Source organism: Sinohyriopsis cumingii, chromosome 18, assembly GCF_028554795.1.
Source record: "Sinohyriopsis cumingii isolate HCF-2022 chromosome 18, ASM2855479v2, whole genome shotgun sequence".
NCBI lineage: Eukaryota > Metazoa > Mollusca > Bivalvia > Unionida > Unionidae > Sinohyriopsis > Sinohyriopsis cumingii.
The window spans coordinates 6,283,475-6,355,563 of record NC_142978.1 but is presented as its reverse complement, the minus strand read 5'-3'; the positions used below and the strand labels follow the sequence as shown (position 1 = coordinate 6,355,563).

General features: G+C 38.2%; 2 protein-coding genes across 5 annotated transcripts; one reads left to right on the top strand and one right to left on the bottom strand.

The window, feature by feature from the left end:
- The first annotated feature begins 37,621 nt into the window (after positions 1–37,621).
- On the top strand, positions 37,622–58,814 carry LOC149776019 (uncharacterized). 3 transcript variants are annotated; one of them, XM_089942315.1, is made up of 11 exons: positions 37,622–37,904; positions 47,968–48,134; positions 48,706–48,753; positions 49,566–49,728; positions 50,854–51,121; positions 52,758–53,114; positions 53,944–54,329; positions 54,947–55,080; positions 55,519–55,696; positions 56,835–57,909; positions 58,594–58,814. In XM_089942315.1, exons 6-10 carry the CDS (start codon positions 52,849–52,851, stop codon positions 57,089–57,091), a joined length of 1,221 nt encoding a protein of 406 aa, XP_089798441.1. In that variant the 5' UTR covers positions 37,622–37,904; positions 47,968–48,134; positions 48,706–48,753; positions 49,566–49,728; positions 50,854–51,121; positions 52,758–52,848; the 3' UTR covers positions 57,092–57,909; positions 58,594–58,814. The 3 variants fall into 3 exon arrangements, with proteins under 3 accessions (XP_089798441.1, XP_089798442.1, XP_089798443.1); XM_089942316.1 differs by lacking the exon at positions 37,622–37,904 and having other exon boundaries at positions 47,842–48,134; XM_089942317.1 differs by lacking the exons at positions 37,622–37,904; positions 47,968–48,134; positions 48,706–48,753; positions 49,566–49,728; positions 50,854–51,121 and having other exon boundaries at positions 52,205–53,114.
- A 2,113-nt stretch (positions 58,815–60,927) lies between these two features.
- On the bottom strand, positions 60,928–69,204 carry LOC149776018 (uncharacterized). 2 transcript variants are annotated; one of them, XM_089942227.1, is made up of 5 exons: positions 68,534–69,204; positions 66,416–66,586; positions 65,152–65,344; positions 62,779–63,394; positions 60,928–61,773 (listed from the first exon to the last, which is right to left on the bottom strand). In XM_089942227.1, exons 1-5 carry the CDS (start codon positions 68,871–68,873, stop codon positions 61,561–61,563), a joined length of 1,533 nt encoding a protein of 510 aa, XP_089798353.1. In that variant the 5' UTR covers positions 68,874–69,204; the 3' UTR covers positions 60,928–61,560. The 2 variants fall into 2 exon arrangements, with proteins under 2 accessions (XP_089798353.1, XP_089798354.1); XM_089942228.1 differs by having other exon boundaries at positions 62,779–63,334.
- Between the last annotated feature and the right edge of the window lie 2,885 nt (positions 69,205–72,089).

Sequence of the window (72,089 nt, the reverse complement as noted above, 5' to 3'; positions counted from 1 at the left end):
AATTTCTGCCGGATGTACAATCCAGTTGTTTGGAGTATTATCACGGTGGACTATGGAACACTGAATACAACCGCGACGCTATGATCTCGGTTGATATGGTTGCCTGTTATCCAGCGAGTTTTCTCGGGTATGGATCCGCCGCTGAGTACTTTAGACGATTTGGACACCCCAGTCATGAAATGACTCGTGTTGCTATTAATGGACCACTGCCTGATTTTGATTTAACCGGATTCGCTCGCATAGTATCATTTGAATTCGCGGCAGGACTTCATCGCTGTTGCTATATTTGGATCGGTAGACACATGTCTGAAAAGAAGTGGCTGCCAATAGCGCTGCTACGGTATATGATTGATTGTAGCATGCTAGTTTCGTTGATTGTCAGTGACGCAATTATATCATACCGGGCGCAGACTGAAGTCTGGTTACCAGAACCGGAGCGTCTAGATAGCATAATTGACGAGTCCAGAAAAAACATTGATGCCGACGAGGAATATATCATCGAATGGTCCAGGAGGATATTTAACCAACGAAACCGCGAGGCAAAAGATCTCGGTAGAAGAATAATCGGTAAGTTCACACAAGGTGGAAAAAACTGCGACTACAAACGATATTGCTCACGGCTGATTATAGATGACGCAGAATATGATTTCGTAATCAAGGACGCAGTGGCAAAAAATAGATACGTGAACTGCAAAACAGCTTTCTTGTCCAATGGAACGAGGTTGGGTACAGTTGTTACCTACAGCGATGGAGACAGCCCGGCGTATCCACATTTGAGGGCGTCTATGCTGGGTTATGCCGCTATCAATTTATTCTCGATGATAAATAGATTCCCCGATACCGCGGTTAGAGTAGCCGTTGATTCGTTTTATGTTAACGTAGCGTATAAGGAAAACGTAGCCGAGTTTACTAGTCCGGACGAGAGTTGGGGTACATGGAGAATTAAAAATGAAATACGACGCGATTATTCCCCGTCAGCAGATGTCACCGTTGAGAACAACTACTTACGCGGTGATAAATTGTCAGAATGGTCTAATGCACCATCGTGTTCTGATCCAATTTGTAGACACAAGACGGTTTATTTAAGCGGCTGTGGCGGGTCAGGAAAGACGACTCGGGCAATTGAATTATTTCGAACGCGGGCAAGTATAATCGTGCTTACACCGACCCATAGACTAGCGCGAGAGATAAAACAACGAAATGTTGACGCCGTTACTTATCACAGCTTTTTTCGATACAGCGGCGGTGAGTGGACTCCTGATCGAATGGGTGAAAAATTTATTCCCGACATTATCATCTGGGATGAGATATGTACTGTTTCGTTAGATGTTTTACAAATGTTTCTTGAGTGGTTGCTGCGCGCGAATACAGCGGTAATCATGTGTGGAGATCATGGCCAACCACCACCATTTGTCGGCGAGGGTCCACATGATTGGTTAAGGGGTTTTGTGGACTATTATGAAGAAACCGATACTGATTACCGAGCACTTGATGAACAACTGCGCGAGGTTAAAAAACTAATCAGATTACAGCCGGATAGAGTTCAGTGTGAAATAATCCGCGAGGTAATTCCGGAAACGCCGTTGAATGAATTCTGGGAAACATGGAGACCAAACGATTTGATTGTAGCGAGTAGAAAGATAGTCAGAGACACACTTCAGCGGAAGTTGTTTACGTTGCATAAGGAAAAGTTTCCAACGCGCCCAGTGCCGTTATGTTATAGACCCGCGGACACACGGCGGCAGAACATTGAAGTTGAAATCCCGGGCCCGACAGCGTCAGGGACAAAAAAACAAATTCTCGTGCTGAATGATATCGTGCTCGTTGATATCAGCGTCGTCGAGGACGCGCTACGTGCTGATAAATCCCCGTGGACGCTAGGATACGCAACGACAATACATTCCTCGCAGGGATTGACTATCACGGATACAATTGTTTGGATGGTTGATAATCGCATCGAATGGTCAAATCTAGTCTATCTTGCAGTGTCCAGAGTACGGAGAATGAATCAGCTTCGAAGAATTGTTATTGACGAAGCCAGTGACAACGATGACATTATTGATGCTAGCGTCATTGATAGAAAACTCTCGGGTTACCGCCAACAGGATAAAAAAAAACAGCGACGTTTTGATATTGATGCCGAATTAATAATTGCGTTACGACAACAACAGAATAATCACTGCGCGAGTTGCAATTGTGTAATGCGCTGGCGTTATTCGGATAAAGACGCTCGCCAATTTACCGTGGACAGGATCGATAACAGTCTCGGTCATGTCAAAAACAATGTGAGGTTGACCTGTCTTGAGTGCAATAGACGCAACGGCGCTAGTTAAGACCACGCGGGGGCAATTGAGTATCGTCAGGTATCACTTGTAGTTGCTCGCGTGTAAACCCCCGCTGTGGGGCAGTTGAATCCAGTCTATAGATCGGTGGTCTACCAGTTGATCGTGTTATCGTTGATATGTTATGTGTGGTAACACTCCAAATAGGATCAGTAGCTCTTTTTTTACTACCTTCAAGCTCTCCTGGTTCATACAGATATCTAACAGTGACATCGCCGAGAATCGGCTTGGAAACGCTATCTATTTTTGATCTTCCGGGTATATACTTTTTTTTAATCGCGTCGCTGGGCTTCATGTTGATTGCTCGGGTAATCTCGTTATTTAACGCTGCAATTACGCCTGGCAACCTTTTAACCCATTCACGAGATCGTTTTTCTTGGATGAATTCTTTTGCGTATTGATACCCAAATAACCGTTCAGCAAGAGTCCGATTGAATCGTTCAACAATTGCCTGATCACGATGTAGCGCAGTATGACCTCGTCGTACCGCGACGTTATGATGTTTCAACGCTGATAAAACAGCACCGCGAAATTCATTGCCAGGATCAACTTGTAATAGATTTGGCCAGCGCAGAGGACCCCTTCGGTAAATCCGCTCAAACGCATCGGCTACTTCAGTTGCTGACTTTGTTTTTAACGGCTCCGCTTGTTTGTATCGACTCGCAACATCAACTACGGTTAGCGCATATTTGTAACCGTTGTCATGCGGCAGAAATAGTATATCAGCCTGATGAACTTCATTAGGTACGCTGACATCAAAGCGCGAAAAGTTGATTTGTTTAGGCGGTGGTAGATAAATTTGCCATATAGCCTGTTTGGATAACCAATTAGCCGCAGTGGTCTTTGTTACCTTTGCAGCGCTTGCAAGCTTACCAATTGCGGCCTTCCCCTTCCAGTATCCTCTCGGAGAATAATAGATGGATTCCATGTTGTTATTAATTACCAGCACCCATCATTAATTTACCTTTCATAGCCGATTTTACCAACCATGAGGCCAATTTTTCTTTGACGGATTTATCAGGAATAGCATTTAATGCGTGAATTAATTTTACATCCGCGATATGACGCTGTTGCAGATCGCTACTTTTGTAAGCAACATCATGAGCATGACACGCCTTATCGATAGCGTTTATTGGATACTCACCGGGTTTGGGCTGATTTTGATCATCGAGTCTGATATCTAATCGTGTTCCGGGGCCACAGTAGTTATATCCTGGGAGGTGTTTTTCTCCTGGATACTTTGCCCACGGTGTTCCGGGGAGTTTTGCCAATTTGGCTGCGATGTCACCTCCTCGCTTTTTTTTAAAACATCCCCGGGTTTAATAGAAATAAATCTAAATTTCTTTGTACCGCATTGTACACACTTGCCAGTAAGCGCCGATCTATTATTTCTTGTTGTAACGGTTGTCATATCATTTGTGCCAGTACGCACTCTGCACTTCACACAATATAGATCCATAATTTATGTATAGAGATATGAATATAATTGATTTTTCGGCGACTAAAACAAGAGAACCAGTTAAGCATGTTGCAGCGTTACCAAACTCGATCCGGATGATTATCATCGGACCATCTGGATCCGGCAAGACGCAATTGTTACTCAATTTAATAATGAGATGGATGAAGTGGGATAAGTTGTATTTGGTGGCTCCTAGCGTAGATGATCAACGATGCTACGAGGTGTTAAAAGATTTCAACGAGAATGCATCAGCGATCGCTAAAAAAAATGTCATCGAGTTTATTACAGATATCAATGATGCACCAGGTATTGATGATATTGATGGCGACGTTAACAATCTAGTCGTGTACGATGATGTTATGTTAGACAATCAAAAAAACCCAGCTAGGATATTTTCCAGAGGCAGGCATAAAAACACTGACGTGATATATGTCACTCAACGGTATACTCAGATTCCAAAAGTAATCAGAGACAACTGTAATATTCTTGCTGTGTTCAACGGCGTTGATACACACACGCTACGAAATATTTGGCAGACATGGTGCGGCGGTGACATGGACTTTAATGTTTTTCGAAACTTTTTTAGTCATGCTCAGTCGACCCCACATGGATTTGTAACGATAAATTTACATGATCCTCGGACACGATATCGTATCGGACTTGACCAAATATTCGGTTAGTTGTAAATAATTTTCATTGTAAATAACCACTTAGCAGCAGAGGGGGCGATGACATCGACGCGGTCGTCGATGTGCTTACCGGACGCTGACGACGCTGGGGATCAACGCGCAGAAGGTGTTAATTAAACCAAATGACGTCACCATCGTGTAGGATGGACCGACGTCGTTTTTTTTTTACCAGCGCTAATTACACCGGATCCGTTGAGTGCAGAAAATAATAATTAAGCAAAATAACGATTGGACAAAATGTCCGATTCGCCCCCTCTGCTGCTAGTGGCCTTAAACAAAATTTAAAGAATTTACGACGAAAACGACGTTGATGAAAATCGTAGATTTTCCACTCAAAGAGTTTCGCAATTGAAAACATCAACATGATAAATAATAAAATGTTTGCGCGAACCGCTGATCCCGTGTTTGATATGGACGCCCCAGTGCGCAGGGATGATTCTGTCCGTGATTATCAATTTTATTCCTATCAACCACCACAAGCCGACCTACGATCGCGAATTGAACTTCAAGTCCAAGATACCAGTAAATACTTTTTGCCGTGTGAAGCGTTTATCGAAATTGAGGGAGAACTTGTAACAAATGCTGCCGATAATGCACCATACGCAAATGACGGTCGTGTTCGAGTTGGTTTTGTCAACAACGGTATCATGGCGTTATTTGAGAGTGCCAGATATCTTATTGACGGGCGAGAAATTGCTAGCGAGATACTCAGATGATTATACAAGATCGGCGGGCCCATCTATGATGTTCGCAAAGGATACCACTAATAACGCTGATCATATTCAGTACATTAACGTGCTGATGAAAGAAAATACCGTAGTTGACCAACAGGCTGAAGCAGCCAATCCAGACCGCAGAGCAAAACCAGGCGCTGATTTCACTGTTATAAAAAGTACTAACGATAATTTTAATCTAGGGTTTGCAACACGAGTAGCAACATTACAAGGACAACGCCGACAGTTTTCATGCGCCATTCCACTCCATCACATATTCGGATTTTGTAGAAATGTCAGAAAAGTTATCTATGGGGCTAAGCATACAATCGCTCTAACGCGAAAGGGCGATGATAACAATGCAATATGGCGTGCTGCTGGTGTCGCTGCCGGTAAGGTCGTTTTAACTAAAATAGCATTGTGGATGCCGGTGTTGACTCCATCAGTTACCACGGAAGCACGATTGTTATCATTTATGGAACGGGGGGGGGGGGGGAAATCGTTGTTGAGTTGGCTAGCGGTAACAACTGATGCTAAAGAGGATAATGTCGCTGATACATTTACATGGCACCTGGCATCAAAACAAGGCGTTTCAGCCCCGCGTAATATATTTATAGCGCTACAGAATAGGGATCGATTGGGTAATCAAGAACGCAGCCATATGATATTTGATCGATTAGGAGTCAGGGAGGTTTCGCTGAGAATAAACGGACAACAGGAACCATCCGAGGATATACAGCTTAATTACGACAACAACCATGTCGCACGTGTGTACCATCGATTGCTGTCATATATGAGTCGTGATCAAAACGTCGACACCGGTTTGCAAATATCACAACTTGATTTTAAAAACCTGTATCCGATTTATTACTTTTCGCTGGAACATCTTGATTTAACGAGACAGTCCGTCGTTGATATACACTTCCGAGCTCGTATAGCCCCGGGTGGTGTTGATTATAGAGCGGTTGCTGTCATTCTCAGCGATAAATCAATGCTGTTGGAAGGTGTTGGTGGACGAATGAGAATCGTTGATGCACCAGTGGAAAACATGTAATTGAAAACACAAACGCGTTTACAATAAAAATGTCGTATAGTGTTGTCGGTGTAGAGTTGACCGATGGTCAAGTCAAGAAATTACGATCAAAGTCGGCTAAACAATGTGGAACCACAATAACGTTAAAGCCGTCACAGATGGCAGGTGGTAATCATAAGATATCGTTGACGGCGCGTCAAATAAAACATTTCAATGATGCGATGAAGAATAAAAAGGGTGTTCAAATAGATTTTTCGGCCGCAGCGATTAAAAACATGGAAAAGACCGGCGGGATATTTCCGTTGTTAGCTGCGATTCCAGCGTTGATTGCCGCGGCGGCCCCAGCAGTGGCGAAGGCGGCGGCGTTAGGAGCCGTTGGTACCGCGGCGGGAATGGCATTGAAGAAGGCAACCGGGAAAGGCTATAAAAAAAAGAAACGAGGACGACCCGTAGCCGGAAAGGGTCTAAGACTACCGGGAACCCCGTATTCATGGTACTCGGGGAAGGGTCTAAGACTACCGGGAACCGTTTATTAACGCAAGAGTCAATGACTCCTATGTCTAATTTTGATTTAATAGATGCCGCAAACGCGTTAGCGATAAAAAACTTCAGAGGTGTTTTTATGAGGGATCAATTACCAACGAAACCAAGGAATATTGAAACCGGTATAATTAACCTCGATAAATCCTCCGGAGCGGGAACTCATTGGGTTGCATACGCAATTGATCTGCGTGCGATCGTCTATTTTGATTCATACGGGTTAGCCCCGCCAAACGAGTTCATGCGGTATATCCGGGCGTGTTCAGCCCCGGTTTTTTATTCCACGCTGCCAACACAACAATTAAGTGACCCACCGATATGAGGCCGTGAGGTATTGAACGTACTCGCGGCGATTTCATCATCGCGGAAACCACCTCATGTGGTTGTAAACGAATACACTAGTGGGGTCGTAGAGGCCCGGCGGGTTAATTAAAAACACTGTTTTTTTTACAATAATAATGATTGATATCTGGGGACGACCGGTTTCGGCGCTGAAAGAATCCACGGAAACGCTCGCCACCGATGACATAAAAATACTAAGCGAGGATGAAATCGCTGATACGTTAAATCTAACCAGTGTTGACCCGGGCGAAATAGTTGTATTTCAAGATCGTCAGGGTAAATTAAAATCCAGTAATGTGTCGCTGGATGACGTTTTAACACGACAGCGTAATGCCGCCGAGAACACTATCGCGCTATATACCGGCGACGGACGACTTAAATCAGGTGAATCCATCTTGACGATAAATGGAAAAATAAATACACTGGGCGACAATTATATATCCATGTCGAATTCGTTAAAAAATTTCTATGATAAATTTAACGCGCAAGCAAATCAGTTCGAGGGGATACAAAAGTCTGTCACCGGTATACAACTCACTACTGCTAGTTTTTTTGGGACCCCGACGGTGACCGAACCGAATCTTGTAGGGATAAAAAATAGTATTTTGGAGTTTGCAACGCTGTCGGGCCAATTTGCCTCGTTACGAAAAAATATTAACAGGGTTGATGACGCCGTTGATAAATTCTTTGGTAGAAAAAATGTCAAACCGGATGAAATTACAATAACTATAAATGATATCACTGCGTATGGACAGGAAATAGAAACAATCAAAACTGATGTTGCAACGAACAAAAGGAGTGTAGACGTGCATGAACGGGAAATAGAAATAATCGGCGCTAATGTTGCAACGATCATAAATAATGTAGACGCGTATACACAGGACATAGAAATAATCAAAACTGATATTGCAGCAAACAAAAGGAGTGTAGACGCGCATACACAGGAAATAGGAACAATCCAAACTGATATTGAAGCGAACAAAAAAAATGTAGACGCGTATTGGCGGGGAATAGGAATAATCAAAACTGATGTTGCAGCGAACAAAAAAGGTATAGACGTGCATACATATGAAATAGGAACAATCAAACTTGATGTTGCAGCGAACAAAAAAAGTATGACCGAGAATACACAGGAAATAGAAACAATCAAAACTAATGTTGCAGCGATTAAGGGGAATATAGACACGCATACACAGGAAATAGGAACAATCAGAGCTGATGTTACAGATATCAAAGACAGACTACCGGAAATGACAAAAATAAAAATCCCTCATGAGAACACCATCAACACAGTATACACGATTCGGCATGGATCATTCACTTGGACTCATACACAGAATATAGTAAATATTACCGCAACTGTTAAGGGCATTTATCGATTGACACTGGTTTCAATGATGCAGTTTAATATATTATCGTCGAGTTCATTCGGGTTTAACAATACAATATCAACAATTATAGACAAGGACGCAACTGAACCGTTTACAATTAGAGCCGTTGATGGAAATTTAACCAGGGCAAACATTACATGGTATGTGGAATTTGTAGCGGATCTAAGTAATTAAAAACACTAGCTCTTTTAAAATAAAAATGACCACCAAGGTAATTGAATCAGAGGTATCACCGACGTCACATCAATATCGATTCAATACCGTAAAAGAATTCTCCGCGAATTTGAAAACGCTTTCCGAACAATACCGTGTAAAAATAAAAAAATACCGTCGAAAAATAACCGCCATCGACGCGGTCGTGTACTCGGTGTCAGGTATAGTAGCCGGTACCGGTGTTATTTTATCCACGGTGACCATGATGGCCCCGATCGCTGTTCCAATCGCTATCTCCGCGGCGACAACAATTGCTGGAGTCGCCAACGCAATCATTAGAAAGATATCATCGTGTTCTCAGAAAAAACTCAACGAGTATACAGTAAAACATCAAATAGTATCCGACGCGTAGTCCAAATTATCCGGGTTGATCTCGTTGGCGATAGATAATTCGTTTATATCCGATGTTGAATTCTCCACGATGGTCCAGTTGTATGACTCCGCGATGTCAAAAATCGAGGATTTTCAACTGGAAGCTGGAAACCACGTCGCTGAAACCACTTCAATGGGCTCAAAACATTCTCCTGAAAACAAGCAGGTTGTTAATATTCGGTGTTGAAATTAAACACTAGAAACAGCGAATAATAATAATGTCGCTGAACCCCGAAGGGTTTCAATTACTTCAACGGATCGCGGAGAACACCACTCCGGTACAAACAAGTATGATATCGATAACATCAACGAAGCCAGAATTCAGTGTAAACTTCCCTTCTCCGATTCCAGTGAAGGAAATAGCGCTGGCAAAATTGCGAGTATATCACAGTTGGCCTAATATCCGAGCGGAAGCATTTAACGGACAACAACCTAATAACTCGCTGGTTTTTGCATGGACAAATAAACCCAATGGGACCCCAGACTGGAAGGAGGTTACAATACCAACTGGGTCGTACCAAGTAGACCAAATCAATAAAGAATTTCAACGCAGGATAAAATCGATCACAGGAAAAGAATCAAAAATCGCTATTACGGTTCATGAACCGACGTTATCGTCGACGATTGAAATAAGCACACCGGGGTATATGGTTGATATTTATAACAGTTCAATAAGAACCATACTAGGTTGGCCCAAGAATCCACCTCATGAAAGTCCGCGGGAATTTCACACGAATGCGCAATCGTATCATGAAATTAATCCCAGTTATCGAGATAATTTGTCTATTATGAAAAACACGTTATTACCCAGCGGGTTTATATTTCAAGACAGGAATACCATTGAATGGTATTTTATGTATAATGAAACTCCTGAATCGCTCGTCATGGTCACAGTTAATTTAAATTATATCGATAGTTTTTTTATCGAGATTAATCGTAATTACCGATTGCAACTAGAACAACTACGGAAAACAAAAGCACAAAAACACGTTGAGGTGTTAAATCAACTTATATCAGACATGGAATATATCAATGAACGAATCGTTAAAATAATATCCGATAGCAGCAATGATAATAAACAAAAATTCCTAACCGAGTATAATATCACAGAAGCCGATTTACCCGATTTCAAGTTTCCAGGATACAACGCGCCAGAACTAAGAAAGTCTCTTAATGATTTTTTCGGTCCATCAACTATCCTCAGACACGATAACGGAGAGGGTGGTAGGCATATTGCCCCATACAACGTAAATATCGCATCGGTGATAGCAATCAATCTAGTGTGCGATGTTATCGAAGGGAGTTACCAGGTAGATACCAAGCAATCAAATCAAGCTCAACAGGGGTATATCCTTTATTCATTTTCACCAACAGCCCCTCACGGATTCTTAATCGTTGAGAACCCAATTAATCCGGTCTATATGCGATGCCATAATCGGTTTTTAACGAGAATTAATTTCAAACTTACCGATCAGTCAAATAACCTAATTGATCTACAAGAGGAGGAGTTAGTGATCACTCTGTTTGTAAGATCATTGTAAATAGCCCCTTAGCAGCGGGGGGGGGGGGGGGGCAATGACATCGACGCGGTCGTCGCGCTTTTTTACCGGACGCTGACGACGCTGGGATCGGCGCGCAGAAAGTATTAATTAAACCAAATGACGATTGGACGACCCCCCGACGACGACGTCGTTTTTTTTTACCCGGCGCTGACGACACCGGATCCGCTGAGTGCAGAAAGTATTAATTAAGCCAAATGACGATTGGACAAAATGTCCGATTCGCCCCCCCCCCCCCCCCGCTGCTGTCTACACATAATCCTCTGTCTGGTTCCTGCTGTTGCTGCTCTGCTCTCAGTGGACCTAATAAGAAGTCCTAACTGTCAGAATGGAGGGTTTGAAGGCGAGTGGGAATAGACCCAGCACACACTCATTTCTTTCAGTCGTTACCACTTAGATGCATTTAGGTATGTATGAGTGGGAATGGACCCATGATGCACTCATATGTTTGTTACTGAGTTTTCAGTGATATTAAGGGCGTGCAATGCACGCTGATTTTTTTAATATATATCCGGCCATGGCAAGGGAGGAGAGGTTGGAAAGGCGGATCTAAGTTCACAGGTCGGTGCTCCTAGACTTCATGGTATCGAATCTCAATTGTCGTCTTACACAATTTTGAAAAAACTGCTGTTTTGAGTTAGAACTTTGCTAAGGAGAGGTATCTTAGGTGAAAGTTTTTAGCAAAGTTTGCCACTTTGTGTGGCTGGTCTTAATGGTTTTGGACTTTTGAGACCACATTATATGTTGGACTCGGTTTTCAGGGTCCTGCGTGTCTAAATTATCGCTGTTTTATTTGCAACCTTGTGCTGCTGGGCCTGATGGTCGTTAGTGTTTTAGACCACCTTATAGATGCTAATTTGAGGTCTTTCTTTCCTAAAGTTGTTTATAGGTTTGCTACTTTGTGCTGCGGAACCTGATGGTCTTGGTGTTGGACACCTTATATGCTGTAATTTTGGGGGGCCAAGAATTTCTCATGGCATATACATTAATGTCACCTTCGGCTAGAGTATTTTCAGAGATATTAGTGGTATTACGTGCATGCTAGGTTGTCAAGTATAGTTTAGAGAAAGGGGAAAAGGAGTGGTTAGACTGAATATTTAAAAAAGAATAAAATTTATAAGAAATGTTTGTTCTGGTGTTATTTTAATAAAACAAATGTTTTGGTTTTAAATATAGCGATAGTTTTTATTTATATCCCTTTCTCCGAAGAAAAAGGGTGGAAAAAAAACAAATTCCCCTTTTTATTTATGTTTTTTTCCTCCCTTCCTATTTCTGTTCCTAGTTGCCTTATTTGTCAGGTGCTATTATTTGTGGCTTGATTTGTTTGGTGTTTTTTTTTTTTTAATTTTCAGGCTAAGTTTATCTTTATCAGGCTAAGTCTATCTTTGCCTAATACTCGGGAAGCTAAGACGTGTTAAAGACATCTGATCTTTTTTCTCCAAATTTGAGGGTTTTTTAAAGCCTGTATACGAGTTATGTGATGTTTATTTTCAGGCTAAATCTGTTAGGATAAGTCAGATATCTTTGCCGACTAATCGGGTCGCTGAGACGTGTCAAAGACATTTGATCTTATTTGTTCCCTATATTTAAGTTTGTTAGCCTGTACTAGTTGTGTGACGGTATTGTCTGGCTAAAACTATTGGGATAAGACAGATTTCTTTGCCGAATACTCGGGTCGCTAAGACGTGTCAAAGGCATCTGATCTTATTGGTCCTAGCATTTGGTTTGTTAGCCAGTCTCTAATTGTTAATAATTGAATTATAGAAATTTTAGTTTTATATTTTATTTTGTAACCCAGATTTATATATAAAGTTAATTAAATTTATATATGTGAGATTGAGGTTAGGGCTGTTTGTTATTCATTAAAAATGCTTGGTATGTATCCTAAATTCCAATCTAATTTTGCTCCATATTTAGTTTGGTTCTTTCTTTCTTTAGTTTGTGGCAGGTGTTGAATATATGTGTTAGGTCTTCTGGAACCCGGCAGTGGTAGCAGTTTGTGTTGGGGGGTTGGCGTCATATATGTTGCCCAAAACTGCTGGCCAATTTGGTTTTTCCGGTATAGATCCTAGTTATGGTCTTTTGATCATTGTTGTTGATTTTAGGTGGTTTCTTATTCATGTTGATATCTTTTAGAATAGAATATAATTTCCTGCCTTTGGTGTTTTGGTTCCAGCATTCCTGTCATTTGCTATCAATAAAGTTTTTGGTTATGCTTTGGAGTTCGCTGACATTGTAATTAATGGCTATGTGAGTTGGTTCATTTAGTTTTTGTTTAGCTATTTAGACAGCTAACTCATTTCCTTAAATGACAATGTGGGATGCTATCCACGTGAATTCGATTTTTTGTTTGTTGTTATATAATTTTTTAATTAATAAATATATTTGCCTGAGGAACTTTTCTCTTGATTTAGTATTACTATTTAGTATAGATGTTATGACGCTCAGCGAGTCATTTATAATCACTGCTTTAGGTATGTTGTTATCCTTAGTCCATCTGAGGGCTTCCAGGATGGCCCAGAATTCTGCTGTGGAAACAGAGCAGTAGTTAGGTAGCCTTTTGCACATTTTAATGTTCAGCTCGGGTATTACCATAGCTGCTGTTGATCTTGGGTGGGGGGCTCTGCTATTTTGGACCCGTCAGTGTATATTTTAATTGAGTTAGGGTAGTTTTGTCACAATTTCAGTTGTGATAATTGTTTTAAGTTTGAGTTTCTGATCTTTTTTTATTGCCAAATTCCGTGTTTTGTGTGTTAATTGACGGTTTGATATTGGTCCATGGTGTTGTGTTGTAGTTTGCTGTTAATTCGGCTTGGTAATCTTCAATTGGTAGTTGGTTAATCAATTGGTGTATACGTTTTCCTGTAATGACGGTAGTTGCTCGTTTGTTACTGAATGGTGTGTTGCATTTATTGATGGCTGTACGGTGGGGGGTGTGATAGGGTGGATAGTTACTCTAGCTGCATATCTTGGGTTAATTCCTGCCTTCTTATTAGTAGGGGCAGTTCTCCAGTTAGTATTTGGAGTTCAGCTAGGGATACAGATGGCAGAGCACCGGTGCAAGTGACTAGCGCTTTTCTTTGTGTCTGGTCTAACTTTATAAGGTGTCTATGTGGAGTTGAGTTATATATTTGACACCCATAGTCCAATTTTGATCCTATTAATGCCCTGTATAGTGTTAAGAGTGTTTCTTGATTGGATCCCCATGTGGTCCTTTTGAGGTTCCTAAATAGGTTTATGACTTTATTGCATCTTTTTACTAGGTCGTTTATGTGGTGTCCCCAATTAAGATGTTCATCATAATACATGCCTAGGAATCGTGGTACTTTTACGAATCTGATGATTTTATTTTGAATGTTGAATTCGGGCTACTTGAATTTATAACTACATATGATTGGAAAGAAGACTGCAATAGTTTTTCCATGGGATAGTTTAAATCCCCGTTTAACTGCCCATCTTCCTATATTGTTTAAACTATCTTAGATGTCACTGATGACTTTATGACTTGTAGGGTTGTCTGCTCTCCATATTCCACTGTCATCCGCAAATTGTGACATTTCGACTAGGTTTGAAGTTAGGTTTTGATCCAAGTCATTAATCATGATGTCAATGAGTGTGGGGCTGAGTACGCTCCCTTGTGAGGTACCATTCTCGAGTGAGTACATGTCAGTAAGTGTCCCCGACTCTAGTTATAATTTTATGGTCAGTTAAGAAGTTCTCAATGAAGTTGAATAATCTTCCAGTGATTCCGACGTGGCTAAGTTTGGCTAATAAGCCTTTTGTCCAAACGAGGTCGAATGCTTTTTCTAAGGCTATGAATACTTCAATTAGGTTTATGTCTATCTTTCGTTTGGAGTTAAATGCCAGTTTAATTGCTGATTCCAATCGTATGAGTTGATCCGTAGTGGACCTTTTGTTTCTAAATCCGAATTGGTTTTCGGATATTAATTTGTTACTTTCCAAGTGGTATTTAAGTCGATTAGTTTATTATTGTTTCTATAATTTTGCTAATATTATTAGTCAGGGAGATGGGTCTATAAGAATAGATGTCATAGGGGTCTTAACCTTGTTTGGTACTCAAGGATGACACTTTGTTTGCTCTGAACAGAGCTTTGCCAAACCCGCCTGTGAATCAAATGTTAAACGTTAAAGTAATAGCCTGCCGAAATTTTCAACGTGTATCTGGTGAATTATGGACTGCTTGCTGGATTTTTTTATACCTGAAAACAAGATTTCATTTACTTGTTGCAATTGTTCGTTCATGACTTCGACCGCAAAAGGGTTTGATTTTTTGTGATGTTTTGGATTTGTGTAGTGTGAATCATTTCCACCTAAGCCACTTTCCAATGGATTTCGTGATCCAAATGGATAGCCTGAAGTAACTTGGCCGTGAAACAGCATAAAGTGTTGTCGGGAAACACCTCCATGGAACTGTAATTGGGTAATGTTAAGTGAAATTAGTTATTTTGTATTCATAATTCGAGAATTCTGCTGTTGTAGGGGTCACTCAAAGTTAGAAGAGTGTATAAAAGAGAATTGTTGTGCTTGTTGGGGTGGTGACTACAGAGGATGCCTGACGTTGTTCCCGTTAGAAGAGTATTTGAGGGAAGGATTGTGAAGAAGGTAACCTATGCAAATGTTCAGTTAAATGGTCCACTATTGTTTGTCTCTTTGTTGAAAACTCAAATTGGCAATGGCAGCACCGATGACACAATACACCACAAAGATTAGGCAGAAAAACGACGATTTGTGCTTGGCACACGTTCTCAACACCACATCCACAAGGTTTGCTTTTGTAGATCTTGCAGAGAAGACATGGTGAGAGAGTAGTCACTGCGGTGGTAGCGGTTAAGGCTGTGTTGAAGGGCATGACGGTCACTTTTTCCGAAGCGTCGATCCAAAAATCAAAACTGGAAGAATATCCGTTCCAACGTACTCTAACTTCTTTGGCAGGTTATTTTCCCACTTTTTGGGTTCTTCATTCTAGAATGAATGTCGTACACTACATTGCTTTTTTTGGTCATGCGTTGTAACTCGGGTAAGTAAAATGTTCCTTTTAACAGTTCCCCGTTCATGTCTTCCAATTTATAGACGGCAGGATGACTGCCACTCACTCGCCCAGTGACACGAAACAATTCGGTGATCCAGTTGGGTAAGTAATCTTTGCCGAATGTGAGTTTGGTTTTGCCAATGCGCACACAGTCTCATGCTTACATCACTCCACCTGTCTTTGGGACAGCCACCGTCGGGGTCGTACTAAAGAGGCGCTCAAAAACAATCACTTCGTTGTCTGGAGTCACTTCTTGGAGGAACGTCCGATGCTTCGATGGTAAGATTGTACGTTTGGACTAGGTGCAGTAGGATGTGGATGTACCTGACAGTGTGTTGATGCGTAAAATATTTCCACATGCGTTCTTTCAAGGTGCGTTGAAAACGTCCCACGATGCCGACATTGATTTCGGGAGTCATGGTGGTGAAAAAAATGAATGTCACGTTTCTTTCATTCTTTTTGGAATGCTTGTTTCAGAAATTCAGTGCCTTCGTCGGTTTGACGAGGGTGACGACCACTTTGTTTCAACACCAGTTTGAGGACTCGCACTAACTCACTGCTCTATTTGGAAGTCAATGGCACGACCAAGGCAAATTCGGAAAAGACGTCGATGACACCAAACAAATTTTTGTAGCCAAAATTGGAGGTGACCAAATGAGAGACATCGGCTAAATTGTCTTGCCATTGATGATCGATGCTCTCCACTCGTGTGCGACTTCTGGAAAATTTTCGTCAGAGGTGTACGTGGTTTGTTCTTGTAACTTTCATTGCACTTGAGGTAAACGGAGACTTTTCAGTCGAGTTTTGGCCGCACGATACACTTTCTGAACTCCTCAGTATCCTGCAGGATGGGATGGATCGTAGCAAATGCTAGCTAACACCTTCTCCATTTTCTCTTAATAGGTCACCCACTCTTCACTGATGCTACTCATTTTTTCGTGTGGAATTTTCTTGACTTGTAATGCTTTGCGTGTCCGGTGAGCGATAGGTATCGACGAAGAGGGTGTCTGAAAAGAGGTGATAGGTTCTTGTTTCACTTCTATCTGCACCATCCTTTTCTTTTCTGTGGAAGAAGGGAAGGTCATCATGTTTTTAATCCACTGAATTCTGGATTTAGGTGTTGTTGTTAACTTGCATACTTTCTCTGGTGGAGTTTGAAACTCTTCTCCTTTTTCTGTCTTGGTCACTGGTGGTGATAGTCTTTTCATCAGAGGCTTAAAATCTTTCAAGGTTGATATAGTTGTTTCGTCTACAGCTTTCTGGTGAAAGAGTTTCAGTCATTGAAATAGTGATTCGTGTTGGAACTGGGACATCTCGGTAAAATGAGGACTGGGGGGAAAATGTGAGGTTCGTTGTTCTTGCCAACGATGGTATTCTATCCATCGTTTGTAAGGCACTGAAGCCAGTTTTCGTCTTTCCATCTATTTCCAAAGGTGAAGTCTGAGATCTTCTGACCCTAGAGGTCCCTTTTAACTAATTGGTCCCATTTTGTCTTGTTCCCATGAGTACTCCCAACATTGTTCCCTATACCACTTTCAGCAAGGGTACTAACAACATGGGCAAAATTCCATTTTCTACTTCTTGACCATTGGCGAAGAACGTGTCGATGCTTGGCTAAGCATTCTTTCTGGTCTTCAGACAAAGGTTTGGTGTTTTTCAACATCTTTAGGCAATATTCACATACGGCATCGACGACGTCTTTGGAGGACGTTTGAATGAGTTATTTTCGCATGGGGGAAGTGGCTTTGGACAGAACGGTCAACACGTCCCAATGTATGGCTAAATGAGGCGGAAGTCATTTCATTTTCTTTTATTTGGGATTAGAATAGGTATGATTTCTGGTGGGTGGGGTGACATCTTTGTTTGTTCCGAAGCACAAGAACACTGATTTCCATTATTTCCCACAGGTCTGTTATATACTGGTTTGCGTCATCACTAATTGTTTTTACGTCATATCAACTTGATTACAGGCATCACACGTCGTGGAGGGGTTAGCAACGGACTAAATCGGGACAGTTCTTGTTTGAACAAATCCAGTATACTCTACAACATGCCCGATCTCTCTTGGACTTTGATTTTGGGGGCAGGTACTTTGTGAGCAGCTGCCATTTCAGCTAAAGATGAGGAGGGTGTCACAGCTGTAGCAGAAATTCTCAGAGAAGCTGGTTTCCATTGTTTCATCAAATAAGGAAGAACGGCTGGCTAATTGGGTTTGGCAGGTATCACCAGCAAAGGAGAAGTGGAAGAACCTGAGACGACTGAAGACGCGGTAACCGTCGTTGCTGGTCATGGTTTGCGATTATTAGGTTGCGTCCTGGCCAAAATGCCTCTCTTGCGGGTTGAAGCTGTTTTCTGGGGGGGGGGTCTTTTTTCTTTTTCTGTGTTTTTTTTTTTTGGGGGGGGGACTGTGACCTAGTCTTGACACGACTAATCTTTTCTTTTGGGTCTGTTTGGCTTTCTTGGGAGAGGCTTTATTCTTGGGGAGGACTTTGGGGGCATTAGGATTCCATTTTAGGAGGGAGCGAATGATGACCCCTCCTAGAGAACTGCTACCTCCAAGTTTGAAATTGATTTGCTTTTTGGATTGAGTATCGATGCGGAAATCGGCCAGTTGCGTCAAGGCTACTTTGTTTCTGCCCAAAAAGTGTTTTGGTTTGATGTGGAATGTGAACGATGCCTTGTAGTAATTGACGTGCTGTCACCGTAAACCATCGTAAGACTTCTTTGTGATTGGCTTCTAAGACACGAGCACGTATTTATTAATTTTTTTGCGACTGATGCCGTACAAGGCACGTTTGATTTTGACGGGAAGATGAGACTGAATGGACCTCTTGTTGACGCTGTATGAGACAGACCTAAAGTGATCGAGGTTTTGTAAGATTTTATTTTTGTACAGTCGACGACGGGGACGTGTACAGGACAGGCTCTCCGTCTTGGCACCAGTGGTGAAACATATAGATATACGAAATCGCAAATACTCGTGGTGGGTGGGTTTTAAATCCACGAGTAAATAGGCGTAGGTTTTCCTAACTGTTTGGGTAAGATTTGCACTTGCGATATATCTATAGGGCTTTTAAACAAGACTACGTGATGAGCATTGAGGCTAATGGTGCAATGGGCTTTACTTTGTTGAAACAAATTTTGAGTAAAGTAACCGACACTGACATTACGATGACGCTCTTTGCGCATAAACCACAGTTTAATTTCTTCTTCTTCTTCTCCTAACATGTCGTCGAAGATGACCAGATGGGATTGACTGGGGTTAGACACGATCCCGTCGTCATCGCCAGAAATGCCTTCCACAAACATGATGGAATGGCCTTGACTGTCTCGCATGAGACTGTACGTCGATTACCACTCTTTGTAAAACCACACGATCCCTTGAGGTGGAGGATCGATCAAATGATAGTTATGTTCGATCAAACGTTTTACAAATTCGGTTTTGCCTGAACCGCTAGGTCCGGGATTTAACATGATAAAGGAATGGTGAAGATACAAGACCTCCATCCTGGCACGATTTTGAAAGAAAAGAAAGAGGGAGGAGATAGGGTAGAGGTAGCCATAGTGCAGGGAATGTCAAGAGTTTGTTTTACCTTTTTCAGGACACGTTTGTCTATTTTTTAAATGGAACAACATGAAAGACAAAAAGAAATAAAAGCGAATGTTTATGTACAGCGATAAAATACACATCAAAACGATCAAAGTAGAATATAAACAAGTCTCTGTACTACATTCTTTTAGTAACAAAGGTGTCCTAGGGACAGTGTGTAATGTTCTTAAAGTCTCTACATTGGGTACAGTCACGCAGGTGTCCTCCCGTGATGGTCTTTTGCGAATGTCCATGACAGTCTTGTCCTGAAGGGCGTGATTGTCCGCGATGACGGGTTCTTCTTCTGGCACTGGCACTAACACAGATTGAAAAGTTAATTTGTTTTACTGGACGTCAGAATAGAGGATCTTGACCATAATTGGCCACTTCTTTGGTCGAAGCCTCGAAACCCCAACTTTTCCAGTCACGTATATCTGCCCAGTGAGGGTGAAAGTCAAAATATACACACACGTCGTCGTACACATCTTCCGTACCTGAAAGTTGAAGTATCTTTTTTTTTCCCCGTAGAGGTCGAGAAGTATCCACATGAAAACGCAAGGATTTTAACAGAATGAATCTCTCGTGGACATTTAAAGTGACCTCTCTTCCATGTTTTATTTGGTAGTGAGAACTGCTCGTAAAGAGCCCACAAGGAAGCGGATGGTAAACGAAATCACAGAAAGGAAGTCACTTAGACACACACCACACTTCGACCCAAATTCATGGGACAGAGTTCTCTTAATAAGTGTTGGTAATCCTCCACAGTTTGAATACTCCCATCGATGTCGTTCCACAGCTATCGTTGTATCACGAGTGATAAAGGTCGTGGCATGGTAATCTGTTCTTATACAACCTTTTGTTTAAGGTAATACGTGTACTTTTTGAACAACATCGGTTTTAATTTAGTACCGTACCAAAATTGTTTATCTCTAATTCACACACTAAACGTCGTACAAAGGCTTCCTCTTGAACCAATATTTGTTGGTGCAAAACATGTTAGTAATCCTCTAACTCGTTGGAATTCGTTGTATTATGATCACCTCGTAAGTAGAATAAGTGGCATCCAAAACTTTATGAATCGTACGCGATTCAACAATGTCTGACGAATGAACGTTTTCAAAAAACGAATCAGTCCTCTTATACCATTCAGGTACCAGTATTTTAAACATATATGACGTGACCGATACAATTGTTCTTTGCGTTTCACTTGCATGTTGAACAGCTCTCGGTAAATGAGTTCTCTCAACTCTACAGACAAACCACGAATGTTCGCTTGTAAATTATCCATCCAGAGATTACTGAGGTCGTCCCAATAAAGGTAGGTAGTGACAATATGGTGACCAGCTATTATGTTAAAGGGAAGCCGAATCTTTCTGCTCCCACTCGTGAAGTGACACACCGCAACTGAAGCACTTGACATTATCCTCTTCGCCCAAGTAGATAAATCCGGCTCAGGCTAATTCTTCCCATATATTTAGACCATTCTCTTTCGAAGGTTTGGAATAGTCTTTGAAAGTCGCAGTATTAAGGCAAACACACAGGGATCGAATAGACGTCTTTCACATGCTCATTTCGATTAGGGTACAGTGAAATCCGTAGGAGTTTACTTAGGGTTGGATGACATCCGTAGGGTGGTAGATGCATGGTTTCACGTGGAAGATGACATTGACAATGAAAACCAGTAAAGTGATAAGATGTTCTGTATCGAGTGGAATCGCCTTCGCATCCAGCAGGATGGACACGCACATCATAATTTTCTATGTTAGGTGTAGTGGTGGTAGTAGTCATAGCAAAGTTTCCATGATGTGGTACTGAATCGCTGAGGTCACAGCGTACTGCATTGCTGAAATCGCAAGGTATAGCATCGCACTCCACTTGAGAATCACCGAAGTTGAATGATGTCTGTTCAAAAGTATTCATCTTTCAAGCTTGGTCTTTGTAGTTACAATGAACTCTCGGTCTTGGACGTTGTCACTTTATATATGCTGACCTATATCGACGTGTCCGTACGTCAAAATGAAGTGGTTGTGAAGTCGCACTCCCTTCTGGAAGACGATTTGATACACTTTTTCTAAAGGCCGACGGACGATTTGGTGTATGGGTAAATGTGCAATCTTGTGAAGTTCGTAGGCGGTCACTTTAAAGATTCCATCCTCTCCAGACTGCAAAGCTTCATTCGTTACACCAAAGTTCACAAGTCGACTGGTGCGATAATTGAGAGTCAATCCTTTCACTTTACACTCCGTATGCGTAGCCGTAATTTTTAGGACCGCCACTAGCAAAACTTAGAATCTTGTAGTCAGGGTGCTCGTCCGTCCAGGCTCCTAAACCGTCTCCTTAGATGTCAGGGTGACGTTGACCCAGGCGATCGATGTCGATGCAACTGTCTGTGTCAAAGTACAGGACCCGATCTCCTCGCAGTTCAAAAGCTTCGTACAATTTTAAGCGAGTATGGGTTGTCACGTAAGCCGCAATGATGACTTTTCCAAATTCGTCGGCTTCTACAAAGTACAGTTCTTCCTCATAATTGACTTAGATCAAGTCCTCACGAATGAAGTCCACGTGTTTCATGCATTTGGTTTTCTGGTGAATAATCTGGAAGTAGCGTTAAGGTTCTGTCAAATACTCCGTCTTGGGTAAACACAGTCGTTGTGCCATTTTACCCCACAATCAATTTAACATCACTTTGGCAAACGATCGCCTTTGTTCGCTTTTCTTCACGTGGTCTAAAGTGATGCTTTCCTGCTCACAGTATTTCTCTTTGAATTTCTTTTGGTCTTCGTGCTTGTGGCACCAAGAAGAATAGACTTTGGATTCTTGTTTTAGTTTGTTTCAAAAAGGCATCCACGTAGTCTGCGAAAATGTCTTTCTGGGTCTCGTCGCCCTTGTGGTATTTTTCTGTCTTGGGAAAGTTGTAAATGTTGTACACTTCTAACAGTTAGTATCCCAAGTCCAGAGCTTTAAACAAGTCCACGCTGATCCACGTTCCCGTCAAGGCACGTTTTTCCGAGGTGTGCTGAGAAGATCGGTCTTGATTACACGTTTCGGCACAAGTACGGCAGAAGGGTAACATCAGTTTTCCTCGGCAATGTTGAGGTAGAACAGGATTGGTAGGAGTCCGTGGGTGGCAAGATTTTGCACTTGATCAATCATTCGTATTGTTGAATGTTGCTCAAGTTGATGTGTTTCGTCAGCAATTACAAGTGCCCAGCGAAAAATCGACAATGTTTGCACACGTAAGGATACAGCGAACACACATCCAAATATTTGATTTCTTCTAATTTCTCCTCGTCGGCTAGGTACAGCACACAGGTGGCATTTGTCCGTCATCCGTACAAACTGTCCCGTGGTTTCTGAGGGTCCACCAACTTGTAACTCTCCACGATATGTTTAAATTAGAGATCGGTTTTCAAGCTGTGATCGTACTCGTGTTCCCACATTTCCTCCACTTGGTATCCTTGCTGTTCTAACTTCAAGTGACGCTCACAAGTGGCATGGTACAAGTCTTCCATGGTAAGCTGTAAAAAACTGATTTTTAGTGTAAGGTTGAGGGTAGAAGATGGGACATCCGTGAAATAAGCAACCGTTAAACTCGTATATGATCTTGGGAATTTCTAAGTCCCAGTCATCTACCGAATACCTTCCGATGATCTTTTCGCCTCCTCCTCCATTGCGGGAATGTTGAATTCATTTGTCTTCTTTGTCGCACAAGTAATGTAGCCAGCTTAGGGTTTTGGCCGGGTATTGACGTTTGACAAAGTTCGTCGTTTGTGGGCTCATGACAGTCAGGGTATTATAGGGGCATGAATCCTTGGAGGCACACTAAGGAACGCGCTTTTGCGATAGTGAATGATTCTTTCAAAGGATAGACACCTCCTGTTCCATGAATAATTCTCGAAATTTTAAGCAAGCACCGCAGTAAAATGTCCACGTCGGACCGACAATAATTAGCATTCTTCCTGAAAGTTTGAGGGGTCCGATGCGTGATTCGTGTACCAAGCGTAGAGAGCTTCTTGTTGCTCGGTATGCATGTTGTCGGGGTCATAGTCGTTATCCTCAGGCAAATGGGGTAGAACGGCATGTTGATTGGCTTTGATATTGAAAAAGTGCGGGAATAACCTTTGGTTATTTATGTCATTCCAAACGTTTTAGGCATTCGGCTCAAAAGTATGGCCAAGTAACTCATTGAATCTTCCAATTGTACTTGTCCAACTTGCATGGAAATGATTGTGGCTCCGTTCAAAGTCAATTGAGGACTTCTGGTACTTTGTTCCGTATAGTGTCTCAAAAAAAAACTGTCCATCGTATTCAGAGAAATTGTGAGCCATCACTGTGACATGGGATGACAATCTCCGTAAAGTTCGATGTCCTCTTGACTCTACGTCTCGTCGATGGAGTCTAAATTCATTGGGCGAAATCGGCTAGCGTGTTCGTTCCCCGAAATATTTTTTCACGTCCTCCAGGAATCTTGTCGCAGTGAGGGCAATGACTAAAGATGGGCTCTTGGATGCACTTCCCGCATGCTCGATGAGCCAGGCAGATATTGGGAATGTGAATGCCGATCTCTTGATTGCATTCGAAATCGAAAAAGATGAAATTCCCTTTATTCTGGTCATCGTCTTACTCTTGTTTGGAATGGTATTTTTGAATGTAGCAATCGTCTTCCAAGTCCACGATTTGGCGACAAATGTGACATCGTTTTACCCCGACAATTGTGTAACTTCGCATTATTGGTACGTATGCCTTTCCACGAGTAGGGCACAATCTCAGGAGTTGACAAACACTTTTCTTCTGTGAACCTTGGGTCTTCAGATGTTGTTCGTAACATGCAGGGCTGACAAATGTTCCCTGAGAAGCTGGGCAATGCACTCGTTCTAGTCCTTCATCTAGACAGGGTTGTGAGTCCAAATATTTCTCAGATTTCGATCCACAATGCTTGTGTTGCTCTCGATTGTTATTGCCATAGTCACATTTCTCGCAATACTAACTTTATCCCAGGAATGGGGCTATACTGATGATGATATGAAAATGTTCATCGTGATGATAGACGTGAATTTATATTCCGTCTTTTAAATCTTTGCCTCGAAACAGCAGAGGTCCGCGCACTTCTTGAGGGTGTACTTTCATGGCGTAGCGTTGAGCCGATACGCCTTGCAAGTTTTGCATTTCAGGAATGCCACAGGGTGTGTCTTTGGATAGCCCAGCTTGTTCACAGGAGTTCTGCTTATCTTCCTTGTTTGGATCGGTTCGATTTTTGAATAGTTTACTAAGCTCTGTTCCATTCTACCATGCCATGTCGTTCTTATCGGCAAATGTTCGTCCCACCACGATGGCACGGGCTAAACACATCTGGTCTTGAGGGTTGTTAATTCGGACGAGGCTGCTCTTGACGCTACGAAGTTTGTCCACCAATAGCACCTTTCTGCGTCCTGTCCCTTGGGGAAGAGAAACGTGGGTCATGAACAGTATCGCTTTTCCATCGGAGATGTGAAACATGTCGTTGGATTATTGTACGTGTTGAATCTTGTCGATGACTTTGGAAGGTGCCAGTTTTGCCGGGCTGCTAAACTCAATCAAAACGGGGGACTAAAAACTGTCGAGATGAATGGAAAGTCTCAAGCAATCGTCTTCCTTGGTTTCATTGCCTAGTCAGTGTGGTTAACAAAGAATCCCACACCTCTGTGATGAACCCGTCTACTTTCTCCAACGGTATTTCGGACTTGAAATTTATAAACTTTACCGTGTACGTATAAGCCGTCGTTCTAAATTTTTTAAAATAGCGTTTTTCCGTCTCTCGAATGTGTAGTACTTTTGAGGAGTTAATGGTTGACTTTGGTTGGGTGTAGACTCTCTGGGTCTGGATTCTGGCTCACTTATGTCATCTTCAAAATCACTGGCATGAATTTGAGCCAAGACCTCAGCTACTGTGCGAGGCGATAAATCCCGTTTCTGTCTCTTACTTTCTTTTCTTTTCTCCACGAAATGATGTGATCATTTCATCTTGACTACAAAAATTCAAATGACTATATTTTAAACGTCATAGTCCCCTGTACCCATGTCAGATCAGTGTCTCCCCTATATAAAGGGTTAGTGTCTTAACTTCCAATATTCTTTTCACTCTCAAACTGACCAGAACGATGGAAGTGCCCACACAGATCGATCTTTTGATCAGAGCTTTGCGAGGTGTCATATGAAAGCTTTCTTCACACAAGCCGACGGACTAGTCCCCCTTCTTTCGAGATAAAAGTCAAGATACTTGCTTTATCTATCAAAAGAGAGGGCATTGGACTACATAATGTCCAGGCCGTCAAAAAAGCAAGACAGCAGTAGTGAATGCGGTCACATTAGCGACAATGGGAATTAGCATTAAAAACCACCCTGGGTCACTTTGGCGACAATGGAAATTTAACATTAACCACCCTGGGTCACTTTGGCGACAATGGAAATTTAACATGGGCAAAAAACCCTGGGTCACTTTGGCGACAAGGGAATTTAACGTTGGAGAAAGGAAATATCCATGCTAGGGACATTCTAGGGACAAAGGCATTCGAACAATGGAAATTTAACATGGGAGATATTGCTGGGTCACTCTAGGGACAAGGGGAATTGAACATGGGGAATAGACTTTGGGTCTGTCTAGGGACAAGGGGAATTGAACATGGGGAATAGAGTTTGGGCTTGTCTAGGGACAAGGGGAATTGAACATGGGAATAGAGTTTGGGCTTGTCTAGGGACAAGGGGAATTGAACATGTTAGAAAAAAAAACTACTTTAGGGACAAGGGGAATTGAACATGGGATTTTTTTTTTTTTTAAATTTTTAAAAAAAGGGTAGGCAATGGAAAGTCAGTCTCTTTTCGAGAAATGTGGGTGGCCCTGAAAAGGGCCTTTGGATTTCTTCTTCTTCTTCTTCTTCTAACTCCTTAACTTCTTTATCCATCCTCTTATTTTTTCCATCATTCCTTTCTTCTTCTTCTTTTCTGTTTCTGGTATCCAGTCCGGGTGACCCATGGCTCGGAACTTCTGTTGGATTTTTATCCAGTTAGCGTTCAGTTTCTCTAGTTCTTCCTTTTTCTTTCTATTTTCTTCTTCTTTTCTATCTTTTGCCCACCTGTCCTTTATTTTCTCCACTTCTTCATCTATCACCTTTCTCATCTTTTCTTCCCCTTTTTTCAATCTTTCAACACTCCTTTTGACAAAGGGCCACTCTGACCTTTTTTCTATCTCTTCCAAAAACCTTCTTACTTCTTCTACCTTCTCCAGGGCCTCTTTTAATGTTCCCACTCTGACATAAGGGGGATTTATTAGCCCTCCCAGTCTCTTCACTTCTTCTTCAATTAATCCTTCTATCATCTCCCTGGCTAATTTTAGTTCGTTCACATAGTGCACACTGGTTCTTAACCTCCAATCTCTTTCAATCCTTTCAACTCCATATTCACCATCCACCATCCAAAAATAAACATGCCTTAAATCATTGAACAGTTGGGACACTTCCATCTTCTTTTTTATTCTTTGTAGAATGGTTTGAACATCAAACTTTGTGGGTTCTTATACGAAAAGCGCGGACGTGATGGAAAACACCCCCCTACTTTCTCATTTCATATAATATACTATCCACATAAGTGAAGCAACATTTAACAAACCCATAATCTACTATCCACACAATCGTACGTGAGCGGTTACAAAACCCAAACTATACTCTCCACATACGCTAAGAAACAATACACAAATCCATAATCTACTATCGTACGTGAGCGGTTACAAAACCCAAACTATACTCTCCACATACGCTAAGAAACAATAAACAAATCCATAATCTACTATCCACACAATCGTACGTGAACGGTTACAAAACCCAAACTATACTTTCCACATACGCTAAGAAACAATAAACAAACCCATAATCTACTATTCACTCAAACTTACGTGAGCGCTTACAAACACAAACACACAAACACAAACACAAACACATACACTCACACTATGAAAAAAGAGTCAGTGTTTATATTCACACTACTCTACCTACACACATTGGCAAATCGATTGTTATTTCTTTTCTAGAGTATTGGGTAGCCCTGAAAAGGGCCGTTGGTTTTTAACTCCAGATGCACCTATCTAATGCTGGCACCTTCCTGACCTGGCGCCACACACACATCTTCTTCCCCAGTCTCTTTTCACTCTTTTTTGGGGGAGAGCAGAGGCGGGATATGTGGCTTCAGAATCCCAATTTTCTGTCTCTGGGATTCTGAAATTTCTTCTCTCCTTTTCCTCCTCTTCTTTTTTCTTCTTTCCTCCTCCTCTCTCATCCTTCCCTCTCCGACAATGGCCTCCGCGGCCAGTTCATTCAACAGGCGCCTGGCATATTCCAGGTGCATCTGGAGTTCTAGAAGCTTTACAATTCTGGTATTCATTCTCTTCATCATTCAACAAGGGTACTAGACTGCCCAGCGAGTTTCAATTTATACTGAAAGCGCGGACGTGAAGGAAAACATCCCCCTAAAACATAAAATTGATCTTACCTAGATCATGACCAAAACAACGCGCGGACCTAAAAGAAACACTCACTCACTTTTTTTATACTACCCATTACTATTCTAAAAAAATTTCATTAATCACTTCAATATACTATCCACATACGCAAAGCAATCCAATCAAACCCCCAAATCTACTCTCCCCACACCTCAAACAGCCAAAATCATGATCTTAATCTACTATCCACACCAAAGTACGTGAGCACTTACATATACACAATCCTATACACAAACACATACCCTCTCACTATAAAAAAAGAGTCAGTGTTTATATTCACACTACTCTACCTACACACATTGGCAAGTCGATTGTTATTTCTTTTCTAGAGTATTGGGGTAGCCCTGAAAAGGGCTGTTTTTTTTGTTTGTTTTTTGTTTGCTATGGCAATCTTTTAGTTTCTAAGAATGCAACGTCCTCTGAGGATAGACTTTCTGACGATAGGTCTGCTTCTTCGGAAAGAGAAGAAGAACTCTTTGGTGTCGATACGACAATCGACAAAGTCTCTCTCAGGTTCAGGTTCCTGCTGCTGCTGCTGTTGTTGTTGTTGTTGTTGCTGTTGCTGCTGTTTCTGAAGTCTGTACTTCTCTGTCCATTCTTCTTTCTCCCTGGTCACTTCTTCTCTGAAGAGCTCTTCTATCAGGTCTTCAGTGACTTTTAGCATTCTCACATTCTCTATCTCTTCTGGCTTCGGTATCAGACTGTGTCTGACCCTATGCAAATTCACGTAGGCTTCGTTTAGCTTAGCTAGTTTGGAGTACATTTTCGTAGGAGGATGAGTCGACAATGGATGGTTAGACTGGAAACTGCCTCGGTGCTTAAAGTCAAAGCGCGGACGTGAAGGAAAACATCCCTCCAAGGTTTTTTCGAGCCGCAACGTTCAATGAGTGTCATGAGAGGGATAGTAAGAAGTCAAAGAGCATGAATCAACATTCTTATAGCCAAACAAAAGACAAAGGCATTTTTTCAAAACACAACATTTTTTTTTTATTCAAAATCACTTAACACTAACAAACAACTCTAACATTTTTTTAACAATAATCCAACAATATAACGTCTAACATTTTGTTCAAATCTCAAACATTTTTTTTTCAATTAACACTCTACTTTAAACAGGGTTGACAACGTTGTGAATGAAATTGTGATTTCCACTGATGGAAGTCATTAGGCCATTGATGGACACTACGTTTCCTAGCTTAAGACAAAAGATAAGCATAATGGTCACAAAACCATCGATCTACTTTCACATCGTTTCTTGAAGAAGAACGAGGCTCAAAATGAGTCACTAAATGTTCTAAAGAATAGCCCAGGCTGCGATGATGCAGAAAATACACACAGTACTGTCCACACACCAAGGAATCTGTGCCTTGTAATTTCACATTATTGAATCGGGTAGTCGGAGCATTTCTTCTCATAAAGTCAATGATATCGTCTTCCAAAGGGGGCAATCCGTACGAATCGAAATATTTCACACATCCTTCTTGAGGAAAGTAAACGGCTACCCAGTGGGTTCCTGGGAGATGACTGTCGTCCGTGTTGGTGACATAAGCTAGATGGTCTTGAGGTTTGCGATGAGGGAGTTCATCTTTAGCACAGACGACAGGATTCCAAGAAGCCGTATACGAACTGTGGTTCAAAAGGTAATAAAGTTCCCAGGTATCCATGTTTTTTTTTTCTTCTTCACAGATAATAATAAGTCATCAATTCGATCCTGACTTTTTGCTTGAAAATGTCTGACGAATAACCGTTTCTTCGTTTCGTCTCCTCACTCTGATTCAGGAGAGCTTCGATACGATGGATCTCTTGAGTGGTTAATGGTGGACAAGAATGTTCACGCAAGTCTTTATATCACTGGTGCAACACGACTTCGTCCGAAATGAGACTCCAAGCTTCGTCCAGATACTTGTCCAATTTTTCTTCTTGACTCAACATTAGGCATTTATCGTGTTGAATTTGACTGGGATGATCGTTTTGACATCCATAGCAATTTTTCTTGATCAATTCTCCGTCATTTTTTTCGACCAAGTATTTGGCAAAACAGGAGACTAAATGGTCTTCTTGTTCTGGCCATCTTGACTTCATCATGACAACTTCTTCGTCTTTGTCTTAGGATTCTCCTTCCACGGTCTCCTCACATTCCATGTCCAAAATTTCTCCACTAGGTATGACTTTTAATAGTCTAGAATGACTTCTCTCAAACTGTTGATTTCTATGGTATTATCGAATTCTGCATACAGGATGACGTTCACTGTCTTGTCCAACTATTTTGCAAACTGAAGTTCCACACGAATCGGACCTGATATTATAGGGTGAAAATGTCCCTCGTCGCTGCCTTGGTCTGGAGTGAAATCGAAAGCCCACAAAGCATAGCCTCCTGCGTAATCTTCGTACGTAATGCCGTGACTGGTGTTGGTCCCTAACTGTCCAGTGGCTTGGTACAGGGACAAGTACGATCTCAAGTAATTCTTCTTCTCAAAGTCAGTTTCGAAAGGTCGGGTACACAAAGTCTTGCCATCGCGACTGACTTCGATTTTCTTCACGTTGAAGTGATGAAAGTTGAAATGATTTTGATTGAAGTCTCCGTTGAAGGCTTCATTGTTGACCATACCAAGGATTAAACGTTTGGGTAACTGTCCTTGAAACAGATGATCTTCGATCATGGATTGTTGGTTAGCGGGAATGGTGAACGTTTTCACTTCCACGCGTCGGATGGAATATTTGGCGGTCGTTCTGCTCAACGTCTGACTGATGTCGTTTCCCACTTTAGGTAACACTTCCACGCGTCGTACGTAGAGTTTGGCCTCCTCGATTTTGCTTTTAGGATTGCCACTAGTAGTAGCATCAGCATCAACCAACAAATGGAAAGCGGCACTGCTGTGATTCAGTCTCAAGCGGACATTGACCCCGTTCAGAAAATGTTTCTCTTGCAACCAAATGTCCAAATGCAAACGATCCATCAGTTCTAGACTCTGTCCATTTAACATTTTGTTTCTTCGTTCTACAAATCCCTCATTGATGTTTGCTTTTGTTTTGGGGTCATCACCAATATCTTTATCATCAAACTCGCCCGCTTCGTCAGGTTCCCATAGCACGCAAGCATTGAGATGGGTGTTCTTGGCATCTATTCCGTACGTCAAGAGATTTTCCAGGTAGGCACGGTAAGGGTAAGTATCCATGCTGCTGCTGACCAGTTTGTTGTTCAAGTACAAATCCAATGAGCTGAACAAGGAATGCATTAAATTGTTGACGGGAGCTACTTTCTCGTCTACTATAGTATCTCCTCCCTTATCAAGAACTTTGACTTTCAAGTACAAGTAACTGCTATTCAGATCGATGTAATCTTCGGGCTGTCCTTTGATTTCAAACTCGATGGGAGCGGAATCTGTCAATGAGGAGACAGGGTTAAATTCCACCCACTGGGATTCTTGCATGGTCATCTTCGTGAGGGGCATGGCAAACAGATCCAGCTCCGACTTGGAACAGGCGCAAGACTCTCGGTGCATCATTTTTTTTTTGTTGCTGTGTCTCAATAATCAAAAACGTCTAAGTCTCGAACGGTTCTTCTTTTCTTTGTCTTTCTAGCTTTAGACGTGTGACGTCTGGTGAAAGGGTGTTTTCTTCGTCGTCTGTTTCTGCCTTGTCCTTGCTGAATGCCTGACTCGGTAGTGTGCAGGGCATTTATAGGTGTTTCTCGTCGGCCCAAAAGGTCTTTACCCGTTTGCAGCAAGACATTTTTGCCTGCCCTCATGAAAGCTTCTTTGGGGTTTTGTTTGTCGATGATGACATTTTGGAGAAATTCTTTGCCTTGCGTCAGTGCCGCATCTTTCAAGGCGTGCAATCCGCGTGTCACCATCGGTTTCAACACCGGGGCCACCGAACGAAAGGCCGATTTTAACATATCTCCTAAACCGTGTCCTCGCTGTCGAGCAACCCCTCGGTACACTGGATACATGACTTACGAATCGTGAGAGAACCGTTTTCGAAAATGGAGTTTCACCGTGACTTTTCCTTTGGTGAATGGAATATTTTGTCCCAAATCTCCTTTTATAGCAATGTTGACCGTGTCCAAATACGACTTGCTGACAGGCAAATAATGAGGATGTACAAATTCGCGGTGGACGTGATAAGTGTTTCCACCTTCCTGGTCATTGGTTGTGCCACTATCCACTTTGAAAGGAATGACACGCAGTAACGGCACAGAGGTGTGTCCCACCACGTTGTACTCCACCACATCGGAGTACACAAACATCAAATTCAGTCCGTGGTTCAGTTCTACCGGGAAACGAAAATACCTCGCAAAATGCACGTTGTTGTCAATGTTTGCAATGTGAATCGTTTTGGTCTGCTTATCCGTGACCAAATTGAGGTCTCCACCCAAAATGTCATACAATTCAGGGCAAAATTTAATACGCATACTTTTTTCCTCACTTTCAAATTTGATGAGTAGACGGTGAGACAGTTTGTGGTACTCAATGGTGACACGTTTTTTTACTCCGGTCAGAACTTTGTCAAATGCTGCATGGAATTTGTCAGCGATGGCCTCCACCAGATGTTGACCACTAAAATAATGGTCTGGGTTAATTTTAAAGTGATAAACGTAAAAAGGAGGAGAAGTGTCACTGCTGCTGCGGGGTAGTGGGGTCTTTGGAAGTGATTTATGTTGAGAAGTGGTCGTCATGGTTTGCTGCACTACTGGGTCCAGAATTTCGACGTCAAAATTGTTTTGAATTTCAGTGATGTTTTTGATTTGTGTTGGATAAATCATTTCCACTAAAGCCACTTCCCAATGGACTTCGTGATCTAATGGGATGGCCTGAGGTAATTTGGCCGTGTAACAGCACAACGTGTTCTTGGAAAACACCTCCATGGAACTGTCGCTGGGTAAGGTTAAGTAAAATTGGTTTTGGTGACTCATAATTCCAGAGTTCTGTGGCTGTCCGAGGGGTTAGTGGATGTCAGAGGCGTGTCTCCGCCCAAAATGGGGTTCTGGTTGTGGTTGTTGTTGGAGTGGTGACTGGCACTGGCACTGGACACAACGTTCCCGTTTGAGGAGAATTTCAGGGAGGGATTGGGAAGCAGGTAACCGATGCAACTGCTCAATAAAATGGTCCACAATTGTTTGTCTCCTTGTTGCAAACTCAGATTGGCACTGGTTGCCCCGATGACACAATACAGCACGAAGATTTGGCAGAAAAAGACGATTTGCGTTTTAGGCACACGTTCTCCACACCACACCCACAAAGGTTGTTTTTGTAAATCTTGCACAGAAGAACTGGGTGAAGGAGTGGTCGACGTAGCTGCGTATGTGTGAAAGGGCATGATGGTCACTTCTTTTTATAGTCGATGACTTGCGAAGCGTCGATCCAAGAATCGAAACTGGGTGGATATCCTTTCCAACGTACTTTGACTTCTTTGACACGTCGTTTGCCCACTTTACGGGTTCTGCGATCGAGAATGCTTTCGATGTCGTACACGTCGTCTTCTTTTTTGGTCACACGTTGTAACTCGGGCAAATAAAACGTTCCTTTGAGCACTTCTCCGTTCATGTGTTCCAATTTATAGACGGTAGGATGACGGCCATGCACTCGTCCAGTGACACGAAACAATTCGGTCGTCCAGTTAGGTAAGTAACCTTTGTCAAAAGTGCGTTTGGTTTTGCCAATGCGCACCCAATCTCCTACGGTCAACTCTCCACTTTTCTTGGGGACAGCCCTCGTCGGGGACGTACCAAACAGGCGCTCAAACACCAACACTTCGTTGTCGGGAGTCACTTCTTGCGGGGCACGTCCGATGCTTCGATGGTAAGATTGGTTGTACGCTTGCACCAGGTGCGGTAAGATGTCGATGTACTTCAGAGTGTGGTGATGCGTAAAATATTTCCACATGCGTTCTTTCAAAGTGCGTTGAAAACGTTCCACGATGCTGGCTTTGGCTTCGGGATTCTCGGTGGTAAAAAAATGAATGTCACGTTTCTTTAATTCTTTTTGGAAAGCTTGGTTCAGAAATTCGGTACCTTTGTCCGTTTGCCATCGAAGAGGGTGACGACCACTTTGTTTCAACACCCGTTGCAGGGCTCGCACTAACTCGCTGCTCGATTTGGAAGTCAAGGGCACGACCCAGGCAAATTTCGAAAAGACGTGGATGACACAAAACAAATATTTGTAGCCACGATTGTAGCTGGCCAAATGAGAGACATCGGCTAAATCGGCTTGCCATTGATGATCGATGCCTTCCACTCGGGTGCGACTTCTGGAAAACTTGCGTCGAATGGGTTTGTGTAAAGTGTAGGTAGCTTGTTCTTGTAACCATCGTAGCACTTGAGGTAAACAGAGACTTTTCAGTCGCATTTTGGCAGCACGATACAATTTTTGAACTCCTGCGTAACCTGCAGGATGCGAGGGATCGTAGTAAATGCTGGCTAAGACTTTTTCCATTTTTTTGTGTTTGTGTGTTAATAAGACACCCACTCTTGGAGGATGCTACTCTTTTTCTCTTGGGGTATTTTCTTGGATTGCAATGCTTTGCGTGTGCGACCGGCAATAGGTGTCGAGGAGGAGGATGTGTGAACAGGGGGTATCGGTTCTTGTTTCACTTCTGTCTTCACTTTCTTTTTCTATTGTGATGAAGAAGGGGTGGCCATCATCTTCTTAATCCATCCAATTCTGGAGGTAGGTGGTGTTGTTAACTTGCATACTTTTTCTGGTGGAGTTTGAAACCCTTGTTCTTCTTCTTCTCCTTTTTCTGTCTTGGTCACTGGTAGTGGTGGGACTGGTACTGGTGATGGTGCTGGACTTTTCATCAAGGTCTTAAAATCTTTCAGAGTGGGTAGAGTTGTTTCGTCTAAAGCTTTCTGGTGAAAGTGTTGCAGTCGTTGCAAGAGTTGACCGAACTTTTGCGATTTTTCTGTTTCGGACAAATCTTGGCGATCCATCAAGGACTGCAATTCGTGTTGTAACTGGGAGATCTCACTCAGATTGGGATTGGGAGGTAAATGCGGGGTGCGTTGTTCTTGCCAACGATGGTATTCCATCCATCGTTTGTAAGGCACTAAAGCTAGTTTTCGTCCTTCCATGGGGTTGTCAGGGGTCGATTCTGAGATCTTGGGACTTCCGAAGGCCTTTTTATCTTGCTCCCACCAGTCCTCCCAACATGGTTCCCAAGACTCCTTTCAGTAAGGGACCTAACAAGAGGGGTAAAATGCCTCCACGTTGGACCAACATCTTCTTCTTTTGACGAATGGGAATTTTCTTTTGAACCATTTGGCGAAGAACGTGACGATGTTTGCCTAAGCAATGTTTCTGGTGTTTGGACAAAGGGATCGTGCCTTTCAAGACGTTCAAACAGCATTCGCACACGGTATCGATGACCTCTTTGGAGGCTGATTGAATGAGTTTTTTTCGTAGGGGTGGAGAAGCTTTGGACCGGAAAGATAACATGTCCCCATGTTTGACTAAACGTGGAGGCAGTCCTTTTCTTTTCTTTCCTTGGGGTTGTTTAGAAGAGGGATGTTTTCTGGAGGGTGACATCTTTGAGTCTTCAGCACCAAAAACACTGATACCCCTACTTGGTCACACACCTTTTTTATACTGGAACCCGTCGCCACTGATTGCCTTTACGTCGTATCAGTTTGAGGACAGGCATGACACGTCGTGCAGGGGTACGCAACGGACTAAATCGAGCCAGTTCTTGCTTGGACAAATCCAGTAAACTTTGTAACATGCCCGATTTTTCTTGGACTTTGATTTTGGGAGAAGGTACTTTGTGAGCAGCAGCCACTGCCACTAAATTGGAGGGTCCTGCCACTGGGGAAGTTCTTCTTGGGGTCATCAACGGAGATGTTCTTGGTGTGATCAACGTCTCCAAGTACTCTTCAGTTCTTGGTGTCATCAACGGAGAAGTGGATGAACTTGAGGCTGCCGGTGACGCAGTCACCTCCGTGGCAGGTCGTGGTTTGCGTGTGTAAAGTTGCGTCCTGGCCGAAGTGCCTCTCTTGCAACTAGTTTTCTTCTGTGGACTTTTCTTTTTCTGGGGGCTTCTTTTCTTTTTCCGGGGTGGTGTCTGGTAAGAAGAGGGTCCCGCCACTGGAGAAGTTCTCCTTGGGGACCTGGTCTTTTTCTTCTTCTTGGAGCTTCGTTTGACTGTTTTCTTGGGGAGAAGTTTGGGGGCATTAGGATCCCATCTTAAGAGAGAGCGAATGATGACCCCTCCTGAGTACCGCTCCCTCCAGGTTTCAAAATGATTTGTTTTTTGGTTTGAGTGTCGATGCGGGGATCGGCCAGTTGGGTCAAAGGAACTTTGTTTCGATCAAAAAAGTGTTTGGTTTGATGAGGAATCTGAATGATCTCTTGGAGTAATTGACGTGCCGTCACCGTGAACCATCGTAAGACTTCTTTGAGACTAGCTTCTAAGACACGAGCTCGTATTTGTGGATTTTTTTCTCGACTGATGCCATACAAGGCACGAATCAATTTGACGGGAAGATGCGACTGAAGGGACGTCATGTTCAAAATGTGTGTGAGACAGACGAAAAGGGTTTGTGGTTTTTATAGATTTTTTTGTGGAGTGAAATTAAGTCGAGGCGGAGACGTGTACAGGACAGGCCCTCCGTCTTGACCCCAGTGGTGAAACAAGTGGGTACGAAATCGCAAATCTTCGGAGGTCGTAGGTTTCAAATCGACGAGTAAATAGGCGTGTGGCGTTTGTGTGGCATCGTCGTACGCCTGAGTCAGCCAAGGTGTCCCTAACTGTTTGGCTAAGACTTGCACTTGCGATTTATCTCGAGGGCTTTTAAATAAGACCACGTAATGCGTATTGAGACTGATGGTGCGATGGGCTTTACTTTGTTGAAACAAATTTTGGGTGATGTAAACGACACTGGCATTACGGTGATGCCCTTTACGCGTGAACCACAGTTTAATTTCTTCTTCGTCTTCTCCTAACATGTCGTCGAAAATGACCAAATGGGTTTGACGGGAGTCAGAGACGATGCCGTCGTCTTCTTTAGGAATGCCTTCCACAAACACGATGGAATCGCCTTGACTTTCTCGCAAGAGGCTGTACGCCGATTGCCACTCTTTGTAACACCACACGATCCGCTGAGGTGGCCGATTATGGGCAGCCGTCGCCGCCAAAATTACATTAATCAAATGATCTAGTATGAAATCAAATGATTTAACCTAGCAAATGAAATGATCAATCCAGATTCCAAATGATGTGGTGTCACATGAAATGATGTAGAGTGAAATGAAATGATTTAACACATCAAACGGAATGATGAATTCAGATTCCAAATGATGTTGTGTGATATGAAATGATGTAGCATGAAATGAAATGATTGAACCCCAAAAATGAAATAATGAATTCAGATTTCAAATGATGTGGCGTTAAATGAAATGATCTGGTATTAAATAAAATGATTTAAAGAACAAAACGGAATGATGATATATGCTTCCAAATGACGTGCTATTAAATAAAATGATGTAGTCTAAAATGAAATGATTTAACTCAACAAATGAAATCATGAATTTAAATTCCAAATGATCTGGCATTAAATAAAATGATTTAAAGAACAAAACGGATTGATGAAATCTGCTTCCAAATGATATATTATTAAATGAAATTACGTAGTATGAAATGAAATGATTTAACTCAACAAATGAAATGATGAATTCAGATTCCAAATGATGTGGTATTAAATTAAATGATTTAAAGAACAAAACGGATTGATGAAATCTGCTTCCAAAAGACGTAGTATTAAATGAAATTATGTAGTCTAGAATTAAATAATTTAACCCAACAAATGAAATGATGTATTCAGATTCCAAATGATCTGGCATTAGTTGAAATGGTCTGAAGAACAGAATGGAATGATCAGCTCATATTCCAAATGATGTGGTATTAAATGAAATGTATGGAATGTAAACGGTCTGATCAAAGTGTAAATCAGCTAGCGTAAATCCAAACAAACACAGGGGGGCGCTGTTATCTATGACGTATGATGTCAGCACGCCGAAACATAATCGACGGGCGTATTTACAGCATTCGGCTGAGATTTTTGCAGACGACAGTTGGACAGCAAAGCAAAGGTAAGTGTTTCTTTTCATATTTTATAAACAAGAACAGTATTTTCCAATCAGCATAAAGTGATTTTATCCACATTAATGAATGTGCGTGTATTTTTTTTTTCAAGTTCTGCCCTGTACTGCGCGAATTTCTTAGACTTCAACAAAGCGAGATCTATCAACTAAAGAGATTAAATCTTGATTTTATTTGATCAATATTAATTACCATGTTTAATGACCTTTCACACTAAGCCAAAAATGTGTTTCCCGTCAATTTTGGTATATTTTACATTACCGGCCCTACGTGCATACGCATTATTCGTCCAAGGTCTATATGTTATCAATTCTTTTTCCGCCATAGAATCCAGTTTGCAGCGACATATTAGTGCTTTCTTTCTTCTTTTATATTTCCTCTTTGATATCGAATATAATTTTTCTTAGAATCCCTTATTCACGACTCTTAGTGTACTTCAAACACGCCACTCTCCTTTCCAAACGTATTGAAAATTGGGGTGGGGGAACTTAGTCATATATTTTGAAAGAATAATACGTGAACAAAAAACAGTTACCTCCTTTGGAGTGTTTTATGGCGAAGAAGAAGCATAGATCATGTTTGAATAAGCCCACGATTTAGCAAATGATGTATGAAAATAACAAGGAAAGGCCATGGATTGTATCAGAATTTAAAAAAAAAAAAAACAGCATCAGCGATTTGTAAGTGATACCACGTAGCCCTTAGGGTAAAGACGTTCTCTCTCTCTCTCTCTCTCTCTCTCTCCAATAGAAAGGTCGAAGCTTGTACTTTCTGCTTTCTGCTGACTGCTGAACCAATGCTAGATTTTACCTGATATCCATCGATTTAAGTAGTATCTATTTGGTATGTATTTGTACTTAGCTCAATTGCCTGTTTCAACATAAAAAACATCTCAAAAAGTAAACAAAAAAATAATAATAATGGGATGAGCAAATTTTAAAAAAAATTGAATTAAAAAATACAAAAAAGTGTTTAAAAAATTGCGACCTCTTGTTTGGCAGCCTGACACATACAAAGATAAATGTGGGTATCAATATAAAAAAGCCATTCATTTTCAAGATAAAAAATTTGAAAAAGTAAAATTGGGATGAGCGAATTTGAAAGAAATGCCAAAAAAGGTATTTGCAAAAAAATTGGGATGCCACAGCGAGTTTCGAACTTTCGACATCTTGTTTACCGAAGCGAGGCATATTTTATCACTTTTCTACTTTGATGTCATTGGCAGTGCCAACAAGAACAAAATATCAAAATTAATAATAATAATAATAATAATATGTCATGTCAAAAGTAACAAATTGTCACTGCCACAAGAGCAATGTTTGTTTTAAAGCATAAATACATTCTAACTTTGCATGCAAGCATTGGCGTCCTAAAGGTAAATGGCGTCGGGACGACGATGATAGCCCAAGGGTTTTTTGGCGCCACAACACCTCTGGCACCCATCCGTGGTTTTGGTGCCCCAATGCCATTAGCGTACGGAGCAAACACTCCGTCCGTACCCCAAACCCTCCTTTACAACACTACTGCATGCAAGCTTATATTATCTACTTCTTCTCCTGACATCATATTAGACCTAAAATCAACGTTTCTTAATCGTATGCTTCCAAATATAAGTCAAGCCCTTCAGCTCAGTTGAGCCTACCCCCACCCCCACCCCACCCCAGATCTCTTTGTTATGCCACTTAATATCAGATAAAACGAATGAGCGATATTAGTTTATTACTAAAATAGTCCATTTTAGTCAGAAGAGATTCAAACTTAGAATTAAAGTAGGACATTATCATCGTTGTGTATTCCGAGACGATGAAAACATAAGGTAGCTAGGGTAAATCATCCTTAGCTGATGATGTGATAATCTGTGGAAGTGAGAAAAAAATTGACACGTTTGTGTAATTGTGTCACTGACACACGAATATAAAAACCAATTCCACAAAAGCACTGTACCTCTTCATCAAATATTTAAGTCCAATTTCCATCGGTTCCCAAAAGTGTTTCAGCAGAACAGTTTTTTTAGATGATCACAAATATATACAATCAGATTAAAAATAATGTTGAAGCAAAAAATAAGCAACGTCCAGCTCATCATCATTACCATTAGCAGCACTATCATCATTGTTGTCATCACCATACCATTATATCAGTTTAGATAATTCATTTTCTTCTTGTTCTTGCTTTTCTTCTTCTTCTTCTTCTTCTTCTTCTTCTAATAATAATAATAATAATAGAAAGAAGAAGAAATAGATTTATTTGTTTATTTATTGTCATGGTAGCTTATAACTTTTCAGTACTGACTAATTTTAAGATCAACCAATAACAGCTTTCTCTCCAAAATTTATAATCCTGTCAGTTTTACAGGCTTCCACATATCAAGAAAGTCGGTGTATATGTTGCTTTATTTCTTATATATTGGTCACTATAAAGGAGGATGTACTTTAGGCATGACATTGTTTTGGGGCTATATTTTAAATGTATTACCAGTAAACGGTAATACTATATGGCTATATGTATATTAGAAGTAACACTGAAGAAACTATGGCTATTAAAATATTAAAATATTAAATCAAAATAAATAATTTAAAATAATAATAAAAATTAAATTAAAATAAAGTTTTTGAAAAGATATTAACATGGAAGTTTATAAAAGTTTATGATTAAAATTTACACGAACCTTGTGCATGCAACATTCGTGCAACAAGTTTTATCAAGTTGCATAATAATTAAATAGTTATTCTTTTGTAGCTTCTATTTCTGTCCACATTTCATCTATTTTCATAAGCCCAAGTTTTAGTCTTTTATCTTCAAATATATATAAAACCTAGTATCAAAATAACAACTTTGTATTTTATAAGAATATCTAGTTTGAATTAATTATTAATGTGAGTTAGTTTCATAATTCCATTCCAGTTTCCATCTGCACATTATTTCTGGTGCGTCTACATTTTTTTATAAAAACGAAGATGGAACCTTCATGGTAATATATGGTTTTGTAAAGTTCCTTGAAAAATTGTGAAAACAGAAAATATTTTACAAGAATCATAGAGACATGATCCTGGGATAATTCAGAAAGAAGAAAAAAATTGATTCCATCGCTGTCTTTCTTTCGATATATGTTTCAACACTACAAGGACTTCCATATTTGTAAAGTGGTATGTGATGAGCCCTTAGAAAGACAAACTGTTCACATCTCCAAATATATCAAACAAATCAACATGGAACGTGTATCAACAATTAGCATCCCTTGATACTTTAAGTTTGGGTCTGTATGAAGTGTTACAACTTTATGGTGTTAAACTAAGTAACAGAAACAAGCGAAACCGTAAAGTTTAAGAAAATCTAACTTTGTGCACCATCAACAGATTTATTATGTCAAGTAAAGTTTTCTTCTTCTTCTTCTTATTATTATTATTATTATTATTATTATTATTATTATCATTATTGAATATGATATTTGTGCTGCTGGTGTCTTTAATTTATTCTCTTTATATTGTTTTATTGTGGTACTGTACACACCTACAAGCACTTCTCCGCATTTTTCTGACATGACTGGAGGCGCCACCAGTTATTGGTCTAAGTGGTGCTAAATAGTGATGGTGATTGTAATGTTTTGTTATTGAAGAATAACTCCAGTAGCGGTCTATAACTTTTCTCATAGATTTTATTCAATAAAATATGTATATATGTCAGCAGTATCACATGCGCAGGCGCGCACTAAGAAAATACATTATGAAAAGGAGAGCGATAGATGCATTCCAATCAATATGTGTACAGCAAGTATGACTTAGAACGAGATGAGAATAATGATAGCGTATGACATGAAATTAATATTACGTATAAATATGAGTGACAAAATCATACGTGGTAATTTTTCTAAAAGAAATTTGTTCACAGTATAAAGACTTAGTTCCTAATGATTCGACGCCAAACTATATAAACAATATGTTCAGTAAAAGGACAAATAATGTCAATACAGTTTCTGGTCTATCGATACTACGCTCTATGCCAAATTGTAACTTTCTTCTTTCTAAGCCCGAAATGGAATTGTATAAAAATAGCATGAGTCCAATCATTTGGAACTGTCTACCTATAGATGTTAAAGAAGAACCATCAGAGCATTCCTTTCGTCACAGGCGTTTGAAATGGATACAATCTAAATAATGTCTATAACCGGTTATGGTCAGCTTCCCCCCCCCTCTCTCTCTCTCTCTCTCTCTCTCTGTGTGAATGAAAAGTTTTCAATCATGCATGTTGGTGTACACAATGCTTTCTGTGCTATATCAACACTTAATTGTTCCTGTGTATATCAATCATTAAACCTTTTCTGTACGATGTTTGTTTCTCAACTGTATTTTATATATTTGCCTCTACATATGTAGATAATAAAGTGCCACAAGTGAGGTTAGTTTCGGTACTAATTGTGTTACCATCATCACATAAGACTATTATCATTATTATTATTATTATGCAAAGAGAAATTAACATTGAACCAAAGGTGGAAAACAAAGAGAAACGCGTGAAATTAATATGTAAAACTCAGGCGTGGATATGAGTTACGCGATCAGTGAAGTATGCATCAATAATAATAATAATAATAATAATAATTACCTATCTTTAACGAGGATAACACGTTTGGTGATGGCTGACCCATCTGCCGTCTGGTCCTCAGTTTTTTTAATCGGCTATGTTACAATTTTTTTTAAATATTTAAAACAAAAATAAGAAGGAAAAAAAATGTACAAAATAAAAATATAAGATCATGCACATAACCAGGTATCGTCGCACTCATTCTGACTATGTGTGACTATACTGGGAAACATACAACTATGAACAATATTCAGTACACACAATACACAGGTACATACATTTCAGCATAAGTCTTACTTTATATATATATATATATATATATATATATATATATATATATATATATATAAAATTAGATCTGGATATATCAATCATGGATATGATTATAAATTTTTCTATTCAGAGCTTTTAGTATGTCATTCCAGCTGGTCAAGAAAAAACTTCGTGAATGATATTTTAAAAGAAGCAAGGGAAGTTGAATTACGTATCCTCATTGATAAGGAATTCCATATAGTAGGTGCTGATACAAAAAATGAGCTTTTGTAATGCTTGGTTTTCGACAGAGGAATCTGGAGATCGTTGTTAGTCGTCGATCGGAGATTACGCTCAGTATTCGATGATCTTAGTTCAATTATGTTAGAGATATAATCTGGAGAAAGACCGTTGAAAGACTTGTATGTCATGATTCCTTTAAAATAAAGAATACGTTTTTGTATAGGTAGCCATTTCATACGTGAAAACAAAACATTTGTGGGAGTCATAACAGAAAGTTTCAGTATTATTTGGGCTGCCCTTTTCTGGAGTCTATCAATTCTGGACAGATTATAATTGGATGTGTTTCCCCATATGGTACAGCCGTAATCTATCAGTGGTAGTATATAACTCGAAAAATAACTTTCAAGTGATTGTGGAGGTAGAAACTTCGAAAGCAATTTTAACAGTTATTCTTTTGACTATCATTGCACATAGGTGATCGATATGCGCATTCCAGCTGAGGTGTTGATCAATGTAGATACCAAGAAGTTTCTGATTTTTGACAATAGATACGTCTAAGCCATTTTGAGTTAGACGTAAATCCATGTTAGTAGATAGACGCTGCCTTTTTCCAGTTGTCATACATTTCGTTTTAGAGATGTTAATATGCATTTTATTTTGATGACACCAAACTGATATATTGTTGAGGTCGATTTGAAGTTTATTTTTAATGGAGTCTAGTGATTTACCAGATAAATGCAATGTAGAATCATTGTATGAACGATGGGATATAGAATATGGCGGCGATTATTAACTGAGAAGGTAAGGTACAGTGTGAAAGAAGTAAAGTATGTGGTGAGGAATAATGATTTGTTATAGGCTGCTATCAATTACTAGTTCGAAGTTATAAATGAAACAGAATATTCCAGGTGTGCACCATTTATCAATGAAGGGTGAACTAGACTCAATTGGTAAAAGTCGGCTTTTATTCTGCATACTAACCTGGATGGTGAAAAGGATAGCAGCGCATTAATGGATATTTGCTTCCTTATGATAATATGAACTAATAGGTTTAATCTATATGGCGTATTTGTATTAAACGCATACTAATTATTTATTAATTACAAGACACCAGTAAAGCTGCGGAGACACGATTGCCCTCAAACTATTTTTCTCATTGATCTTAAAACCTGTGAGGGCATAACATCAACCAGCTGTTGATGTAAATCAGTTCTAGTCCAGTGTAGAATGTCTGATTAATTTCTTTGTCAAGCACTGTTGAGTGATATTTAAAGCTAATTAGAATTAGGCTAACGCTACATCTCAAATCCTGCGTATGTTAACATTTAAAATGGTTCTGTCTCTCATGTGGGTTTCACAGTCTTCCCAAACGTGTGAAATATCAAGTTTGCTTGATATATGCTGATTTGCTTTCATCAAGAGTCAAGTATCAGGGTTTTAAAAAAATCACTCGGACAAGCTCTGATACTGTGGTAGGCATGAGCATTAAATGTCTATAGTTTTCCGATTTCTTCAGTTTCTTTAAATCTTGCCATTTTCTGCTGCAAGTTTTCTGGTGCCGGTGGCAAAGTAGCTAGTAATTTTATAAATAGATTTAAAATTTTAAAAGCAGTTCCCGATATGGCATGGGAAGCCATATACATATATTGGTTTGGCTTGCTCATGAGACACAGAAAAGATATATATACAAATAATAAATTAAGTAGACTTTTAGAAACACCGCGAAAATTGAGAGAAATTAGGGAAGTTTTAATTAAATATAGAGACAAAGTAGATTTATGGGGTATAGGAAAGGAAAAAACATACGGGTGGATTAGGGAAAATGCAACAGAAAAAGTAATGAAAAAGTAATGAGCCAAGTAGAGTTGGAAAATAGATACGTAAATTGGAAACTAGCATGGGGGAATTGGATTAAGTTAGGATCTTTAAAAATACAGAGCCTCTGCTTTAAATACATGCATAATGTGTGGTTAACAGGAGAGGTTGCAGTGCGGCGGTATATGATCAGAGTATCGCCTAAATGCCCACTGTGTAAAAAATGTAACTTCAGTAAGACACATACAATACTACAGTGTGAACAAAGACAAACTAAAAGACAAAAAGTAATCGACGAGATTAGAAAGACAACTACACATAAGACACAAAATCTGCTATACTTGGACGGGAATTTTGACAAAATGACTTTATATACAGTGACGGATTACATAGTGGACACAATGAGATCATGTGGACAAATAATAAAAATTGGGAAAGACTAACGGACGCTCTCCTGCCAGAACACTCTTTCCTTTCTATTAAAAAAAAAAAATTTAAATACTTACTATTCTTCTACCTTGCTTTGCTTCCTTCCACTCTTTCATCAAAAAATGTCTCGGAAATTTTGGCTAATAAATATATACAAGATAACCTGCTCGAGATGAGAGAAATACACCAAATAAATAAAGTATGGACCCCATCTCGAGTACATTTACTTATCTCTGACATACGAGAGCGGTATTATATAACACACACCCAAACCACTAAGGTTTTAAACTTATAGAGTAACACACCGCATTCTCGACAAAATTCAAAAACAAAACAAAAATCCCATCAAGGGAGAAATAGAACAACTGGGTTATAAAGATGATTTAGAGCTAAGTCCCAACACGTAAACAAATATAGCAAACAAAACAAATAGCACCAACATATAGCACTCATGGGACATAGGGGACCTGTAGCAAGGTCACTTAAAAAGAACTAAGGGAGGAAATCCGGAAAAGGTGACAGAAACCTTATTCGGACGTACAACCTTATAGATACACTAAGGCCATTTTAGAAATACCCCGATCAAAATTTCTAAATTCAAACTTTGATTTTAAAGTTTAAATTCCTTCAAAAACAATAACAGATACAACACATATATGGGGGAAAACACAAACACATAAACAATTTCCTCTTTGGTTAAGTGGGGGGGGGATCTGTCTGGTCAACCCCCCCCCCCAAAAAGTAATTTTCTTCCGATCAGTAGTAATTCAGCAGGGCAGTATCCATTCAGTAATGATGTTGCACGATAATGGCAAAATAGTTTTGTAAGGATCGTCTGTCTTTTTTCAGCATTCTTGTCATTATTTGTATATGTGTTGTACATACATACATACATACATACATACATGTAGAGTGTGTTGATTTCTTTCAATACCAACTTGTTTACAAGGAACAATTTGCCATAATTTAATAAATAAGAAAAATATAATTAACAGGGCTAGAAATTAACCTTTCATTACTAAGTGAAGGATAATATTCCCGACTTTCTTATGTATGCGATTTACTGTATGCAGTTGACCAACAATCTTTCTTATAAAGTTTAAATCTTTCGTGTCCACGTCTAATTATGCATAATTTCAGCATCAAGACCCGACTAACATGTTTTATAGGAAGAATCTTAGTAAAACAAGTCAAAAGTCGCCGATGCCTTTACTCTGTGCATTGTATCAGACAACGCTACAACTTGTCCGCATCATTACATTATGCCTTAGGGTTCGACAGCATTTACACAAGATAGTTCATATGTACCTTTGTGTAACTGTCTTCAGAAGCTTTATTCATTATGTAAAGCATTTCTATACTGGTCTCCTCAATCGTCGAAAGTCGATGCCATTTTGTTCACTACAGTAACTCAGAGTTACCTACAGATTCCCCACTTCCAAGACCTCACGTTTCTAGCCATGAGCACTCCGTTTTTGACACTTTTTCTACACTATTCTACGTATTTACTATCCGATTTGATAGACATGACGCTACACACACACACACACACACACACACACACATACACACACACACACATATACATACATACATACATACATACATACATTATTACGACTCTGTCGTTTTATATATGTAATAGAAAAGTGTGAGAAGCAACAGACTGTGAAAAAGTCAACAAAGATTTTATTTCCCTTGATTACAAAGTGAAAATAAAGAGAAAGAAATTATGGTATTGCGAATTAAATCCCAAAATAATCAAAGAATTGCAGACAAAAGTTCCGATGACAAGAGGTATGAATAAACTCTAGTGGAAATCCAAATTAAATCCAACGCTAAAAGGGTTGATGTGCCTGCGATGGCATGTAAAGTGTTGTTTTGTCAAGTCTTTTGTTGGATTACAATAATACAATCCGAGATTATATCCTTTTTTGTATTTCACTATAAATCCAAGTCTCTATTTCCAAGAATGTTATCAGAGCACGTTTGTATTTCCAGAGAAGAAATAATTGGAATAACTAAAATTCCAGCCCATATGAACTACTGGTCACAACAATAATACAGAATAATTCTGCTAAGATTTTAAATCACGAATGAATAATTTTTCCAGTGACAATATTATATAGTCCACTACTTGACCTCCGGTCACAATTACCATTTGTCATACAAACCCTTACAGAAGGCTCCTAATGTTTACAAAATAAAATCTTAGTTGTAATTATTTATAACTATTTCTAAAATTATAATACAAAATGTAGTAAACAACAGGAAAACCTGGCAATTTATGGGGAATTTCCAATAAACTAGACCCATACCCAAATAAACATGTCTACTTCTATTGATAGTGATTTTAATATCAACCCCATACACAAAGAGAATATTTTAGCCATATATTACTTGTTCACAGTCTTTAAAATACAATCAGTAATTAAATTCGAATATAAAATGAACTTGAATTTTTACTGGGTTAAGTCCAACATACAATATTACATGACAATAGTATAAAGTGAAATAAAAATTTTAAAACAAAACTAACAAGCAAACAATGCAAATTTAAACACACATACATTCATACACACATGCATACACACACACACACACACACGTATTCCTCATTGTGACAACCAATTAATTGATATTACAGAACAGAAAACGATTCATACAAGCAGCTTGCACGCAAGTACTGTTTATGGCATTCCATAACTATTACCAATTTTATTCTTAATTCAGACATGAGTACAAACCTTGATGATGCCATATCTATCTTGAGGAGGGTCGCAGACCAGATTTCCTCCACCCCATCATCACTTACATCCTCTGCATCTGGTTCATCTGCGAGTCAGACATCATCTTCATCGGTATCAGAGGAACACAGACGCTTGTTTAGTAGAACAATGGTATATAATTTCAACAAACTTCTCCTTTTTGCACTGTTTAATTCCATGAGCTACATCATTGTCATCACGGTGTTTCGTCTTTCTGTCTGTCATCCTGAGTTGTTGATGCCACGAAGATTTTAAAATTGAATTTTAACTTAAGTTTATGCAACTGTCTCATTTAATCAATTTAATTAAGTTTAGTCGATTCAACAGCCACTAAACTGAATTAAATGCTATGAGAAAAACAATGAAACTATTAACACGGACTAATTTATAGTTTTGCCTTTCCGTAACTTGCTAATGTCCTATTGATAATGTGTAAAAATATAATATCCGCTAAACTTTAATTAAACGTTATGATTCATAAAGTGTGTTTCCATACACATAAGCCCTATAACATTCATAGAAGCCTAGTGTATCAAACAGGTCTTCTTTCAATAGAAGAGTAAACGAATATCACCATGAAATGTTATTGATTTCCCCCAAAATATAATGACCTAGGCATCATCTTTTGTTATATGAGAAAAACCCACATAATCTTTTTTTCTGTACATTTAGACGTGTCACATGTTCTTTTTGTTTTGCACAGAGATTAAATCCATATAGGTCAAGAACTGGTAGGACTGATAACAATTTGGTAAGGATTGATGGGAGAAGAAAAAGTACCCTTCATTATCACTATATATCACTATTTTATATAGTTGCTTTATTTCTGTTTTGTTTTTTGCCATATTAAGCACCCAAGACAACACTTATGAATGGAAAAATACATTTCATACAATGCATCAGGTTGAACGTGTACACACAGACACACAAATACTCTCACACAGATAGGTTATCCCATATATATAGTCAATATATAGCCTTTATTGTCTTGATGTGAAACCAGCACCACATCACTTCAACATTCAAGTTAACCACTAGAACAAGGCACAGTGTTTGTTTCTTTTTTAATATTCTGTACTAGTACTATTTTGAATATAAAATAAGTACCCCAACTATTGTATTGACTGTCTGCGTGATGTGTGTCTGTCTTACGATGCACAAATGTTAATATGTGTTTGTTTCTCCCCTCTTATGTTGTTGTTGTTTTTGTTCTGCTATGTCTTTTCGTTAGTGTGTTTGACGATTCACAAATTTACATTGTTCGATTTTGATGAAATGCCTACATTTAAAATTTACAAAATGGAATTTATCACATTTTTTCACACACTGTTGCAACAGAGAATATGAAACCTAAGTATGATTTATAAATACATGCATATTTATTTCTTACTTGAATTTTTGTTCAACAGGAACGTGTGGGCATCCATGTCTCACAAACACATACCTAGCTGCTTCACTCATGCAACATAAAGTTATATAAAGTTTTAGGAAATATTGCTCATTTTTATGTCCTGATAAGTCACCAAAACAAGTAAACTGCGGTGATACATATTTCTATTTTAGGTCGCACTATGACTCGATCTTTTGTTTGTCTGAGTTCCAATACTTCTACAAATATTCCATTTCTGTAAGAAAGGAGAATCCTACGTAAAAATGGCCTTGGGGAAAAGAAAGTTATTATTCCTGCTGATGCTTTGCATGACCAAGTGAGACAGGCCATACTAAGGTAATTATGTTTTAGAAAAAGTAATGAAAGGTGATCGGCAAATTTTTGGAATGAAGGAAACGAGTGAAGTGCATGCGAATAAATGCTTGTATGTTACGTTCTAAATCTATAGAGAATGAACTGTAAAAAAAAGCAACAGCAGGTAGGCACTGTGCAACTCGGTTTCCGCCTCTAGGTTGCTCATCTAGTTACAGTTGAAGTCATAATAGAGAAGATACTCCATCGCTTGTTGATGTGAGTTATATCTACTGTTTTTCTTGATGCAAATGTCTCTTTCAAATTGTATCTATGTGTGCACTTCTATTTCACAATATACAGATTTGTTGAGTCATAGAACTTAAATTCCTCTCAACAATGCGAACATGTACAAATTCCCATCTTCAAGGTGTTCCAAGCCTCAACATGAAAAGAATATTCCAGCTGGAAATATTTTTCTCCAATGTTTACTTAGAATATTGTTTCTTGGTAAATCAAACAATTAAGTACTTATTGCTAAACCATCAAGCTTATGTGTGAGTGGGAGTGGTGGAAGCTAATATTTGTTGGACCATAAATTATGCGTTAAGCTCCTATTGCATTTTTAAATAGAATATTCCACAAAATAAAAGTTCAGAAACACTATGTAAAATTTGAAATGTACAGATTCAGTAGATATTGTCTATTTTATTTATAGACTTAACTGTATCCCCTTTTGCGATTAGTTTTAATACTGTACTTGTAAGACCAGGTGTTTTTCTTAACGTTTATGCGGACAAGTAAGATTTGGTTGAACAAGCTATGTCCTACGGTTTACTTGTCAAAATCAAGTAAAAGTATAAACCAAATTTTAGAAACGTTCACAAAACAATATTATCTGAGTAAAAATAATTGAATGATATTCAAGAAATTACTGAAATATAATACTCGATGACGATTCCTCTCAGCACTCAACATCATCCATTCAATATTTCCAGCTTGAACCTACCTTTTAAATAAATTTAACCATATCTTTATTCCTGAAATCCTAACGCCAAACAAACACATCACATAATTGTCTTAAAATTGAGTTTAAAAGTGAACATTGATATAAAAGTGTTATCCGTACTCGAAAATAAAAAAATGTAATATTCATTATCTGTTTTCCAGCTCTTTTCCGGCTTGAGATCAGTGTGGTGGTTTTGAGCTGTTAACGCTAAAAAGTAACTCCAAAAAAGTTTTAACCACAGTAAGTCACGGAAGATGCAGTGCAGAAGACATTAGGGAGTTCGGTACAGGTCGCATATACATCAGGCCGATTCAGAAGAGTATCGCTATAATTGACATAGAAGACTCTTTTGAAGAGCAAGAAAAGTGTTTGTCTTGTTCAAGCATGGTACCTATAAAGGACCTGAGAGAACACATGCAAACTTGTCAGGTAAGGTAGTCTGATTATCAATTAATTGTATCAGGTATTTTGCTCATGTTAAAGCTTTAACATTAATCCAACAGTATGTTACCTCCGTTTATATACAATTCATGTATATTAGACAAAGGTGCAATTTCTAAGGGCTGTCATCTTCGCAAGGCAAGGTTCCGATATGATAACCTATCACCGCCAAATGTGAACACTGTTCCTACATGATTGGGACAAGGGGAGCACACAGCTAGAATGGACGGATAAGTAAGCAATTTTCTAGTCCCAGTCCGTGTTTGCACAATTTCCTTTCTCTCAAATACACCTGTAATGGCTTCACTCTGGTACATAGTTATACTTTCGAGGTTAAACATCCAAAGTATCCTTTTAGGTCAATTGCCTCCATTATTTTCGGCCAATGTAGAATGCACCACACTATTGGTTACTTGGCATTATGTACGATGGGAGGCAGTTCAGGAAATCCAATAGATGTCGCTAGGACAAAGCACCAGTATATATGTTCGATCCGCCAAGGTGTAGATAGGATTATCATATCGGAAGCTTGGCTAGCGAAGATGAAGTGCTGTGTAAATGAAGTTTTGCTTTGCTTTTCTGTTGAGAGTATTTTTTTACAAACTTTACTGATACCTAGACAGAATCAAAGGGTATGCATTTCGTTTGGTTAGAAAGTGCCTGTTGTTTAGATCACTAAATTTATGCGATGGTATCATGTGTGCAGAGTATTTACGTAATTTTGGGGATTGAGAGTGTTATTGCTAAAAACGTAACCACATATTTTTTATGATTTTCAGAAATCAGGAGAAGATGCAGATTTCATTGAAATTTTCAAGCAAGTTGTATGTCTTTGAACCTCGGTTTTAGATCTACTTGACTCAGGACTAGACAATTTGTGTGACGGTCTTCTGTCCATCCTTCAATGCTTGATTATTTGCTTTAAATGATTCATATTTGTGTAGAGTGTGTAACTAACTCCCTCTACATTTGATAAATGATTCATATTTGTGTAGAGTGTGTAACTAACTCCCTCTACATTTGATAAATGATGCATATTTGTGTAGAGTGTGTAACTAACTCCCTGTAAATTTGAAAAATGATTCATATTTGTGTAGAGTATAGTATAGTTGCACGTACAACTGATACATGATTTACATTCGTACAGTTCCTGCAAACTTGATATGTGATTTACTGGAAGTAGACTGCATATAAATGTATGGAATCCACTAAGCATCACAATAGAGCATCACTTTAGTGAAAAAGAAAGTGAGGCTCCAGTGCAGATTGATCATACATTATACATTGTCCCCTTTACTCAGTCCACTGGTCACTACCCATGTAAACTAACTAAATGTCCTGTTGGTGGATTTTTACGCGATGTTTTGCTTCATTGTCAATCCTCTTGCATGTTACAGAGTCTGATGATGGAATTTAATCATCCTTGATTAATAAATATGCCACTTCATAGTCATTCCAGTTATGTCCTACATATATTTCAACTATTACAGTACAGTTCTTATCTAAAATATATGTCTTGTAGAATGCATATGCTTTTTATGAAACTTACAGGACGACATAAATCTGAATCGATCTATAATCATCTGATTTGTCAAATGTTGTAAATATATTTATGTGTTTTCAGCGATGATCCAGCTAACGTTAGTGAGCAGCCTAGTGTTGTAACAACACACAACAACACCAGTACCGTAGACCCACCTCTCAACACTGGTGCAATGTACAGTAATGTACCCACAGTTCCAACTATCAGACAACAGGATAATGTCGTGGCCATGTTTCCCAACTCAGGGACTAGCGAGCATGCAGGTATAGTAGCAATAGTACAACGTACCAGTGAAGAGCATGGTGCTGGATCAAGAAACACTGAACGTCATAATGATGTAACCGGACATCCCAACATTGGTGATCTGTATCATACTGTAATGACAAATTACAGGTCTTCTTGTTTAGTTGACAACATGGCTGTGATTTTGGAAGAAGTGTAAGATGTTTTAAAAAAATATTTTTCGGAAAGATCCAATTATGAGATGTCACGTTGTATGGTTGCTGTATGCATTCATGCTTAGAAAAAAATTGATCAAAAGTCTTTGATCAAAGTATATGAAAAACAAAATTTCCTTCTTGAGGCCAATCTGTGCCTTTTCAGCGATACACTACTTTATATGAGATAGTGGAAATTCTTTTGTCTAGATGAGTCATAATAATGCATAATAAGATGCAGGTAACTCTAACTAGTTCATTTTACATGCTGGACTATGTATTTTTGTGCCAAGTGACCTGTTTATGTTTCCATCTGCAAAAAGGTAACTGTTTTCTTAACATTAAAGACTGGTTTAACACAAACACACGCACACCGATAAGCACCGATTGCTAATATATCTATTAACTAGTTAATCTTGTTGAATATCTTCTGCTTTGTTATCCAAGTAAAATATATTAATTCATGTATATAGCTTGGCTTCAATTACATGTTTACAGTGGATATCTTTATTTCTCACTGCCACATGCACATGAATGAGTGTTTGCCCTTTGAATTAGTCTACGGGAGACGATGGTATAGCTCCAAAGTACGCTTTTGCTTATCCTTCTTTTTTTTTTTCTTTTTTTTTCTAAAAAGAAAAAAGAAGGATAAGCAAAAGCGTACTTTGGAGCTATGCCATCGTCTCCCGTAGACGGACGGATGCCATTATTAGACTCCGTTGCTTTTCTTTTCTCTTGTTTCAGTATATATTGACGCCTTCTTAGTTTACAAAATTCCACCTGAATTTAGTAATTTAAGTACCTTGACTTCCTCTTTTTTGTTGCCACAGCAAGGACATTCATGACCCAGTAGTTGTCTTGCGCTATTTTCAAAAATCTGTAATGACTGGAAGACAATTAGACCAAATATCATTAACAGAACCGCTGGGGGGTGAAACCCAACCCATCTATGTGTCGCGGATGAATATGTTTGCAACAGGAATGGAGGAGATCTTGGAAGCGCCCAACCTTCCGGTATCCCTTGAGGTGACATTTTATGGAGAAGAGGCTTCCGAGCTAGGGGGACCAAGGAAGGAGTTCCTCACTCATATGATGCAAGAGATAATAAAAGAAGAATGGAGACTTTTTGAAATGGCTGAGGAGGGTGCATACACACTGAAAGATGACTCCGGTGGACTTGAAAGGAAATACTATTTTGGTGCAGGACTAGTTTGTGGTAAGTGTTATATTTTCGTTACTTGCTGTAGATTTAATTTTTACTATGCTGGTCATAATTCGGCTATCAATGGACAACATATTTGCGATGTGAAAATTAGGCAGAGCACAATATGCTTTCATGTTAATTTTTGTGATAAATAGCTTTGGTCTGCAATTTGGTAAGCAATCGATAAAGCAAATCGTCTGTCGTGTAAATTAATGGTATAGGTCTTTCATTCTGTTATTGAACGAAAGTATACTCTCTCTCTCTCTCTCTCTCTCTCTCTCTCTCTTGACATATAAAGCGATCCTAACTGTTTTAGCAAAAATATTTCTGACATTCTTTAACTCCTATACCTCAGTTTCAGTTTACACGACATTGTTGCATGCATGGTCAATACATTGCTATTTTTGGCGTGCACTTATATGTCACACGTATTTCAACACTAGTAAGATGTGATTGTGATGACCCACATTTCTTGCTTAACAGGCTGTGCCTCGTTTTTGGAGTTAATAAGCGTGAAACAGAAAAATGATTCATTTGGTTTAAATATATCTTTCATTTAATATCACACGCGCGTCATCTTTGGTACTTTTCTAAAGTACCCATTCTATTCTTGTTAACAATAATTTTAGGTTTGTCATTGATGCAGAACGGGCCTCTACCATGTTTCCTAACAGAAGAAGAATTGGAAACGCTCCTGTCCCAAAACTTAACACCAGTCCAGGCACAATTTAGAGATGGCTTAAATCGGCTTGGTTTTGTTGATGTAAGCACAAATGAGTATCTAAACTTTCCCAAACCTACAGCTGTAACCCGGACCTTTAAAACTCTTGTAACCTGTTATCATTATACACTAAAAATCTTGGCAGTGATTTTGGGACCACAATATACAATATAGCTTGTTTATTAAATAAGGATTGTAAACATTGTTAAGGTTATTTTAAAAGCATAAGCTTAGCATGTATTAGATTATGTGAATATCAGCTAATCTCATCAAGCTTTATAAATTTAGTAACCCTCATATTTTCCAATTCTTGAGAGGTAAACTGAAGATGCGCATAACTAGATAAGAATCAAACTGATAATAAAGTCTTATGTGCAAATAGAAGTTATGGTACAAAGTCCATTTTGTTATTGCAACCTTGCCAATGAAATAGTTTGGGTCGATTACAACTTTTTTATTTATTGAAATGTTACTTTTCAGTTAATGCGCCGAAAGCCGTGTATTAAATATCTCTTCAGGCCTTCTGCATGGTCAACTCTGACACAGAGAAAATTGATCCATGTCCTAAAACCAGTATTCTCAGATATCGGATCTAACAGAAGATTAAAGAAGGATGGTACATATCAAAAATTCATAGCATACCTTAAAGAAGTTTCAGGTAAATATATAACATCTGTAAAGATAACAAGAAAGAGGTCGTTCTGATTGCATAGATTATAGATATACATTTATCAAAATGAAATATGTGGTAAATGTTTTTCGTTTGTGCCATGGTTATAATTGAACTAGTTTCTTAAAGATTATTATTAACATAATGATATTACATGTTTACTCCTGAATTACCCCATACTGTCTAAATTGTATCTGTGTTCAGTCCATTGTACCTATGTTGTGTTAGATTAACATGATTACTAGGACTCCAATACATACACATTTTGAGAGACGTTCGATGTGAAAGGTTTATATAGCCTCTAAAGAGAGGTGGACATTTTCTTCTTTTACATTCACATTTCTACGACTTATTGTAAAACAATATGTTCAGTCCTTCTTTGTGGCAGCTAGCTAGGTTTGCATAACCGATAAACACACACACAAACACAGATATATATATATATATATATATATATATATATATATATATATATATATATATATATATATCCTTTTCTATGTGTTAATACCGGTTATATCTCATTGTGTAGTATAAAAAACGTGACATTTCCATTTCAGCGAGCTTCACATGTTCAAATATAAAATATATTGCTTTTTGTTTCACATGAAATATATTCGGCATTAACACATGAAAACAACATTTTAATTTTATTAAATAACAAACTTGATGTTATGTTTATTGTATGAAACCTACTCCTGAACAGAATGCTAGTAGAATCACTCTTCAGCACGCAACCACCATCCCCTATTTTTGTATTCACCGCACTGTGAACGGCATTCAATATCAGCGAGCGGCTATTGGTACATCAGCACATTCAAAACTGGAATTCACTCCGATTAGTCTACATCTTTGGCCTTGTAATAAAACATTTATGACTATTTGGCATCCATTTCACTATACTGCAAGTTTTCTTTTTTAAATTTTCATTTCGTATTCTAGAGAAGTAAATTAGTTGTTAAATTTTACAAAACTTGCTGGTTTTCGCGTTGTTCTGTCACTTGGTTTAAGACCATATATTTGAATATATATATATATATATATATATATATATATATATATATATATATATATATATATATATATATATATATATATATATATATAATTCTATTGCTTTTTATAGGTGGTAGAAGAGGAACGGAGAAAGCCAAAGTTACATTGGAGAAAATATTACAGTTTGTGATGGCATCTGCAGAGATACCAGTTTTAGGATACTACATGCCACCCAAGATTGAATCTTTTGATGATGGAAGTATGCTTCCTAGAAGTTCTACTTGCATAAATGTCCTTTATTTACCTTTGGGACATTTACCAGATGATGCCGCATTATTTTTCTTTTTTGACTTTGCATTTCTGAACGAATACTTCGGAAAAATGTAATCTGACATTTTTCACCTCAGTCAAAATCTGCTTGGAGATAGGGAATGGAAAAAAACAGCAATTTATTTGTCTGATTTTACTAGCATTGAATATTTGTTTTATCATAAACTTCACAGAGATGATGACAATTTACAAATAATTTAGTTCTATAAGTTATGAAATGAAACTTTAAGAGGAATTTATAGTATTATGAATTAAATCGAAAATAACACTGTGAAGTGTCGAAGTTTGAATTGCAGTGAACTTTAAAGTTGAATGTATTGGTCATTAATATTTTATCGCGTTTAAGCCAGAAAAGTGTTGTGAGAGATGACTTCGACCTTTCTTCGTTCATCTCTGCCCATGTCAGTGCAAACTTCAAAGGGGCAGCATTCCAACTAAGTGAAATTGACCGGGCTATCTTAACACGGCCCTTACTAAGTAAACATTTGAACTACCAACCCTAACCGCTTGGTAGGAACCTATGTCCACTTATCATTTTTCAAAGGGAAATAGTTACGCACCGTCATTCACAGATTCCGACCTGTCTAAACCTGATAAAAGGAATTATTTCTTTGGGAAAAATTAGGGACCGCTGCCTACGATTGGGCAGAATAAATTAAGGCGTGCACTTTAGAAGCAATCAGACTTTAAAGTGACGACCTAGTCAAAATTCATAAGTCTGAAATTTGCTGAAAGAGGAGTCTAGACTTCCGAGGAGGCCTAAAGAGAATATTGCTCTCCTTGTTCAACAAGAAAAGGACCAGGAGACCGTCTTGTTAAAGAAAGACAGGTTTTAATGCTCGGAAGCGTATGTTCTGAAAGAGAACATCAACAAGGTACGCAATTTTAGTTTCACGTAATATTCTATTGTTTGATTGTTTGTTTATACAAATGTGTTTTCTATGATTAGTTTTCCATATATGTATCGTTTATTTAATTTCATGGAAATGTGTTGATGCTAGAGTTTTTGTGCAATTTATTTTATTCAATTTCATGGAAAGTGTTGATGCTAGAGATGTTATGCGATTTAATTTTTATTCATTTTCATGGAAAGTGTTTATGCTCGAATTGTTATGCAATTTACCTTTCAATTTTACAGTTATTAGTTCATTGGTAGAATTGATTGCATGCGATCCAAATGTTCATATATGTAGGATTTCAAAGGATTATTTGCAATAACTTCCTTTGTTTGTTAGGACGATACTTACCTAATTATATCTGATTTTGTAATGTTTGAATAATCTTGTAGGTTAAGGATTGCTGCGAGTTACAATTTGTGAATTTCATGCAATATCAATCGAACATGTAGTAGCATATGTAAAAGAATACGGCAATATTCGATAGACGCTCGCGTGGTAATTTAAGACCTGCAACTGGAAGCAAGGTCATTGTCCTACCATACTAAGTCAGGATTTACACAGTGTGTGGATAGCCAACATGCTCTGAGTAACGTGAGGGAATGTTGTGTACGTCTAGAGAGTGGGGTATACAGAAATTTAGGGGTAATTTTGTCTTTTAAGGAACATCTTTATGGGATAGAGATTGGACAGTCTGAAGACAGAAGTCTGAGGAAAAGAATGACGAAGTCAGAATAAAAGGACCAGTAAGTCCATGAATGGTCAAAGCACACAGCTTAGCGAGGATGAACTAGGAGACGTGGATATACGGTCAAGATAGGAAGGTGGTGATGCAAATCATTCGTGGACATTGCGCTCTTTTCAACTTTTGTTATGATGATGAAATAAATACAGTTTGGACGCGCCTGTTAAATTCTATTGATATAATCTAACTTGAATTGGAATTGACGTTATTAATTTGTTCTAATTAAATGTGTTATTTTCTTGTCAAAGGGGGCTCGTTTTGCTTTATTTCTTCCAGGTATTCTCGCTCAGTTCTCTGTTGAAATTATATTCTTCTTTCACTCCCGCCGGGCTATAATATCGAGGGAGGTCATCCTCTAGATAACTCCAGCCAAATCCAATTGAATACCCGTCTTACTAAGAGGGAAACGTTACAAATACTAAACGTTATACTCCAAGTCCAAAAGAATAGGGTGTTTCATATGAATTCCATATCCTGAATGTGCTGATGTACTAACATTATTAATGTATAACAATGGCATTGTCTAGAACTCTTTTGAATGAATTCACAATAATAACAATAATCACAGAATAATATTTTAGTGAAAAGTCAATGAGATCTTTGTAATTTTGATGAGTAATCCAACTCTCAAATTATATCTAAACAAAACATTAAATATATCTGCAGAATAACATTAAATAAGAACAAAGAAAAATCGGAATGAATTCATTGTTCAACTCCTATACCTTGTATACACTTTAAGGTTCTACGTTGAATTAATTTCCTACTCGATATAGATCTATCTATCAACACCTCCCATTTCACATGTTTCACAATACCTCTCACTGCGACAGAGCTCACCAGGCTTAATCATCTAATGGGAAATTACCCCAAACTTGTAAACAGGTCCATTATTAAGATTGATTTTGAAATGAGTCAGCACATATTAATGTACCTTCAATGCAATCTTAAGTAATGCACCAAAAAGGAAAAAAACAATATATACGTAACAATATAGGTATAATTTAATGTGAGACGGACATAGCAATATATATATATATATATATATATATATATATATATATATATATATATATATATATAACTCGATAACTCGTACACAACAGAGTCCACAAACATAGACCGCATTATAAGCGAGGGCGCGAGTTACCGAGGTACCTCCAAAAATTGTTGAAACTTCGCTTTGACATCGAGAAAACCGAGGGAGTGGGGAAGCGTTAGGGAATTGGGCTGTTTACTGACTGAATCCTCATTTTACAATCACGTCGATAACAATTTTTAATAACGCGCTTTTTCTAATGAAGTTGTTCGTTATTTTGTATACATAACATTTATTTTCAAAATGTCCAACTTGTAAAAGATCGTTCCAGCTGGTTTCAACAACCATCACGTGAAAAATCTGTGTAACACGTCAATGCATTTTATTTTATTGATGAGTCTAATTCCCATAGTGGTATTTAATAGTATCCTGCCAAATCGGGAGTCCACAGAGCAGGGAACTAGACTAAATGTTGATATACCCCCAAACAAGAATCCTTTTTTAAAAAACAAAATAAAAAAACGCGACATTTATTTCGTGAAACGATCTTCTATGTCCAAACTCATTTTTTGTATTGTTCAATTAGTACAATATTGATGTCGTGATTTCATTGGAAGTATTAATGAAACTTCTTATCATCCTTGAGGATATCTCTAAGTGCCAGTTCAAAAATTCTCTGAAACTCGCTTGCCCACAATGGTCCGTATCTGTGAAAACAAGCTCTTTATTTTACGAAGTATTCATTTCGCTTGGCTGCATTGCTATCTTTGATAACAGTTATGAAAGAGTCTGTTAATTTAAGGTAGTTTATGTTACATACACGATAACATTTATAACAGTGTTCGATTATTCAAATGAAGCGAGTTCACACGATATACGACCGGGATCACTAGATTTTAAGTTTATAAGATTTTTGTGCCTTTTAACTTTTCTTTTATTCGACCTTTTTTATTTGATTCAAAAGACATAATTAACGTGATAATACAAAGGAGGCCAGCTTTTCGTTCAATGCACCACAAGTCAGTTATCAAAACACGGTCGGCACTTAATTAGGTTCTCGGAGAAACGCGCGAGGACATAGCTGCTAAGAAAGATTGACGCATTTTACGTTTAGTTACAAGAGGACACATTACATTTATGATGATTACACTTAAAAGAAACTAAAAGATAGAACTAGAACACAACTTTCAGTTGATAAATACATTATTTAATTTGTATTTATTTATTAAAGTACTGCTTCCACTCGGCTTAAGTGACATTTTCATTGATTGAAATTAACTTAGACAAAAATCAGGGTACATAGAATCAATCATGGAGGATTACAAATATACACCAAACAGAACGGAAAGTGCCATCCCTGAATTACACAGAAAAATGCTTGATAATACTGACAGAATTTGTATAAATACGAATAAATACAGGTAAGATGCGTACTCTGCGGAGATTTCAGTTGAATTAAATCAAAAGCATGTTCTATTACCGCTTATTGGATCTTTATAATACAAAAACTATCAACACTATTAATTAGATTTTAGTACAGTCGGACATACCTATTAGGAGTAGATTTGATACTCAGATTTCAGTTGACGAAGTCTTGCGCAAGTTATTCATTTATTATTTTAAACATAGAGCTGTATTGGATCACAGTCTATTTAATAACGAACAAAGATTATGTTATTAATACATTTGTAATCTTACAAATAGGGAGTTAAGATGAATGTAATTACAAATGGAGGAATGAAAAAAAGTTGTCACTGATGACAAGATACTGCTTTGAGCAATCGCAGAAAGTAAAATCGCCCCATATAATCAACGGAAATGTAGTAGAGTACATGAATTATCGACTTCAAACTTCCAAAACCTCATCTACAGAATCTAAAGCATGCAAATATGGTTCAATGTCAGAAAGGTCAGCTACGTGAATTCCACGCATTTTGGCATTGAAAGAATGCAACTGTTCCTCATTAAGTAGCTCTATTGATGGCACGTCGATATTGTCTTCATCACTTGGCTCAGGTAACGGTGCATCTAAATCCATTCCATACTCTGGTAGAGCGTCCTAAATGAAGAAAATAATACTAATAATAATTTTGTCTGCAATGTATTCATTCATTTTTTATAGTTAAAAAAAACTGATTCAAAGACACAATTAAGTTTGGCTCTTAAGAAATGAATTCGTTTAAGAGAATGAGCTACGGTGGCTCAGTTCTAACTTCCAAATATCACCAACAAATGTTAGGCTAAGAGAATAGCATATACTGTCTTGCAGAACCGGCAATAAACAAATTTGTAATTTGGTCTCTGCATGGTAAACTCATGAAAGTTTTCCGTGTTGTTGTTGTTGTTGTGGGGTTTAACGCCATTTTTCAGCACGATAGGCTATACATGGCGGCCAGTATTAATGGTGGAGGAAGAACCCGGAAAACCCCGGAAAGAACCACCGACCCACGAGGAGCTACTGGCAAGCTTTCTCACATGCCCACATTGGCTGAATCTTAGACTCGAACCGCCGCAGACAGAGGTGAGATGGCAGTGATCCGTAACGAAGAGCGCTTTAGACCACTCGGCCACTCGGGGCCCGAAAGTTTTCCGTGCTAAAAGAAATTGTTCCTCGATATTGGACAAACAGTTTTCTGAAATTCTAAAAATTTTGTCGAATACTGTCTGTTAAGTTATATAAAGCAGAAATGTTACAATCAGATGTCCTTTAAATGCTATTTATATTGGCATGCATGGAATTTTGCTTTATATTCTTATTGTAATGTTTCGCTGATTGTAAATTTGGTATGTTTTATGAGCTTGATAGAATATATTTCGAAAATACAGGTACTTTCCACTTAACGAAGTAGCACACTGTGAAGTTGTAGTCATTTGTTACGACTTTGGTAATCAAATACACTGCTAATTAGAAGCACACACACACACAGAGACATTGATAAAATAATGGTAGGTATTTTAAGGAACGTGCAGATTGTATAGTGCCCAGTTTCAAATCTCTTCAGTCTTTCTGTTTTTTTTTCTTTAACAATAGGCCACATTGCTTAAAATGAGACAAGCTTCTCACCTGATCTAATTCTTCGAAGTATTCGTTAGCAATTACTTGATTCTCGTTAAATATACGCTGCAGTCCAAGTATAAATAGCTGGCAGGGAGTCTTGTTGTTCTCAGTTTTCAGTTTATGATTGTTCCATGAATTCATAAACTGGAATAGTCTGTCGTTTATCACATTTCTGTACACATAATGCAAGCAGAAGACATATTTCTCCGAATCTGGATCAAAAGAGCCTTTGACTTCCAATGATACGAAAAGCTCATAAAATAAAGAAAGCACAGCATTATACACATCACGCCATAGCCTCTCTATCCTCGAATTATGGACACTTTTTCCAGTTAGAAAACTTCCCCTATTAAGGCCCCGACGAGGGTATGAGAGCATGTACTGAGCAACTTCACGGTTTTCCACACCCATGTCCCCTCTCACTCGGGAAGGAAGGCCCCATTTGGAAACGGCTTCAGTGAAATGGTTTAAAACTGTTGAAGCTCTATTATCACAGTTGCAAGCTAGGTAGACAATAAGTCTTGTGAAACCATCGATGCATCCGTGTATTACAAAACGCCATCTGCAGAATATATGTATATCGCTTTCCACGTTATATGAGACAAGAAAATGAATTGCTTTCCTGCAAGAGATGGATATAACAATGATAACACCGCGCGTTTTATTATTAATATAAAGTAGATCACTAACACATTGCTTGATCTCTCACTCTCGAATGTCGACCATCATACCTTACACTCCACATACATAAGTGTTAAATGTAAACTCACGTTATTAAGATATTTGAAAGTAGCTAAGAAATGCATTATAACTGAAGAAAATCTCCAAGTGTTCCTATAAAGTTTGCTAAGCAACTGAATGTCAACACATTCTTGATTCATTCTTATTAAACATTGTATTGCTCAGATATTTGTAAGATTCATAGTTATTGGTGTCATATCTTAATTAAACATGAATACTAAATGACCAAATAACTTATTGATGTCCATATGAATATCAAACCCAGTTTCCTCAAAACTATGAAATAATATTTCTCTCTTGTCTTTATATTTATAACCAATGCAGGCAAAATGTTTTTCGGCCTCTGCTTTGTTTACACAAATGGAGTAATATTTAGCATCTCTTGGAATAATAACTGTAAGACAACCGCGAGTTTCAACTGTACCAATGTTTGAAGCTGTTTCTGTTTCAAGCTTATTAATATTTATCTCCCAAACATGTTCAAATCCTAAATATCTGATTAAGCTTGTTAGAATCTTGCACTATATAGTCGTGTCACTGTTTTGTGTTTTCATGTGCACATTTGTATGCAAGGGAGTCCTTTAGGTGTTCCGATAGATGTACCCGGCATTATGTGTTCAACATTGCATATGAGATGGAAATACTCCCCTAACTCGATGCTGCTAAACGTTTTAATGTCCAAAACAAAATGTCAAAATCCTAATGAATAGTTAGTCATAAACATTCATGTCATTTAACCTCTTTACATCAATCAGAGTCTATTATGTCAAATTTCATGATCGTAAGTTGTAATAGGTTGATGAATAGAGTTTATAAATTTAGCCCCCTACCTTCGTATTTGTCTGCGATGGCTACTTTTTACTTCGACAAAAATATTCAAGCTTACCAGAGCATTAAATAATTATTATGTTCTGCTAGCCTCAGTACAATTAATTTTATTTTAATTGCCAATTATTGATAAGTTTACCAACTTCATGAAATATTACCTCAAATTGTGTTAGTGTTAAAGAGTTAGACACCGTCTCCGTCGGCATTTTGCAAGCCATTACTTTTAGATGCATATATTATCAAATCATCTGCGCACATTAAGCAATTAATATGAATATCATATAACACGACAAGATCACACGAGGAACAAAACATGTCTGAGAGATTATTTGTATATGCGTTATTTCATCAACTTGACCCACTACTATATGTCATTTCCAACATGATAGACTTGTAAAAATCGGGAAAATAAGCACCAAATTTACCCTTATCTAATCACCATCAACGTCCAAGATCAACATGAATTGAATATCGTTAATAATACTTACATTAACAAGTAACTAACTGCCATTGATTGATCTGATGTTATGATGTCCTTGCCGAATTTTCATGTTATACGTCCGAACTATTTAAGAGAACTGATTGAATTTTTTATGCTGTAACTTTTTTCCTTCCAATAAAATGTGTTTAGAATTGAAGGTTTTATCTTGGAGATGCTAAGATATAGAAAATTTGGAGTAAAATTATGTGTCTTAATTTTAGGATTTCGGAGCCTAGGAAATTAAATTAACAAAACTTTGGGTACTGAGAATTAGAGATTACACACAACTTTATTGTTAGCACATGTCATATAACTGAGTGGAACACTACCGTATCAGTTTGTGATTGCCATCCATATGCCACAAGGCAAGAGGGGACGGAACTGAATAAACCCTTCGCTGTATACACCGTAACTGCCTCAGTTGTTGTCCAGCCGGATCTACAGTTCTAACTGCTCTCCTTATTCTCTCTCTTTGTACATGGATACCTTGTGAAATGAGATGATCTTCGATTGTCTTTAAACCTAAAGAAACATGTATTTAAAACATGACTACAAGCATTGATTTCATAAAAAAAAAAAAAAAATTATTTATTTATTTGCATATATAACATTTACAGTCGGTACCATTCCAGGATATAATTAAGGATCTAAATGAATTAAAATGTGATTGGTCTCTTAGGTGATTCGGTAGCTCATTCCACAGAATGACAGTTGCATACATAAACTATTTGTTTGCCATGCAATGAGGTTTTCAATGTTGGGGCAATTAACATAATTCATTATCTAAAATTGTATTTCTAAACAAATATTTATTATATTCTTAAAACATATAAAATTATCCAAACATTGGGAAGCGCACACTTATTCAGAATTTGAAAGTCTCTAAAGTCATGACCTAAGTTGCACACTTTCAGGGTTGTCAGATTTGCCTTAAGAGTTAATGATAAATGCTTGTGTAAATAATCATACTCACACCTATAAGCACGCTTTTGTTGTTGTATTTTTCAAGCTTAGTAGTGTTCAGGTCGCTGCAGAAGTAGCAGGCCACTGGACTGAATTTGAAATGTGATAGGATAAATGTATGCAAGATCGCTTGTTTGTTGACTCTGATTAACTTCGGACCAATACTTTCAAGACAGTTAAATGCCTTTAAGCTTTCCAAGATTTCGTTTTACATGCAAATCGAACTGCACTTGTTAGTCTATGACAATCACCGGCAGTTAAACGGTATCGGCACAGTTTATGAAAGCACTGATCATGTTTTCATCTGTTTAAATACCATTCTTGTTGCAAATAAAAATGAGAGTTTTTAACACACGTCAGTTATTATCTACAGTTTGAGCCCCATGCCGAAATATCTTTTAGTCGGCGCTTGGGCTATGTTGGGCAAAGTCGCTGTATGGAAAAATGACCAGGAGTCACTACAAAGTTAGAGTCGTTAATTGATCTTTAAAAACAGTTGCGGAAAAGCAAATCCCCATCCCCAATAAAAATTTCAAAACTGATATAACAATATACACATCAATGAACATAAATTACAACTATTTTACTGTACACAGAGAAGTCATTTAGTTGAAGAAAAAGAACTCTTACCTGAACGAGGAAAGTTGTTGATTATTGAATGCACCATCGATATTAACTCATTATCACTTATATCACTGAATCGTATCCCATGAGTCAAGCGGAAGTTTGCTAGTCTCCGCTCTACAGTTCTCCTGCTTATCCCAAGCAAACTTGCCATATCTCCTGATGTAAAGTAATTTTCTGGAGAAAAATTAATACAGACGTGATTACAAATAATTTTCCAAAGCACGAGAAAGATTTTCCATATAAAGGTTTATGTTATGTGGATATAATAGAGAGAATATAAATCGGTTAGTAATGTCTAAAACACAAAATTTCAGCGTATAAAAAGCATTAACAGTCACTATAGACACATTTTAATTATATGTGTATAATAATACAAAATTTGCACCAGGAAGACGTTTTGAGCCCGAGCGCGATCACGATGGTTCAAAATCATCTGAGTTCTTGGGCAAACGTGTGCACACATCATAAGGTATATAGTATAGTTATTCTTACACGCTGAAGTCTTAGCCACTTAACTTGTATTCCAAATACCCAACGAATGAAGTTTCAAACAGTAAAGGAAAATAATAATGTTGAAACTGCGCGTGTAATTCTGATGCATGAAAACTGATGACGTCAATAAAAAGACACGAGGTCAAAGCACGCTGAGATTGCCCAATCAAATGTGATGTTTTATAACGTGATGCAAACACCATATGAATATAAACTGTCAGACAGATTTTTTTTAAAAAAATTATGTTTTACAGCATTTGGTAATAAAAATATTATTTAATTAAAACGAAAATAAAAGCAATGGTTATTTTGAGACGCATAGGATATATGTTTCTAATAATATCCTATCTTTTTATACTTTCTACTTGAGGAAAGTTTTGCGTTATGAAATAATTCAATTAATTTTGAAAAAATGCACTACATGACTATATATATATATATATATATATATATATATATATATATATATATATATATATATATCATGTGGAATAAAGAATCATGCAAACAAACCAAAGAAAACACAATTTCTCTTATAATGTATGGTGGTAAAAGTATCGATTGTAGAATATCATGTGAAGTCTTTGACAGTACTATATATTAAATTTCAATACATGGTTCTTTAAGGACTAAAATATTCGTACATGCTCCCATTTATTTGCAAACCTGCCAACACACACACACACACACCGATGTTAAAACGAAAACGCATCAAGGATATAAAAAAATTCACAAAACTTAGTCATTCAATTCATAATTTCTAACCTGATTGTCAAAGAGTGCCATGCAATGTCATTTTGTTGGCGTTTCGAATCAAACGGGAGTTTTGTAAGTAACATAGTCGCCATATTTGCATAGGCAAGTCTATGTTTTAAGCAACGGGGTAATGTAGTTCACCGTCTTTGATAATTTCAGTAATTCCGGACATTTTTGGTGTTACATGTCTCTAACGTGTATACAAGAGTTGTCCTTTTTATTTGCTCAGTTTGGTCACGAAATATTAAACATAGACATTTTTAATGAAATGGACCGTTCTATAAATCAGAAAAGGTCAGTGAGCAATCTGTCGCTTGTTTATATCGAGAGCGTACGTTTGATTTGAAATGCCAATAGGTCCGCAGTGTTAGGGAACTATTCTCAACTGTAAGTTAGAAATTATAAATCAGTGAATGAAATTACTTAATTTCGTGCTACTTTATGTTCTTGATACTTTTTTTATTGTAAAATTTGTAACGAGGTACAAACAAACGGGGTGGTGTGCGAATAATATACTCAGTGGCATTACCTAACTGATGTTTACCATTTATCATTTCCTAAGTGTTGTTGCATAAACAGCTTAAATCCCGATACCTTATAATATTCAGGATAACGAAATCATTTAGCCAGACGGACAGATAATGATACTCAAGAAAGAATGTCATGTCTTACAATATTGAAAACTATCAACGCTTAAAAATGACACCTCAATGATTTGCTTGCATACGGAAGCATTATCAAATATTGTGCATGAACATCAGAAAAAAAAAGAAGTTGGAAGCAGTAAACAATGCTTATGTGTTAGGGGATAACAATGGAACATGTAAATATAATATACAGCATATTAGTGTGTCAGTTGAGTTAAGAAATTACCGATGAAAAATTGTAGTTGTTCCTTTCTTATGTCATAAAGAGGTCTGCCCCTATGCCCAGTATAGACTTGCGACGCCCTGTACCGGTGGTCTTCGCTGACTGGCATAGAATTGATATCGGTTTTATCAAGGATACTACGAGCTTGTCCAAGTAGCTCAATCACTTCGACAGGCACTGATACATCCTGCAGGGAGTCCTCCATTAAAATCTCAATTCCACGTACCTGAGTCCTTATAATGTTCTCTGCTTCCATTCTATTTGACATGCGCTTTTTACACTTTCTCAATTCTTCCATGATAAAGTTTACTAACGACACCAATCCTGTTGAGCCAGAATACATTTTTGTGGTAACATATCATCAGAGTGAAATGGAATTCAAAAGTACCCCATTATCAAGAATGGCAAAACTTTCTTAAGAGTCGATTGTGTTCATTTGTCATTTCAGGCAATGGAATTGTGTTGATTTGAAGAGGCAATGAACTGGAAGTGATAAATGTTTCAATAGTTATAAAATCACACATTCATCGCAAGTAGTGAAGCTATTACATGTGGATAAAGCGTTTTTCCTGGACCAACGAGTGAATAATTGTGAGAAATGCTAAATATTACGGTGTTATTTCCAATTCAACATATTTAATCACTTTCGTATGTTATTTTTAAAATATCACTTTTAAATCACGAGACTGTTGAAAACATAACTCCAGACTATGTGGAATGCTATCTATGCTATTATACGTAATAGCATTTGAAATTCTAAGTATAAGAATAAGACTTAATAGGAAGATTGAAGGTATTACAGTTAAAAATGTAAAATACGAAATAAAAATGCTACAGCATGCAGAAGATTGTACGAACTTTATTAAAGACCAAAATTCCTTTAAACACCTAGAGAAGGAATTTGAAAAATTTGGTAAGGCCTCTGGGTCATAAATAAATCATGAAAAAAATGAAATACTGAAAATAGGGAGCTAGAGAGGAAATCACTCAGGATTACCACCACACCTAATTAAAGAAAGAGCGAATGCATTGGGCATTTATTTTGGGATAAGAGAAGAACAAGAAAACTATAAAAATATGAAACAGAAATTAGAAACGAATGTGAACACATGGGCACTTACGCCATTATGTCTAATGGAACGGGCCCAAGTGGCCAAAACGTACATATACGCGAATATAAATTTTATTACCAAGTCTATGGACATAGAAAATACAAATTTAGAAAAACTAGATAAGGAGATTATTAATTACATATGAGATTTTAAGACCCACTACGTCAAGAGGGAAACTTTCTGTAGAGCACAAGAGAGGGGGGACTAGCACTCTCCAACCCCATTTGGATAAAGATTGCAAATATTATAAATATATTTAAAAAGATTAAAGCAATACCAACATCACCATGGGATGGAATATACATCTACTAGTTTGGGTTCACAATGAGAAACAGGGGGGACATTTATAAAAATAATAAACTTGTAAAAAAAAAACTAGAAATACCAAGAAAATTTAGACATATCAAAGAAATACTAACCAAATATAGGGATATAAAAAGTTTATGGGACCAGGAGGAAAACTAACATATAGATACATTAGAGAGGAAATAACAAAAGAAAAACTAAAAGTAAAGTAGAACAGGAGAACATAGAGATTAACTGGAAAAGAGCATGGGGGCACTGGACCAAATTACGCTCCCTAAAAATACAAAGCCTCTGCTTCAAATACATGCACAATGCATGATTGATAGGAGAGGTAGCAGTGAGACGGGACATGGTCAGAGTATCGCCAAAATGTTCACTGTGTGAAAAAGCCCCTTTTAGTAAACTACACACAATGATACAGTGCGAGAGCAGGAAAACATGTAAATTGAAAGTGAAATAAACAAAGGGGGGGGGGGAGATATCAAAAGGCAAATATATTATACATGGATGGAGACTTCATTAAAAAAAAAAATTATACAAAATTACAGAGTACATAGTAGACACCATGATGGCCTGTGGGCAAATAATTGTGGTAAAGAGATAAAGAGAAGTATAAGGGGGAAAAAGTGATTTTCTTTCTATCTTTTTTGGACTGTTTTTTTGGGTTTTTTTTTTTCTTTATTCTTTTTTTCTTTATATATATATATATATATATATATATATATATATATATATATATATATATATATATATATATAATTCTTACCTAACTTAGAAAACTTAATGACACAATATACAAAGATACAGGGAACCTACATGGGGAAAGTAAAGACTATGACATCATGGGGCTAAGTCACATGGCGCTACGCGAAGTGGACAGGCCCATGAAATAGTTTTGAAAAAATTCTCCATGTAGAACATAAACAGACCAAACTCAGACATAAAACACAAACAGGGGCTAATTCATAGTTTAAAATTTTACTTACTCTTTATCTATCTTAAAACCATACAGCTCCCGTAATGTATGGTTTGACCAACCCACATGCGGAAAATAAACAATTTTGGATTCTTTCTAATAAAATATTTAGATAAATTAATAAAAGGAGGCCTAACTCAACTCAGGAGAAACACAATGAAAATAAAGAAGTGTGGACCTTGAATCGAGCGTAACCTACCTATTGATACTCCTAGAGCTACCACGAGGAACGACACATTAAATTAGATTAAAACAAAAAAAAAATTCCCAACAAAAAACAAGGGAAAAAACAATAGTACACCGTTTCAGCGTCAAAATTCAAAAACCAAAACTATTTAATCGAATATAACATAATATAATACATCGGATCCTAGATCCAAATTAGTAGAAAAGAAATACAACTGAGAAAAATAACACTGAATCTAAAATTGCGGTCTCAAACATATATATAAAATAGCATACACACAATACAGCACCACTACATATAGCAGATACTGAGACCTAGGCGACCTGTAGCAAAGGTCACAAAAAAATACAAGGGAAGGAACTTCGAACAAGGTGAAAAAACCCAGGCTTGGACGAACAACCATTTAGATAACACTAAGGAAGCATAAATAGCCCATCAAAAATTCTAAGACTAAATTTTTTATATAAAATTCTATTTTAAAATAAAACATACTACATATCTGAGGGGGAAACACAAAAACATAAAATACCTTTTCAGTTTTTTGGAAATGGGGGGGCATCTGTCTGGTTCCCCCCTCCCCCCAAGTAATTAACAGCAGTCCAACAGCCATCAGAAACCACCTAGCTATGACTTGGAAAGGAACTACTATCAAAATTTACCTTACACTCTCAATTTGACCAGCTAGAAAAAAGAAGAAAAAAAACATAATATAGTACAAAGCTAAAATTGGAAAAGAATTACTATCCAAATTGCCTCAACACACTTAATCTACCCAAACAGCATTATCTCAGAGGGAACGTTGCCCTCACCCACAACATCAGATGAAGTTTCAGTAAAAAATTTCAAATAACATTTTGTGCTTGCGAAGCGCAGATGTCCACACTTACCTGCTGGATTATTCAAAGTAAAATTAAATATGTTTTGCTTTCGTAAGTATGTTAATACAAACTCGAATATGATTAGTATTCGTGTAAATAC

Excerpts from the sequence above, each read along its gene's own strand:
- LOC149776019 (XM_089942315.1), top strand. The coding sequence starts at position 52,849 with ATGTACAGTAATGTACCCACAGTTCCAACTATCAGACAACAGGATAAT. Across the intron at positions 53,115-53,943 it reads GCTGTGATTTTGGAAGAAGT|CAAGGACATTCATGACCCAG; the intron begins GTAAGATGTTTT and ends TTGTTGCCACAG. Across the intron at positions 54,330-54,946 it reads TGGTGCAGGACTAGTTTGTG|GTTTGTCATTGATGCAGAAC; the intron begins GTAAGTGTTATA and ends CAATAATTTTAG.
- LOC149776018 (XM_089942227.1), bottom strand. The coding sequence starts at position 68,873 with ATGTATTCTGGCTCAACAGGATTGGTGTCGTTAGTAAACTTTATCATG. Across the intron at positions 65,345-66,415 it reads CAACAACTTTCCTCGTTCAG|GTTTAAAGACAATCGAAGAT; the intron begins GTAAGAGTTCTT and ends ATGTTTCTTTAG. Across the intron at positions 61,774-62,778 it reads ACTTCGAAGAATTAGATCAG|GACGCTCTACCAGAGTATGG; the intron begins GTGAGAAGCTTG and ends TTCTTCATTTAG.